Here is a 66618-nt window from a genome sequence, read left to right as displayed (position 1 = left end):
ATTTAATTATTAATTTATTTGAGAAAAAGACTAAAATACCCTTAGAATATTTTATTAGTTTAAAAGTTGACTTTTTGACCAAGAAGGAAATTGGGGATTTCAATTACACCGTTGCGTAGAACGCGACGAAACGAGTCCATAGACACGTAGTGGACTCAATCGGAGTTGTAACGAAGAAGTTACGGTCAAAATGCTTCAAGGGCAAAATGGTAATTAGGAAAGTCAGATTTTTTAAAAAAACCTCTCTCTCTCTCTTTGGTTCGACAGAACCCTCCCCCATTTTTTCAGCTCGGTCGGTGGCTTCAAGAGCCACCGTTGCCTCCTGAACCACGGTGGGCCACGAGATCGGACAAACGGACTGGCCACCCCCTCCTCTTCCCTTCCCGTCGGTCTTAGCCGGGACCGCGGAGGTTGCGGAATTGCCGTAGAAATGGCGGTTTTGACAGATTTTCTCTAGCTTCGTTCGAACGATTTCGGGCACCAATTTGGATGAGTGAGGTATGAATTTCTAGCTATTTTTCATGTTCTAGCTGCTGGTTGGGTAGGATTTCAGAAATTTCAGTAGATAGCTCGATTCTGAGCTAGGTTTCAGCAGGTTTTGGGTCACTTTTCGGCCACTTCCGGTCAGTTTTTGGGGTAGGTCCAAGAACAAAAGTAGTTCCAAATAGGGTGTTTTACCTAGGATAGGAGTCTTGAGCCGAGATGTTGAGATTTTCCGGCGAAGCATTATCGCTTTAGGCACCACGCGGTGCCGGTGAAGCGGCGTGAGCGTAGGGTGAAGACTACAGTCAGTCCTAGAATGATCTCCTAGTCCTCACGAGCGCGTAGGATTTTGCGGATCTTAATTCGGATATCGTTTGAACCCGAACGAGTATCGCCTCTTGTGCAATTTCCGGGTTCAATACGTTTGAACCGTTAGATCGTAGTTAATTCCAAGTATGTTAATCTAGACTTTCCCAGGATAGTATAATAGTTGACGGATCGTAAACGGAGTCCGGATACTCCAGAATGGTCAGCCCTAGGCGGTTTCTGTAAGCGATTCGATTACAGTCGAGGCAGAGGAAAGAACTACGTGTGGCGATCCCTTAGTAATGCGTGAGGCAGCCTACAGGTTTGAGCGCAACCACAAGTTAGGGGCTGTGGTTTATGGTACTATTTTCAGGGCATTTTGGTCGATTCGACCTATAGTTACCAAGTGTCAATTTTAAGCGAGATTCGACCCGGATCCCAAAGTGGAAGGTCGGATCGTTTCAATTGGTATCGAGCACTAGGTTAACTTCCTGTAGACACTGCATTACATATGGATCCGTATTTTCAGAATTGCTGGACAATTATTAGGTTGTTTTATTCCAATTGTTATTTCAATTGTTATTTTATTATGTTATTTTATTTTATTACATTGGTGTGACTGGAAAAACAGATATCCAGAAGGATTTGAAAAATTTGTTGAGGTTTTCATATAAAAATCATGTTATACATGTTATTGTATATACACACCTATGTCGAGAACCGAGGTTTAGCAAGATGAGTATTTAATTATCTGTTTCTTTATCACCTATTTATAATTGTTCATATAATTCATTGTGTTGTCATAGTATAAAGTAATTGATGCATATATTCAGGAGTTGAAAAGGAAGAAATTTAATTTTTGGTTTTCATCAGATTTTGGTATATATAAATATATGTATATATTTATGTATATATGAATATATTTTAAGTTCAGTTGAGAATCAGTTTATTGAAAGTTTATGTAAATAACAGATTATGGTTTTCAAACCCACCATAGGATACCCAGATTGCCTTGAGACAGTTATTTTGCCCCACGAGTTCGGGGCGCTGAACAAGTGTGGTGCCGTGTCTGATCGATTATTTTGCCCCACGAGTTCGGGGGCGCTTGACCGTGTGGTGCCGTTTGGCTCGATTGAGAGGTGTCTCGAGACACGCGATTGCGGATCGGTGACTACGGTCCCGAATCTGTCGGTTTGCGCTCGGGTTGACTTTGTGTCAAGACCTGGAAATTGACGGTTATCGAGGAATTGACGGATCGATATGGGGTATGCCTAGGTGGAGAGGATTTCAGTTTGAGGTGCTTTTAAACTAAATTAAGGATTTTATCCCGTTATCATTATTTTCTTTCAGCATCACAAGTACTATATGGAAATATATACATATACACATGGTTACTTACGAATTTTTAATGAGTCCAATACAAGAGCTTGTCTATTTTGTTTTAATTAAGTTTGCTTTAATTTACCTTATTTTATTTTATTTAAGTTGCTGATATTCATCTTTTTATTATTAAATATGGTATTAAGCAGCTCAAGTATTTTAGCATATTTTGCCCCACGAGTCTTAGAGTTATCCAGACCGTGGGAGCGAGGATTTCAGTCATGATGTGTCACCTTTGGTGTCACGAGGAATTGATGGTTATGGTTTCGAGCATGATTACTTGATATAAATGTTTTTAGTTCTTCGTTTAAATTATGTTGTCGAGTGGGATATCCTTCATGGATACAAGAAAAGGAAATTCTAGCTAAATAGCAGATTAATGGCAGCAGAGTTTTAAATTTATTGGATCTGTTCGAGTTTGTTTATTTCATTTTATTTTAATCCAGTCTGCTTTTAGTTATTTTATTTCAGTTTATTTAAATTGTTGACCTGAAATTTTATTATTGAACACGATAGTAAACAGTTCCAAAGATTTCCAACATATTTATGCCCCACGATTTTACTGATTATCTAGACCGTGGGAGCAGTTGCGGATCAGAGTTGACTAGATGTCTCCGAGTCAACCAGGATTACAGAACATGATGAGTTATACATTCAGTATTTTTCAGCAGAATTATTATTTGATAAGTCATGCATGAATAAGAATGCACAAGTTAGCATGTTGAATTGCCAGAGTATCTTTGTTGATCAAGAAGTTGAGATGAATTTTATTAGCAGATTGATTTATTTGAATTGTTGTGGCCTGAGGCCAAAATATTATAATGCTTGATTATTTGGATATGATTTAATGCATGATGGCAGATGAGTTATATAAATATATATATTCTTGTTTTTACAGGCCGAATATTTTTGGGAATGCTCAGTTCTGGGGAGACTACCGAATTTTCGGTAGAAGTCGCACTTGCATTTCATTTAATTACAATTAAGAAGGGCAAATTAGTCTTTTGTGCCCAACATTAGCCAGGTGTCAGATACTCAGAGGGAAAAAGGGGTTTTAGTTGATTATCGTTAAGGCAGAATTTTAAGTCTATCGAATTCATGAATTAGCGATCTTTTGTAGTTTTATATTTCCTTAAGCCAGCTTAGGTATTCAGATATAAATGTGTGGCCCTCAGATTTTATTGATTACCCTATAGATACACTTATTGAGATGCAAGTAATGAGTCTGATTTGAGGGACAGACTTGAGAACCGGAGTAACAGATGTAGGCTTAGTACCCATCACTCGAAAAGGTGAGGTGAGACAGATATAAATAGGTTGCTCGGTTTGAATTATAGATGCAGATATTCAGACTTATAGTTGCAAACGAGTAGCAGCTAGGGTCCATACCCTCACCCCTCCGTGTGGTTTATGTTACTATTTTCGGGCATTTTGGTGATTCGACCATAGTTACAGTGTCGATTTTAAAGATTCGACCCGATCCCAAAGTGGAATTTGGTCGGATCGTTTCACCTGCCGCGAACCTCCATCTTGATCTCGTCATAACCTTCCAAGACTTCCATTGCATCGGGCAATGGGTTCGAACGACGTGGCCAATGTCGTGGGCCAAGGAGCTATGCAACTCGCGGTCGTGCCCCGATGGCTCGTCGTATCCGATCTTGATTCAATCGTTGGTCACCCGTGACCTTCGCGTCCTTCACCGCGACACGATCCTGTGTTCCTCTTGGCTGCAAATAGGACAACATCATTGTTAAATAAATAACAAATTTAACCATAAAAATAAAAAAATAAAAAAATAAAGGAAAGTGGAAGGGTATATATACCAGCGGTGCCCCCAAGGCTGATACCATTGGTCGATGTGGTGTCGGTGGTGGTGGCGGGCGGTGCCGCCGCCTAGCGCTAACAAGCCGCAGAAGAATCTGATGATGCGGCGCTGGGATCCCTGTGACCGGCTAGCACGTGGTCTGGTCCATCGCTGGAGCGATGGCGGTGATCTTGCCGGGGGCTCCGAACTCGGTGTAGTCGCCACCGCCTACGACGTCTAATCAAGTTTGACATCTGCACAATTTCATTAATACACATACAAATTAATCAAATTTAGCACATACCATATCATTAAAAAATTGAACTAATTAATTAAAATCATAGTTTGACCTAGGGTTTGCGATTTCGGAGTATCCGGGACTCCGATCCACGATCTGTCGAATCCTAAACAATCCTCTAAATACATGGTACCACATACGTGATTTGAGCTTGATCCAACGGTCTGCAACATATCAAACCGGAAATCGCACAATAGGCAAAATCTGTTCAAAACTCAAACGGTAACCAAATTCCAATCCGAGCACACCTAAGCGCTCGTGAAAACAAAGGGGATTGCACTTTGACCCAATGCCCAATGCTACAGTACCCCACGAGCCACCACACGCCGACAGCGTATGGGTGCCCAAAGCGATAACACTTGCCGAAAAATCCTAAAAATTAAGGGCCAAGGTTCCTACCCTAGGTTGAAAACATCAATTGAGGCACTTTTGTTCTCGGACCTACCCCGAAAAATGCCGGTATTTCAATTTAAAACTGCGAAACCTAGGGTTTCAAATTCACTGCCCTATGCAAACAATCAATCAAATCCTACCCAACCATCAGCTAAAGCATCAAAAATAGTCCGGAAAGCATACCTCAATTGCGGTTTGGTGCCCGGAGGAGAGAACAACGACGGTGAAGATTCGAAACGGAGGAAATCACGGCGGATGGACGGGCGCAGCGGCAGAAGCTGGGGGTTCGGGTTGTGGGCGGCGGGTCCGAATGCGGAGTAGGGGTTGAGGTCACGGAGGAGAGAGAGAGAGAGAGTTTTATGAAGGATTTGAGAAACTGGGGAAGAAGGAGAAGATCGCGAGTTTCAGAAAACTTATTCAACTTTGCGCGACAAATAAGTAAATGCGTCGCGTAAAATTGATTTAAATGAACTTTGCGTGATGAAATAAATTACATTTCCGTCGCGCAATGTCGCCATCTCCGCCAAAATTTGGGATTAGTGTTTAGGGTTTGCATATTTTGAGCGACGGAAGAGTTTCCTACGTCGCGCAAAGCTCGAATTATCCACTTTGCGCGACGGAGAGTACTTGTTTCAAATCGTGCAAGTTTGTCCATCCGCCCAAATTTTGGGATTCAATTTTGCGCGAGGAGTTCAATGAAATGATATTGCGCGACGAAAGAGACATTCGTCGCGCAAGCTCTGATTTGCCAAATTTTTTACTAAGTGTTGGGGTGGAGAGGGGCTGAAATTCTTCCTCATATTGCATGAGCGAATTAGGTTCGTCTCGCAAGACTCATGTCGGTAACCTTTGCTTGCGACGAATACTTGGTCCTTTCGTCGCGCAAGCTCTGATTTGCCAAAATTTTTAACTAAGTGTTGGGGTGGGGAGGGCTGAAATTCTTCCTCAGTTGCGCGAGGAAAGAGAATTAGGTTCGTCGCGCAAGCCTCTTTGTGTAACTTTGACGAAACATTGGTCCTTTCTTCGCGAAACTCTCTGATTTGCCACCACATTTTACTAAGTGTTTTTGTGTGTGCCTTTGTTATGAGGGAGAATGCATGATGAAAGGACCAATGTTTGCGCAAATATATAGTAGTTTTGTCACAAACCCATACCCTGATACCCTAAACCCTAAAACCTATACCTTTATACCCTAAACCCTAAAACCTATACCCTAAACCCTAAACCCTAACTCCTAAACTAGTTTCAATGATCCAACCGGCAATCTTGTTTTTTTATAGTTCGAGATCGTATACGTCGAAAATCGAAATAAATGAACATTCAGAGATTGAGTAGCGGGACAAAAATTTTCGACGGTTCTAAACAAAAAGTCACGATTCAACGGTGATTTTAACCCCGATTTTGAAATTTTTTTACAGCTGTATTTCTTGACCCTATATGAATACAGAGACTGAATTCGATTTTCAATTTCAGATATTTACAGTACGGGACATCACATAATCTTATGTTATATTGAAGGAAAGTATAAATAAATTCTTCATTACTGGTGAATATTGTGTTTTGATGGCATACGCATTCTACCCAACTAGTTTCAGTAGTCCAGCCATCAAACTTGTTTGTTTATACTTCGAGATCGTATACGTTGAAAATTGGAAAAGAAAAAACATTCAGAGATCAAGTAACGGGACAAAACTTTTACTTACGGTTATTGTAAACGAAACTCATGATTTAATGGTTATTTTGACTCCGATTTTGATGATTTTTTACAGCCTACACTCTTTGACCTCTGTATGAATACAATGAACTACTTCGATCGTCAATCTTCAAATATATACGTGTGTATATATCAAAAATATATATGTATATATGTTTGCGCTGACGGGAGATCTTGTTTCGTCGCGCAAAAATGTAATTGAGCGACGGAAACATTTGTCCCGCAAAATTTGAAGTGTGCGCGACGCGTATCTTCTTTGTCGCGCATTCGCGCGGACGATGTTTTCTTCGTCGCGCAAGGTTATTTTCATTTATATATAATTAAACTGAATTATTGATCATTATATATAATTAATTGTATGAAAGTACGATTTATTCTATTCTCTTTTGATTTTAGAATTGAAGGATTGTTGATTTTGTGAGTTCAAATCAAAGAAAGTTTTTTGGTCTATCTTATTTTCTTTTTATTCATTTTTTCTCTTCTATGAATAATAACATATTTATAATAATTAAATAATGATCAATAATTCAGTTTATAAATATATAGTTATATATATTTTACTACATAGTAAATAAATAAATTACTAAATAGTAAATGATCAATAACAAACCTCTTAATATAACAAGAAATTTATTATTGCTCCTTTACTTTCTTCCGTGAAATTGGTTAACTGGGTCTTGCATATTTCTATATCTCCCCAATTCTCTTTCTTGTTTGTGATTTTCTTTTTTTAAAAGTGTTTTGTCAAAATAAATTTAAACTTTATTATTAAAATGATTTGGATATATTGATTTACCAATGGTTTATAACTACATTTATTTTAATAATATTTCATTTCTCCACATATATAATGTTTGGATATAACAACTATATATATTCAAACATTTGCATTACACAAAATATGTCCACTAACATAATAAAATTACAACAAAATTCATCATTCATCATTCATCATCTGAACTATAATAACTTTCGTTATCGTCGCTATCATCACTTTCGGTCTTCCAATCCCTTTCCTCCTCCTCCTCCTCCACCGCCTCCTCTATAACTACATCATTGTCATTGCTCGGGCCCACTGCAACATCGTATCGCGGAAGATCACCGAGGTCAATTGTAATTGACTGAATCGGTATTTCAATTGAAGACCCTCCTTGTATTTGAAACGGTTCTTGTATAACATTTGTATCTCGAAGTGTTTCCGCATCATTTTCCATTGAAGATTCTAAATGTTGGTCAGCCACATTGTCAACGTCGTTGTCAGTTGGGTCTAGTTCTGGTATAGCATTCACGTTCCTATGATCCATCTTCTCAACAACGCCCAATCGCTCCCGGCTTTAGGGTCATCTAGATACACAATTTGTGTTGCCATGTTTGCCAAAATATAAGGGTTGTCATCATACCAAGTTCTGTTCATGTTCACAGATAGTAAGCCATGATCGATTTTAACACTTCCTGCCTATTTGGGTTGGTGTCAAACCATAGACACTTAAACATGATCACTTGGTATCGATCTTTGTAAAGCAATTGCATGACAGTTGTGAGTTTGCCATAGAAATCAATGTCCGTACTTTCGCCTCCACCCAGGGACATGGACACCGTTATTTTGCGTATACAACTTGTCATCTCGTGCAACCCCCAAAAATTTGACGCCGTTAACATTACAACCCAAAACAATTCAGCGAATCGGCCAACGCCAAGTTATATAACTCATTACTGTAAGTCTGACAAGTTATGAATACCGAGAACAATTCAATGATTTCAACTTATTCACCTAATATTATACAAAACCATTCACATGTTAGTTTGACAAAATTAAATACTACAATTCATATTTCTCAAATAAAAAACACTTATAACTTACAGAATCCAAAAACCATTGTGGAAACAATTCACGGTGTTTCTGGGCAACCAAATGTGATGGATGTTCTCACTTCATCATCTATTCATGCTCATATAAGTATGCCATGATCTCGTCACAATTGTTCAGTACGAACCAATGCGCTACCTCCATGTCATTTCTAGAAAACGACTCTCCTCATCCAGGATCTCCAAAGGGTCGTCCGCTTTGAGCAAGAACAGAAAGTTTTTCATTTCTCATACCTCCATCGTGATTGCTCTGAGGACGATTGAAAACCGTCTCCACATCTTTTAAATACATTATGCAGAAAGTAAGCGACTCATATTGAACCCAAGCCTCTACAATTGATCCTTGGGCCATACATTGCATACACTTTCTTTCAGCTCTCCGAGAAGCCTGCCAAAATAAAACTATATCATACAAGTTAGCAAGCATGTGATAATGATGCATACACAAACGATAAGGATTATATACCTTTCTATCGGATACATCCAGCAATAGTTGACAGGACCAGCAAGCAATGCCTCTTCTGGCAAATGAACCATCACGTGCATCATACTTGTGAAGAAAGCTGGAGGAAATATCATCTCAAACTTGCATAGGACTTGGACAATGTCATGGCGCAACTGAAACATGTCCGTCTTTCGCAATGTTTTTGTCATTAGTTGGGAAAAAAATCTGGACAGCAAAATGATTAGCTTCACTACATCTTCCAGCAATAGGTGTCGAATACCCACAGGAAGTAGGCATTGCATAAACACATGGCAGTCATGGCTCTTAAGTCTAGTAAATTTACCCCCGTCAACATTAACGCAACGTGCAATATTATAAGCATACCCATCGGGAAATTTTACAGATGATACAAACTTTAGAAACTCTTTCTTGTCATTCGGTTTCATAGAAAAGAATGCAAGATCCCTTCTAGCTTTATCACTGTCCCTATTCATCCATAAACCCCTTCGTATGCCCATTCTTTCCAAATCAAGATGAGCTTTGATCGTGTCCTTTATCTTGCCCTCGATATCTAGAATCGTGCCCACCAATGTGTCGAATACATTTTTCTCAACATGCATCACATCTAGATTGTGCCTCAATTTGAGTTTCGACCAATATGGGAGCTCAAAAAACATAGGCTTGTGCGTCCAGTTCATATGTATAGAAGGTCTGATCTGACTAACTATCTTCCCAAACAGAGCAAAATCCAACCGGTTAAGTTGGTCCAATATCTCATCACCGGACCATTCTCTTGGTCTGAGGCGACGCTCTGTGTTCCCGTCGAACTCTTTATCTTTTTCCCTCCACTCGTGGTCTCATGGCAACCATATCCGATGACCAAGGTAACAAACTTTTCCAGCGTGCCAACCAGAAGTTACATCTTCCTTGCATACAGGACATGTCATATAACCCTTTGTGCTCCACCTAGAAACCATTGCATATGCTGGGAAATCATTCACAGTCCACATAACTGCTGCCCGCAAAATGAACATCTTCCCAATTGATTTGTCCATAAATCCTTCAGCTCATCAACCAACGGCCTTAAGTAAACATCGATTGACCAACCAGGATCCTCAGTTATCAAAACAGTCATCATCATGTATTCTTTTTTCATGTATTTCCAAGGCGGCAAATTATATGGGAATACGAGAATCGGCCAAGTGCTGTGGTGTTGGTTTAGAACCCCACACGGATTGAATCCGTCGGTGGCAAGTCCCAATCTAACATTTCGAGGATCAGGAGCAAACTCGGGGAACGTTTAATCGAACTCTTTCCACGCCTACCCATCTACAGGATGCCGCATCACATCATCGTCTACCCATTTTTCCTTATGCCATCTCATGTCTGTGGCAGTATGCGTCAACATATAAAATCGCTGCAACCTAGGTTTCATGGGTAGATAATGCATGACTTTTTGTGGGATCTTAGTCGTCCTATTCTGAGATGTCATCTTGAACCTCGACTCATTGCATATAGGACATGTATCCAACGATTCATGCTCTTTGTAGAATAACATGCAATTGTTTTTGCAAGCATGAATTTTTTCATAACCCAATCCCAGACCATTCAACACCCTCTGCGCGTGTTTATGGTCTTTCGGCAAACAATTGTCCGTCGGAAGCATTCTCTTGAAAACCCCCAAAACGTAATCGAAACACAGGTTCGACATACGATACTTTATTTTTCCGTGCATTAGCTCCACAATGGCCGTGAGAACGGAAAAGCTCTCGCACATATGAATTAGATCAGACCTTCTACACTCTCGCCTCAGACCACGTTTGGATTTTGCTCTTTTCGGGAAAATAGTTAGTCGGATAAGACCTTCTACACATATGAATTGGACGCATAAGCCTATGTTTTTTGAGCTCCCATATTGGTCGAAACTCAAATTGAGGCACAATCTAGATGTGATGCATGTTGAGAAAAATGTATTCAACACATTGGTGGGCACAATTCTAGATATCGAGGGCAAGACAAAGGACATGATCAAAGCTCGTCTTGATTTGGAAAGAATGGGCATACAAAGGGGTTTATGGATGAATAGGGACAGTGATAAAGCTAGAAGGGATCTTGCATTCTTTTCTATGAAACCGAACGGCAAGAAAAAGTTTCTAAAGTTTGTATCGTCTGTAAAGTTTCCCGATGGGTATGCTTCTAATATCGCACGTTGCGTGAATGTTGACGGGGGTAAATTTACTAGACTTAAGAGCCATGACTGCCATGAGTTTATGCAATGCCTACTTCCTGTAGGTATTCGACACCTATTGCCTAAACATGTAGTGAAGCCAATCATATGGTTGTCCAGATTTTTTTCCCAACTGACGGCAAAAACATTGCGAAAGACGGACATGTTTAAGTTGCGCTATGACATTGTCCAAGTCCTATGCAAGTTTGAGATGATATTTCCTCCAGCTTTCTTCACAAGTATGATGCACGTGATGGTTTACTTGCCAGAAGAGGTATTGCTTGCTGGTCCTATCAACTATCGCTGGTCCAATAGAAAGGTATATAATCCTTATCGTTTGTGTATGCATCATTATCACATGCTTGCTAATTTGTATCATATTGTTTTATTTTGGCAAGCTTCTCGGAGAGCTGAAAAAGTACCCAACAGGCGAAGCCCGAAGGATCAATTATAGAGGCTTGGGTTAAATATGAGTCACTTACTTTATGTGGAATGTATTTAAAAGATGTGAAGACGGCTTTCAATCGTCCTCAGCGCAATAATGACGGAGGTATGAAAATGAAAACTTTCGTTTTTGCCCAAAGCGCACGACCTTTGGAGATCCTGGACAAGGAGAGTCGTTTTCTAGAAATGACATGGAGGTAGCGCATTGGTTCGTACTGAAAAATTGTGATGAGATCATGGCATACGTATATGACCATAGAGAGATGATGAAGCGAGAACACATTTGGTTGCCCAGAACATCGTGAATTGTTTCCACAATGGTTTTTGGATTCTGTAAGTTATAAGTATTTTTTATTTGAGAAATATAAATTGTAGTATTTAATTTTGTCAGACTAACATGTGAATGGTGTTGTATAACATTAGGTGAATAAGTTGAAATCATCGAATTCCCCCACTTACAGTGATGAGTTATATAACTTGGTGTTCGGCCCGATTCGTGCTGAATTGTTCTTGGGTTGTAATGTTAACGGTGTCAAAGTTTTGTGGGTTGCACGAGATGACAAGTTGTGTAATTGCTTTACGGACATTGATTTCTATGGCAAACTCACAACTGTCGTGCAATTGCTTTACAAAGATCGATACCAAGTGATCATGTTTAAGTGTCGATGGTTTGACACCAACCCAAATAGGCCGAGAAGTGTTAAAATTGATCATGGCTTACTATCTGTGAACATTAACAGAACTTGGTATGATGACGACCCTTATATTTTGGCAAATATGGCAACACAAATTATGTATCTAGATGACCCTAAAGCCGGGAGCGGTTGGAACGTTGTTCAGAAGATGGATCATAGGAACGTGTATGCTATACTAGAACTAGACCCAACTGACAACGACGTCGACAATGTGGCTGACCAACGTTTAGAATCTTCAATGGAAAATGATGCGGAAACACTTCGAGATACAAATTTTATACAAGAACTGTTTCAAATACAAGGAGTATCTTCAATCGAAATACCGATTCAATCAATTACAATTGACCTCGGTGATCTTCCGCGATACGATGTTGCAGTGGGCCCGAGCAACGACGATGATGTAGTTATAAAGGAGGAGGAGAAGGAGGATTGGGAGACAGAAAGTGATGATAGCGACGATAACGAAAGTTATAATAGTTCAGATGATGAATAATGATTTTTTTTGTAATTTTATTATGTTAGTGGACATATTTTGTGTAATGCAAATGTTTGAATATATGTAGTTGTTATATCCAAACATTATATATGTGGAGAAATGAAACATTATTAAAATACATTTAGTTATAAACCATTGGTAAATCAATATATCCAAATATGGATTAATAATAATTTTTAAAATTATTTTGACAAAACACTTTTAAAAAATGAAAATCATAAACAATCTGACATGGCGCCAAAACCTTGTGCGACGAAGAAGGCATCGTCGCACATATTTTGCGCGACGCAGAATTACTCTATGTAAACTTAAAATTTTGCGCGACAAACAAATCCGTCGCGCCATGATATTTTGCGCGATGAAAAAGGCTGTATCGTCGCACAAACATATATATATATTTGATATATACACATGTATATATTTGAAATTGATGATCGAATTAGTTCATTGTATTCATGTAGGGTCAAGGAGTGTAGCTGTAAAAAATCATCAAAATCGGAGTCAAAATAACCGTTAAATCATGACTTTTCATTTATAACCGTCGAAAAGTTTTGTCCCGTGCTACTTTATCTCTGAATGTTTTTTTTTTTCCGATTTTTGGGGTCTATGATCTCGAAGTATAAATAAACAAATTTGACGGATGGATTACTGAAACTAGTTGCATAGAATGCATATGTCATCAAAACACAATATTTACCAACAATGAAGAGTTTATTTATATTTTTCTTAAATATAACATAAGATTATGTGATGTCCCCTACTGTAAATATCTTAAATTGAAGATCAAATTCAGTCATTGTATTCATATTCGGTCAAGAAATGCAATTGTATAACATTTTTAAAATCGAGTTCGAGCTCTCACCAATGCATCACCGCCATCGCCTCAAAGATTGATAGACCAGACCACGTGCTAGTTGGTCTCGGGGATCCTGTGCGCTGCATCATCGATTCATCGGTGGTGTTAGGGTCACAATGTATAAATATCCTTCAATCTGTAGTTCTTTAAAAAAAAATTTAATTGGGAATTTTATAGTTAAATTTGTTATTTATTTAACATTAATGTCATATCTCTTTGTAGCCAAGAAGAACACCCGAGGGCCGTGTCGGCAGCTAAAGACGGTGAAGGTCACCCGGTGACCAACAGATCAGATCGGATACGATGAGCGCCATCGGCTGCACCAACGGTGAAGTTGCATAGCTCCTTGGGCCACGAAATTGGCCATGTCGTTCGAACCCATTGCCCGATGCAATGGAAGTTTTGAAAGGTCATGCCTAACGAGATCAAGATGGAGGTTCGCGGCCAGTTGTCGGTATGTATCCTACCTTTTAATTATTTTTCTTTCAAACTTTATATACTTCTATTACTTAATGTATGTAACTAATTTATTGCAGACAAACTACAACTTAGAGGACTCGACGAGGAGTCGCATGACGTCAACGACTCTTCACGAGAGGTACAAGCAGTGGAAGAGCGACTTGCACCACCATTTTCAGGCATTTGATGATCCGCGAGGTGCTCTTCATGAGGGTTGCCCGAAGGAGCTTGAGGAGGGGAAGGATAGTTGGGCGTGGCTCTGTGCTTATTTTCAGGCACCCGATTATGTGGTATTTTTTAAATAATATTTGTTTAATTATTACATATTTCTTATTAATGTTTATTTTTTTTTTCATTATTATTAATTTATTTTGTTCATACTAATATTTTTCTTCTCTTGTTCAATACAGGGGGGTCGAAATTCACAGAGATCGACGTCTTTGGTGACGCTTTATGTTCGACCTGGGAAAGTTGGCTGAGTCCCTTCATGTAAGTATTATTTAATTTTAATTCTTATATTATGCATTCAATTTATATGCATGTTTTTATTTATATTTTATGTAATGTTAAACAGACGACGATGGTGGAGAGGACCAAGTTGGTTCTTTAGGAGTTCGCCTCCCAACTTCCTCCCGAGATTCCGATCGAGTCTGTGGATCCTTCATAGGATGCTGAATTTCAGATTTTGACGAAGACGATGGATCAGACTTCGGGAGGAGGCCGAACATATTGTAGGGGGATGAGGAATGCCCGATGAGGGAACCTCAACCGCGTCATCGCCGCAGTAAACTGTCAGTGACTATTTTGACATCACGGGTTGCCGAGCTTGAGCATCGGTCGGTGATTCTGCAGCCTCGCAATCCGCATTCCAATACCAAATTTTGCGCGCCGACCTCCGAGCTCGCCCACCCCGAGCATCCCCACTGCAAACGGCCCTCAGAGATGCCCACACCTTCGAGCCGCATGTGGCAGACGGTCATGTAGATTTTGGAACATTATTTGATTAGTTTTTCATTTTCATAATTATTTTTAAAATATTTCTCTTATATATATATATATTCTTTTATATAATAAATGTTTTCTTTACGATTAATCTTTTTATTGCAATTTCATTTTAATTAAAAAAAAACCAAATTTATTTTTTTACAAAATTAAAAAAATTTATTAAAATTATATAATATATATTAATTTTGCAACGAAATGTATCTCGTCACGCAAAATCACTTTTAAAAAAACCATTAAAAATAATTTTTAATTACACTTAATTTAATCATGCTTTGTCGCACCAAATGTGTATGCACGACGACGACTTTCGTTGCGCAAATAGTAATTGCGCGATGAAGGACTTGTCATCGCGCTAAATGTCCGGGACACGATTCGCACGATGAAACTGTCCGTGTGCAGTTTTGGGGCGATTAAATTGTCCGTTGCGCAATTTTGGTGCAACGAAACTGCCCTTTGCGCATTTGGTGAGTCGACATTTGTGTCGCCGGAAACGTCGAACGAAGGTGCTACGCCGCACTTTTTGCGCGATGAAGGAAATATATTGGTCGTGGCAAAGTCTTTCTTCACGATCTTGTGCGATGAATATGCGCGACGACCTTCTGTCCGCATGAATTATGTGCGACTAGTTAACTTTGCATCGATGAACTTGCCTTCGTCGCGCAAAGCCTAAAATGTAATAGTGTGTTATTGGTGGAAATTACGAACCTCCAAAGGTAGCATGAAGCGAATTTGCATATACATGCGAAAAGTAGCCGTAGTCTTGAATATTTTACCCTTGCCAACCTTGACAGGCTTTCCATCCTTGTCAATCCATGGATTTTTTGTGAAGTATCGGAAGACAAAACTGTGAATATTTAGGAAATTGATAGGATTTCTCAAAGAGCTTCCCACATGGTAAACAATACTAGAGACGATTTATTTGCATTTGCCACCATTGCTACAACACTAGTAGAAAAACAAACCCTTGCGCGACAAAAAACTATTTGTCGCTCAAAGTCACTTTGCGCGACGAAACTCAAAACTTTGTAGCTCAAAGTCTTGCGAGATGACAATACATCGTCACTCAAAGTGACTTTGCGCGACGAAACAAGACGAAACAATAAACTTTGTCGCGCAAAGTCTTTATAAAAAAAATTTATTTTTTAAAATCTTTGCATGACATAATCCAAACATTTCGTCGCCTAATCCAATTTATTTTTGTATTTTTATTTTGTATGCATAACACTTAAGAAATTAAACGGTATATATATTTATTAAGTAGCTTTAAATTTATTATTTTAGATCGGATCGGATTTTTGTTAGAAAAATATATTATTGTAGTTTGGATTGGGTTTTTGTTAGAAAATATATATTTTCAATTGATGATCAAATTAATTCAGTGTATTCATATAGAGTCAAGGAGTGCAGCTGTAAAAAATCATCAAAATCGGAGTTAAAATAACCGTTAAATCATGATTTTTCATTTATAACCGTCGAAAAGTTTTGTCCCATTACTTGATCTCTTAATGTTTATTTTTTCCAATTTTTGGCGTATATGATCTCGAAGTATAAACAAACAACTTTGACGGTTGGATCGTTGAAACTAGTTTGGTTGAATGCGTATGCCATCAAAACAATATATTCACTAACAATTAAGAGTTTATTTATACTTTCATTAAATATAACATAAGATTTTGTGGTATCCGCTAGTGTAAATATTTTAAATTAAAGATCAAATTCAGTCATTGTATTCATATAGGGTCAAGGAGTGTAGATGTAAAAAATCATCAAAATCGAAGTTAAATTTACCGTTAAATCGTGATTTTTCATTTATAACCGTAGAAAAGTTTTGTCCCGTTACTTGATCTTTGAATGTTTATTTTTTCCAATTTTTGGCATATATGATCTTGAAGTATAAATTGTTTACCAACAAACTGAGTCATGCATGTTTTCTGAGTAAAATCTAGTCAAATTTTAGATAGCTTGCAAGCTTCTTACCTAAAACCTTGGACCCAACCTGGAAATGGCTCTTTGTAAGTATTGGTGACTACAGTCGGACATATGATGATGACGGATATATTTTCTTTTGAGTGTCTTAAAAGTATTTCTCCTATTGCCTTTGTGAATACGTACGTGTTTGGCCATCCTTACAATTTAGCCCTGAAAGAATATAAGAAATAATAATGAGAAAATTCTGTAAGGATATTAGTGAAAAGCCCTAGAGAAAAAGAGACGAACAATTTCACAATGGAAAAAAAATTATTTTGGCACTCATTTTATCTCAATTCAATGCATGAATAGGTGAGCTAGAGAACTGCAGAAATAACTTCTTCTTCTTTTGCTTATTGATAAAATTTGGAGAAAAATAAGTTTGAAACTGAGAATCGCGCTTGTGGTTTTATAGGGCACAGTTGGATGGATGCTCGAAAAAACCTTTCAATGCCAAAATCCTTCATCATGGCTGTAATAACTTACTCTGTCGATTTTGTGCTTTTAGTTCATTCAGTTTCTCTTCCACCAAATTCTTCTCTTGCATTTTGAAATCAAATTTAGTGATCTCCTTTTCCATCTCATCCAGGCAAGATGAGTCCTCTAGTATAAGTCCTTCCCTTTCACCACATACATAAGCTGAAAAACAATCAACATATCAGTGAAGGAAATCAAAGGAAATTGAGACGAGGAAAAAACATTCTGAGATGATAAATAAAGATGAAACTTATAAAAGAAAATGATAAATAAAGATGAAACTTATAAAATAAAATAAAACATGCTGTGGACGCGGTAATAGTACATAACTCTTCTCCTCTCCTTTTTTGACATGAAATTTGAGCATATAAAGTTTAGGATATGGAAAGGCTATATATACATACAATGTGGTATAGCCTTGTAGGCCATGGGAAATCAAGAGAAGAAACAAACACTAACCAGTTGACACGTGGAGCAGCATCTCTAGCTTTAGACATTTCTACTTCTTCTCTTGCATCGTGGAGAGATAATGACCACAATCTCTACTTCTTTCTTTATTCATTTTTTTAAACCCATTTTCATATTATTTTATTCTTCTTTCAGCTTTGGTGTAGACTTTTCACGTGTATGTTAAGTTCTGGCTTTGTTTTAATATTATTCATCACAGAGAATATTAAATTATTTCCATCTACCACATCTTCATTTTATTCTTCTTTGAATCAACTCACTTCTAATGAAGTCCCTCCATTGATAAAGTGAAACTTGATTTGCAGCCACTGAGTTTCTCCTCCGAACTTGCCTTGATGCATAATAAACTGGGAATGCCAGGTTGATCCAATTGCTGCCAATTTCGGATATGTTGTTCTCCACATAAGTAGGAACAACATTCACGAAGAACTTAATTCCTTTTGTGCAATAGAAAATCTAGTTTAGCATGGTTGCAACTGACTGGTCGTCATGTCACGAACAGAAATTATGATTAATGCTCTGAAGATTCAATACTTGTGAAAATGATGCCAAATTCGGATATGTTGTAGTGGACATCCAAATGAACAACTTTCATGAAGAACGAATGTTCATTTAAGGAATGGAAGCTGGCCCGAATTGCCACTGTTATCAGCTTTGGCTAACTGGTATGCTTCTGATGTTTGATTTCGCGAGGATTCCAAATTTATCCAAATTATCCCAAATTTCGATATGTTGCAGTAGACATTCTAATGAAAAACTTTCATGAAGAAAGACAATTCATTAGAGCATTGGAATTAGACCCGAATTGGGCCCTAATTAGGCCCGAATTGCCCTATGAGCTTTTTGCTGGCGCTCTGCATCTGGTGTTTTCAGCTCTTAGGATTCCACATGTGTCTGAATATACTCAAATTTGGATATTTTGCAGTCGACATAGAGATGAACTTTCATGAAGAACAAAACTTGATTTGAGTGCTGAAAGTTGAATTTTGGGCTCACTCCATCTGACTGCAGCAATGCATGTCTAGCCATTTTTGGCCATTTTGATATTCATGGAACATTATCTTCCAATTTAGGCAAAAATACGATTTTTGGTACAAACAGAAACAATATAAGAGAGACTGAAGAAGTTTCAGCCCTCTCCGGGATGAGAAACCTATGTCTAGGCATGCGTTGAGGCGCGCCTCGGAGAGAGGCAGCGGTTATTCGCCTAAGGCACAGCTCAGTTTAGCGAATGTCATGAAAGGCATACGTCTTGAAGTCGAGGCGGTCTAAGGCGCTTGCTAAACACAGATGCGCTGTGAAAGGCGCAAGCCTCGCAAGGAAGACAGAGTTCCTTTATTTGAAAAATCTGATTCCAGACAACGTCGTTTGAACGGGCTGTGTTGTTTGAGAATTTATCAAAAATAGCCAAAACTTGACCCTTAATTTCAAAATTGTCAGTTTTTGTAAAAAAATTCAAATATAGCAGAAAACTCACATAAATGGACACAAATGCCCTCAAATTTAAAACCTACGTAAACCTAAAAAAGAAACCTTATTAAATAAAACTTTGGAATATTTCCTCCAAACACTTTTCCAATCACCTCTATTTCTTTTTCATTTTTTTTCTTTCTTCCATTTGTCTCCAGCATCACTCCCTCTCTTTTCCTCTCTTCTTCTCCATCTCTCTCTCTCTCTCTCTTCTTCTTCTCCTGTCTGCATATCTCTTTTCTTCTTCTTCTCATCTTCTTCTCTCCCATTTGCCTCCAAATAAAATGTATGTATTTATTTGGCAAAAAAAAAAAAAGTATTTAGAACCAAAAATTAAGAAAATGATTGAATCAATGCACAAGTATAATTTCCTCCTCTCACCCAAAAAAAAAAAATTATTTCACATAACTTTAATTCTTCAAAAATTGTCACAAATTTAGAGGTAGTATGTAGAATAAAAAATTAAATAAAACGATCTACATTAAAAAATATATATATATAATTAAATATTCATTCATTACAATTCATAAAGTTAAAGAGAAAAATATCACACCACTCTGTCTATGAGGTAGGAAGAAGTGCAATCGGATTCTTGCAAGTTTGTTGATAATGGCCAGTTAAACTACATCTTGAACGCTTACGAGTTGATGGTTCTTCTCCTCGTGATGGGATTCTCTTTTACTTACGCCTGTTGTGCCTTTTTCGTGTAATTGGTGGTAGCACAATTCTATCTCGTACATGATGAGGCACCACCCAATTTGTTTGATCCCCAACTGACCATATAGGTTCTGCATATGCAATTACCAAGGGTAGCCGAAATTTGTCGATGCCTACATGCAGCACAAGCATGTGCACATGGTAGTTGGTCAAGATCAAATTCTCGGCTTGTGCAACACTTTCCCTCTAAATTTACAACTTCAACACAACTTCCATTGTATATATGAAATGAGTATGCCTTAATAGGAGAAACCTATATATTCACGAAAAATGAAATACATTATACATACTCCCCAACCATCTTGTTGGAAATCTTTTCAACAAATATGTTACTTAAGCAAAATAACAAACGAATTCAAAGGCTACAACAAGGAACATATGCGTAACAGGATGCAAATTCAAAGGCCTTAAGAGTAATTCCACATTCTGTGTGTAGTAAATAAAATTTCAGATTCAAGATCACTGACAAAATAATGGTAACATATGTGCAAGTTGTAATAATAGCCTACACACTAGCTTTGCTGTTCTATTTGATGTATTCTAACTCTGTAAACTGGCTTTCTCCTGGCACTCAAAGTAAAAGCAAGAACTTTAACATTTGAAACAGAAAAATTACAAAACTTAATGGATACCAAATAAACCTTAGACACATCCAAGTTAGTCAAAGGTTCATATTGATGAACTAATAACATCAGCATGTGATTGCATCTTCTACTACACATATGTCAGAATCATCATATTACTAGACTCGATAATTTTTCAAGCCTATCTGCACTAACCTTTGATGTAGGCTCAAAGTGAATTGACGATATTAAATCATAGCACTTTGAATAGGACTCAAGAGTCCATTAACAGAAATGTTGCAATCATGGACATTAAGTCAGCCAAACCAGAATTGAAATTTTATAAATATAGTATGAAGAATAAACGAAGAAACGAAGAAGAAATTGAACGAAGAACCAAGGAAGAACTGCACTCACCATTTGATTATGGCAGCAATACGTCTACGAACAAACTCTACGTACAAAGATAGATTGGGTTTTCTTTTTTAGGTTTATGTTGGTTTTAAATTTGAGGGTATTTGTGTCTATTTAGGTGAGTTTTATGCTATATTTGAAATTTTTTTACAAAAACTGACTTTTTTGTCAAGTTTTGGCTATTTTTTATAAATTCCCGTGTTGTTTTGTTTCCCTTTAGTTAAGCTGTGCATTTCAATTTTAAGTTTGAACATTAGACACGTACCGTTTTGTAAAAAAAAAAAAAAAAAAAAAAAATTCCAGTTTACCCATTTATTCCTTCCCTCTCCAGAAGCCAAAGTTCCTAAACAGACCAACAGAAACCGCCTCCCACCTTCCACCATCAGTTCAGTCCACCTCCATAATCTACTCTTTTATCTATTCAAACTAGGTAGAAAGGCACTAGACTTAGAGAGATAATATAACCAAAAGGATATATAGTAAAGAATTGAGCAAGTAAGAGAAATTTTGAAAAAACAAGTTTGATGGTTAATTTATATTCTAGAATGGCATTTAATACATTCAGTAGCTGTTTTATATTTTTGTAATTATAATAACTCAATACCCGAAAGGCTTATGCTTCAACGCTTTGAGGCTTACGCCTCGTCTCATAAGGCATAAAATGCCTCACCCTAATACATCGCCTTTCAAAACATTGACCCATACCCTACAGAGTGGTATTTGGCCTAAATTGCTATCATCTCTCTTTCCCTTGGTCCTCACATCATCAACAAATCTGTGAGCTCGATCTTGCTGTCAATAATAGCAAGTCTGATTTTATTCTGGTTTCATGAGTTTGAATACCCAAAGCCCTGTCGTCCCCATTAATAACCAAAGGCAGAACCTTTCTCCCACCTCCTTTCTTCTTTGTCTTCTAATCTTTTGCTGAGCTTAGATCCCCCAAAGCTCATTCCTTTCCTTGAGTAATCAAAGGCAGAATCTTTTCCAACTCCATCTCTTGTGCCTTTCAAAGCTTCACATCAGATAAGGGGCCTGTGCAATTGTCCACCATGGAAGATGACGCATCACAACTCGTTATACAGCTTGAAGACAATCTTGGGTTGTGCGAGGTAAGTAACGGAATCCCTCTCATTGGAGTCCTTATGGCTAACAAACTCCCTAACCAAGGTGCAATCAAGGGGATTTTGAGGAAATCTTGGGAGCAGATGGGCGAGGTTAAAATCTCGGTAGTGAAGGACAACCTGCTAGCTATAACAGTAGAATTGGAGGAGATGGCTAGGAGGATAATAGAGGGAGGCCTCTGGGCTGTTATGGGGTATGCACTCAGCACTCACCATTGGGAGGAAGGGATGGCCATTGAGGAAGTTAATAGGCACTCTATCACCCAATGGGTTCAAGTTTCAAAGATCCCACCGGAAAAGATGAATGAAACAAACGCTAGGAAAATTGGTGCCACTCTTATCAGAGTGGTGGAAGTGGATGACCCAAACCAAAGGGTATTGCGGATTTGTGAGGCTCAAAGTTGAGCTGGATGCTAGGAAACCTTTGGTGGAGGGCTTCTGGATACCACGACGGAACAAAATGGAGTTATGGGCTGAAATTAGGTATGAGCACCTTGCAGATTATTGTTATCATTATGGCAGGTTGGGGCATGCCTCAAATTTGTGCAGATTCCCTCATGGGGGATTCGGTATTTTCACCATGAATCTACGGGCTAAAGCTTTCAGCCGAAGCTTTCGGAGAGGGGCTGGGGGTAATACTGGTCAGAATTACCAGTCGATTCTGAGCACGTTGGCTCGTGGGAACCAAGCAAGTGAGATAGAGAGGGAACAGGATGGACAGGGTGAAATTCCCTAGAATGGCCAACTGATATGTTTCTTAATACTCAAACACCACAGCAGGATTGAAATACTGTAACAATCCTGTAAGCAAAAATTCCAGAATACACAGCAGAATAAATTCAAATAAAAACGCAAACAATTTCACAAGGGACATATGATATGTTGACGCAATAAAAAACGTCAAGATGAGGAAAATAACTGCGGGCACTATGCCGAAGAACAAATCACTATGAGAAGGAATACAAAAAGGTCTTACAAGTCTCAACCATAGTCTAAAATATCGATAATATCGACGAAATATCGAGGTTATTATTGTTTTTATAGATCACGGATATTTCGGAATATATCCATGAACATATCGTATAAATATCGATAATATCGGAAAATATCGATGTCGATAATATCGGCAGATATCGATGTTGATAATTTCGGTCACACTTCAACAATATTTTGTCAAAATATCGCTATAATATCGTTATAATATCGAAAATATTGATGTAATGGAAAAAAGGAAAGAAAAAGAAAAGCACAAAAGGGATTCAAACCTTGCCATTTCACTCCTTCAATGTCTTAACCACCATGTTGCTTATGTTTCTATGATAATATGCTAAAATATGTATATTTATATTGTCTTTTTTTAACAATTACATGCAAAACTATTTTGGTAATTTATCATTTGATGACTGCTTTTCAGAATACACTTACTCTGCACATAGAGATGATGAAGATAGTGAAAATTTTGAACCTTAGACCATCTCCAACCATGGGAGGTCAAACCTAAAATTTGAGATTTTTAGCCCAAAACCTTCTCCAACCCATGTATTTGGAGGGGGGGTAATTTGAGTGGACTGAAAAATGGGGTGGAATTTCACCTCAGATTCCAGTCCAGGCAGAATTTTTGTGGGGCCCATTTCGCAAAAGACAAGAGACACATGAGGCCACATTTGAAGCAAATGATGGGCTGTTGCCCACTACCCCAAGTTGCTGGCCACTTGTCAAAGCCTAGGCAACTTAAAAATTGGACTTCTATGGCTGCATATAAAATGGGCTCCTTTCATATTTTTTTCAAACCTAAAGGCTAGAAATCAACGGCTGATATTAAATTTTGGCTGGATCAAAGGGAAAAAAATTAATCCAACAGCTGAAATTTAAATCCAAAGGTCAAAATAAGTAAATATATTATTATAAGTTGGATGCAACCTCAAAACATATCCTAAACTCTATAAATACCCATCAATTTGTTAATAAAATTATGTTTGTGAAATTTCAAAAAATTTATGTCAAAATGTTCAAAAAAATAAATCATGAAGTAATATGCAAAAATTAATTTTAAAAAAATTAACCACAAAAACAAAATAGGATTATATTATTCTTTAATAATTTAATAAAGTTGCAGACTCAAATTATGAGTCCGCAAGGTTGGAGGAAAAAACAGTTTGAGTCCTAAAAATACATGAATAGTTGTATTTTGGAGGGTGAAAATTTGAGTTTAGCCCTAACATGGTTGGAGATGGTCTTATAAGAATTATGTATGGTACCAAGTCACTCATGTATCTTATCATGCAATGTATAAAGTGTTAAATGTTGTAGTAAATCGTTATATATAAATGATTATGGTGTGTTTAATCTTCTTTCATTAATTACTACATATTTTCTACACTCACAGTGTTTGTTAGCTCGCTACATAATCAACTTAAATCAGTTAAACCCATCGTGCAATGCATTTACTCCCAATTTTTTGTGATAAACTAATAGATAATTAACTGAATAAACATCCTCCAAAGTTTCAATAAAAATTCCGTGGTTTTTATACAATTTTTATCGATATCGATAATATCCCGATATTTTCATCGAAATTTCAGTATATTTGGATTACCGATATTTCCGATACCATCGATACTTAAGACCTTGGTCTCAACTCACAAGACTAACGCTCACAAGGCAGACTTGCCCACTCGCCTTGCCTTTGCTACTCAGCCCAATTTAACCAGCAATCTTGTCTTCCTTCGTCAACAAGAGATGGCACAACTCTGGTCTCGACTGCTCGCACCTCAAGGCACGATTGCTGATCACCAACATGCATAATGCTCATGAACTCACACATATATGAAAAGACAATGATTTAATCACTCATGGAGGCTAGGAACAGCCACATGAGTTTTCAATATAAACTCTCAAAAACCTCTCTGCAAATATTTTGTTGTTCTTTTTCTTTTCAATGTTGCAGACACCCCAAACAAAATGGCTAAGTTCCTTTCTTGTATTACACACTTAAAACTAGGTCAGAGACCAAAAAAGGCTTTTAGCAAAAATGGGCTTTTTAACAAATAAATTATTTCTTTAAAACAAATAAAGCCACACCCAGCCGTAAAGACAAAAGAACCCTTTTGCTTAAATAAGCACCAAACTAAATAATATAAAACCATCGTTAAAAACTCACTGATGTCTGGCACTGGACTATGTAAGAATGAAATCATATATCAGTCATGTACATATGACAGCCACTTTTGATGATCAAGCAAATATGCAAATATGAATGCATGGATGCAAAACATACCTTGGCATGGTCTCTGAGCCACACTGATCCAGGATAGCAGAATGTCACTTGAAAACTGTAAGTTACACTCAAAGACCTACTCTATGTTTTTGTAACAGGAAATTGCCAATATACCAAAAATTGGTCCTAACACTGGGATTCAGAGACCGTGAACAGCGATGGGCAGAGCATACAGGTCGTGGAGGAGGTAAGGTAACGACAACCCTTGAGCAAGACAGATCCATGATCCCACATCAGAATGGTACGCGTGCTAACATTGAGACAAATGTTCATAACAGGTGAGGGTCTCAGTCTTGGGAGCTTCTACAATGAGGAGTTAAAGTGAGGAGGTTATTTGAGGAGACCGATCCGACCGTCAAAACATTTAAAATATTTAAGTCCCATGATTTTTTTACATTTGTTGATGGTGAGATTTGACCTTCTCAAATAAGCTCCTCACTTTAAGTCCTCATTATAGCCTTTCCGCTCAGTCCTCATCTTCTGTCGAGGCCAGCTCATCTAGTAGTAGGCCCACTCTAAAGGCCATTGAAATTCAAAATTCGCTGAGGATAGGAATAAGGAATGGCGACCCTAAACCTGAGGTCTTTGTTAGGCCTAGAAGTTGGAATCAGATTGAGGCCTTGTTGGGCCAAAGGACTACCGGTTTATTGGGCAAACCAGCTATGGATCAATAAGTATTATAAAACCATAAGTCAGAATTGAAGAACCAAAAGTTAGCCCACATGTAAGCTGCTTAAGTATCTGTTGCCTGGGAAAGTATCCGCTAACTCTGCACCAAAAGGCTAGACTATACGGCACCGTAGCCTTAAGCAACCCCCCACTAACGAGAAATATTCAGTCTTATGAGACCAATCAGCAACCAAGCCACCATGTGGTTAGAATAGAGGAGCAAGAATATAATTTGAGAAAGATGAAATGCCACGTAGACTACGACCTTCCCACAACTCACAACACTCCAAGACCTAGTAAAGTTCTGAAGTTGAAGAAGGTTGATGTCAGTAAAGGAGGGAAGCATGAGGCAAGCATAGCCAGATCACCAAGGCATGGAGTTGGGCGTGGCAGAGGCAGATGTAGCCACAGAGGAAGGACTAACCATGGCAGAAGTAGTCCACCTGTCATGGTTGAGGCAAACCTCACGGAGGTGCGAATTGAGGAGGGACCTTCGCTTATGGGATTGTTGTCCGGGAATGAATGCAATGAACATAATAGGATCTCTGGGGTCTCAGGTGGTAGCGGCTGGCCTGCAATAGTCGCAAGGCCCCAATGAGCCTAATTGCTTGGAACTATCAAGGGTTGGAACTGAGCAACCCTAGATAGTTCGAGCTCTCTCTGAGCTCATTCGGAAAGAACTCCCCTATTTAGTCTTTTTATCTAAAACCCGATTAGGAGACTGTAGAATGGAAAAGTTAAGGAAATTTTTGGGTTCCAATTCTAGTTATTATGTGAACCTACTGGGCTCTGCAGGATGATTGGGGCTGTGGTGGCGTCATGAGGTAGAGATACAAATCTTAGGGAGCTGCAGAAACTATATTGATTTTATTGTTGTCTATCCAAAGGATGGCTTTCATTTTCGTAGGTTCTGGTTCTATGGACCCCCTGAGATAGGGAAAAGGTGTGAATTTTAGGAGTCTTTGAAGGGAATGGACTAGAAGGATGGCACTTCGTGGCTCTGTATCAGTGACTTCAATGACTTTGGGATCACTATGAGAAGCATGGTGGGTGCACCAAGTAATCCCAACAAACAGAGATTTCTTCTTTAGTTTATAGAGGACAATGCGCTTTGGGATCTTGGGTTCAAAGGGCAAAAGTTCACTTGGCGTCGTATTAGACATAGGGAGGTTTACGTTCAAGAAAGGTTGGATTGTGCCTTGGTTAATGAAGATTGGTTAAAGAATTGGCCGGAGTAGCATGTCGTTCACGGGATCCCTATGGGCTCTGATCATTGCCCTTTCTCCTTGCATTTGTCTCCTAAGCAAGTCTTGGGTCCTAAGTTGTTTCGCTCTGAGTCCTTCTGAATCAACGATGAAGAGTGCCACCAAATTATCAACTTTGGATGGCAGAAGATGGTGCCTGGTGGTCCAGCTATTAACTGGGTAGCTAAATTGGACTAATGTCGAAGGGATCTTAAGTTGTGGAGTAAAACTAAGTATGGTAGCAGGAAAGAGTAGATTTTGACTCTGTCAATGAGACTTGAGGAAATGCAGGGTAATATTGACCAACCTGGGTACCTAATTGAGGCTGAGGCTATCTCGAAATTCATTGATGATTTATGGAAAATCGAAGAGCAGCACTGGAAGCAACGATCAAGAATAAATTGGCTATCTGCAAGGGACAAGAACAAGAATTTTTTCCATTTGTCTACTATTCAAAGGAGGCAAAAGAACAAAACTGGTAAGCTTAGATTGGATGAGCACTAATGGCTGGATCAGGAGCATCAAATCAGGAGTGAGTTTGAAAACCATTTTCAGAACCTGTTTAAATCCAATGGCTCAAGGGACTTGTATGAAGTTATGAGCTGTGTGGCCAGCCTTGTTTCCCCAGAGATGAATGAGTAGTTAGTACGTCCCATTTCAGAGGAATAGGTGAAGGATGCAACTTTCCAATTGGGCTTTTCTAAGGCTGAAGTTGGTACTTATGTAATGAAGGTTAAATTTAATCACACAAACAAGACACAACAACACAGCGATCTTCACACACTTTAAACCTTGACCAAATACACATATGACTAGTCAACTGCTAGTCATGAACAATCACAATCAAGAGAACACATAGGTCATGCCACAATGTACCTGCAACCCTAGATGATTACTAGTAACAACCTAGGCACTCAGAAGGACCCGTCAATCTAGGCATCTCCTGTGCTAGCAACAACTATGGTGAAAGTGTGTGAAATCATCATAATCATGCAAACATCAAACAGCAGATAAAGATGACTAGTCAACCACCAAGAACACAAACCCAGAAAAATTACAAATATGCAAAACAGATTTGGTTCACCCAGAAACCCATCATTGGGAAAACTAGGAGTCATTAACCAACCAGGCACTCCACTAAGTAGAAAAAGATTCTTACAAAGGAAACACAACCAAGCTCAAGATGCACCTAGGTCTATTTAGGAATGAGCAATACCTCCTTTGTGCAATCTTCTTCTCCAACTTAGCAAAACTTGAAGTTCAGTTCTTCATGGCAATGACAGCTCCTTCTCCAGCTCGTTCATCCCATGGCACTAGCTTGCAAGCTCCAACACAGACCGAAACCAATATTTGGATTCAAAGGAGAATGACCAATTTCTTCAAGAAACCATACTCTTGAAGAAATCAGTCTTGAATCTGACCTAGATATAAATGAGAGATGATTTAAATAGCTAGATGTAGATTCGGGTTTCAAAAGCAGTTTTTCAAAAAGAAATCAGTTGGCAAAACTCATAGATGAAATATATATATATATGGTTCTCTCTTGAGGAAGAAGAAGAGAAAGAAAGCAAGGCAATCTTTCCAAAACTTCCACCCAAAAGAGACAGCCACTAAATGAGCAAAATCGTAGCATTTACAGACCAAAAAATTCCTTAGGTCAGAAACCCACTTGGCAGCAGAGAGAGAGAAAGAAGAATAGGACAAAACAGTTTGTTATCCAGCTGGAAGCAAGGATGACTAGTCATATGAGAAACGGATGACTAGCCATCATTTTATGAAGACTGTTTAATGTAATGATATGCAATGCTTAATACCTTTGTCAACTTGCTTGAGCTACCATAGAGCAGAGATTAGAGAAGAGCACCAATAAAAGTTTTCCCTAATCTAGACTTGAGCTTGATAAATTACATTACACATCCTATTACAAAGTTGTCAAGGGAAGCCAAAAGAAAATAGCAAAAACCATACATTAACAAAGGCCCCTGGGCCAGATGGGTTTTCTGGTATGTTTTATCAGAAATTTTGGCCCATCATAAATGAGTTAATCTTTGCTGCTACGACTGAGTTCCAAGGCCACGAAAAAGTGCTTAGTCAGCTAAACAAAACTCATAATGTGCTCATCCCAAAATTCTCGAACCCCGAGTCTAGGCCAATCTGAGCAAATCGATCTGTGTAATTTTGCTTACAAAACCCTCTCGAAAGTTCTAGCTAATCGCTTGAAGCTTATCTTGCCTGAGGTTGTGACGCCCTTCCGAATGCCTTTGTGGCAAACAGACAGATCCAAGACAATGTTTTAATCGCCCATGAAGCCTTCATAGATTAAAACTGAAGAAGAAAGGGAAAAACTTCCAATTGGGGATAAAGCTGGACATGAACAAGGCATATGATCGCATTGAGTGGGATTTCTTAGAAGGGGTTATGTTGAAAATGGGGTTCTGTAGAAAATGGACCTATTTAATCTCTCCTCAATTAACTTCTTCGTGGTTTTGAACGGGAAGAATGGCCGCTTCTTCAAGCCTTCCAAGGGTCTTCGCTAGGGAGACCCATTATCGGCCTACCTATTTATCTTAGTTAATGATGCTCTCTCTCACCTCATATCTTCTGAGCAGTGGCGGAGCCAGGAATTTATGTGTTGGGGGGCCAATATATAAACCAAACAAGACATCAAAAAATTTCAAATTTTCAACCTTAACAATGTTTGGAAAAATTAAAGGCAAAAAATAATTGTTTATTCAATTAGGTATCAAAATAACACTCGTCGTTCTTTCATATCTCGAAAACCATCTATGATTGAGTCAACGCTAAACTTTTCTGCAATTTCCCTTTCGATGTACATAATCAAAGAGTCTGTGAGAAATTCGTCTTCCATCTTGTTACGGAGCCTAGTTTTTACTATACGCATAGCAGAAAATGATCGCTCTGCAGTTGCTGTAGAAACAGGAAGAGTAAGCACAAGAACAACCACTCTATAAACAAGTGGATATGTCGTTGATCTTCTAGTCGTTACCATCCATTGAGATAGATCAGAAATTGTTGACAAGTTTTTGAACTCTGGAAGTCTAACGACGTCACTCTCAAAATGTTGAAGTTGTCTTCTCAAACCTATCTTCTCATGATCTTCAAAGTCTTGTGGATAGAACTTATCTACCAATTGACAAATATCATCAATCCTAAAAGATTTATTCACTTCACGAGGATCCAAAGCCGACCCCATAATAAGCAGCTCTGTTGTTTGATCACTAAATCTGCTATTTAATTCTTGAAGTTGAGAATCTATTGTAGCATAAAAAATATCTATCATATAATAATGCTTAATCGTAAAATCATCTTGTTGATGGCGAGCTCTACCTCGTCTTGCAACATAACGAGCATTCATATCTAGTATATCTATGTTCCGTGCTTCACAAAAAGAATTCACCTTGGTAAGCAAAGAATCCCATCCATCATCTCTTAATTCTTGGATGAGTGCTTTAGTGGAAGAAACAAGATTCATGGCATTTATGATGTCTTGGGATTGACATTGCAAAGCTTGACAAAGATCATTAGTGATCTCCATAAGTTCTTTCATAAGATGTAAGATAAAGATAAATTCATATGAAGTCATTGCCTCATAAGCTGCATCAGATCTCCTCGTTGAGAATAAGTAGTTCCGTTATCAATTATATTAATTAGAACTATGCATGTTGCACTAAACATATTTACCAAGCTAGTAATTGATTTCAAATGAGAACCCCAACGAGTATCACCAGCACGTTGTAAGGTGCCAATTTGGTTCATTCCTTTCCCAGTCTCGAGCTCATCAATTGCAATCATGTGCTCAATTTCAGCAGCTTGAGCATTTTTCAGTTCATCATTACGCTTGCATGAAGCACCAACAATATTGACAATAGAAGTCAATTTAGTGAAAAAGTGGTGAACATGAATAACTTCTCTTGATGATGCAATTAATGCCAATTGTAATCGATGTGCTAAACAATGAACATAGTAAGCATATGGGCAATCATTCAAAATCAAAGCTTGTAACCCATTCCATTCACCTCGCATGTTACTTGCACCATCATATCCTTGTCCTCTAATATTTTGAATATTTAGTGAATTATAAGACAATATAGAGTATATACCTTTTTTCAGAGTTAATGCCTCAGTGTCTGACACATGAACAAGCCCAAAAAAGCGCTCCTGAATAAGACCTTCTTTGTCAACAAATCGCAACACTATAGCCATTTGCTCTCTCTTGGATTCATCACGCGCTTCATCAACAATTATACAAAACTTTGATTCCCCAATTTCTTCACAGATTGCTTTCTTCACTTTAGTTGAAAAAACATGTAAAATTTCTTTTTGGATCTGTGGTGATGTGTAAGAGGCATTTTTGGGAGCTTTATCTAAGATAACTCCAGCAACTTTTTCATTATATGCAGCCAATATTTCTAACATTTGAAGAAAATTTCCACGATTGATTGAATTTTTTTCATCATGGCCTCTAAAAGCACATCCTTGGAATGCAAGCCACCTGACTGCTTCAATTGTTGCCTTAAGTCGTAGTCGATTGTCTGCAATTTGTTGGGAAGAATAATTCTCAACGACTTTCAGTATATGCTGGGATTGATTCATCAAATCCAAACATGATATTTCAGCAATCTTATGGGGGGAGTTAGGATCTTTCCCCTCGTGATTTAGAAAAGAACAATTTTTTCCATCTCTAACTTTCTTCCAACTTTGAAATCCCTCAAGAGTGAAAGCATTTTTTCCAGAATGTCCAGATGGTTTGTTAAAAAGATAGCACGGTAGACAAAAAGCTGCATCTTTCACAGGTGAATATTCTAACCACGAAGGAAATAATTTGAACCATGAACTTTGAAAGCTACGCTGATGAGTTACTGATCCAGATTTTGGATACTTGGAAAGTATAGGTTGGTATGGACCGACGTTAATGTAAGCTCGTCGAATTTCACACGTTGATTAACAGGATAATTCCATATTTGCGGACGTAGCCCTGGGTCGCGCTCTAAAGTACTAATATCAACTTCATTATCAATAGTCTCAATTCTTGGAGATCCAGAACGATTTTCATATGCTATTGTCTCAATATTATAATCAGGTACAGATGAGGTAACTTCAATATGTTTTCTTTTGAAAAATCCATCAATTTTAGGTTGTCTCTTCATCTACAAACCAATTACAAATTTTATTAAGGACATGATAAATTATACCACAAACCAAAATAAAAAAATAAAATCATGTTCTATGCATAGAACATATACAAATATATTATCATAAAAAGTAAATAAACAAAGGAAAAAAAAAATTAACTGTAAAGTTATCTAACCTGGAATTAGAAATTCTGAAGTAGGAGGTTGGAGAGCAAACTACCAAATTCAATTATTTTCTTTTGTTGTGTGCGGTTGCTTCGAACTAAGTTCATGTTGCTTTATATAGGAACATAAATTAAAATCCCAATCCTTTTTTATTTGGGTAAAAGTCTATTTCCTATTTGATAAAGGAAATTTTTTGAAACTTTATTTGATTGACTGTTTTAACTTTTTTTATTAATATATTGATGGACATGAGATTCTACTTTTTAAAAAACCAAAACTGGCGTGAGGATAGAAACATTCACAACCTTCAATCAAGTGGCAAGTGGTTATTATTATATATATATTTAATTGGAAAGAGAAACACATCTTGAGGGGGCCACAAGCAAAATTATCATATTTACTTTCTAAAATCTATAGGAACAGAAGACCACAAATCAAATATTATGAAACTTTTGGGGGGGCCCAGGCCCCTTCAGGCCCTCATATAGCTCCGCCACTGCTTCTGAGTGTGCTAATGGTAGACTTAATGGCATCATATTATGCAACGGCAACCCCACTCTTTCTCACCTATTTTTTGGAGATGATACCCTTCTCTTCATCAAAGCCTCTCTTGATAATTGCAGCAGAATGACCCACATTTTGGATGCCTACTATGCAGCTTCTAGTCAACTCATTAATTTGGACAAGTCTAATATGTTCTTCAGTCCAAATACCCAGGGCCATATTAAAAGAAGTGTGTGTTCAGTGCTAAATATTAAGGAGGCGGACAATCCGGGAAAGTATTTGGGTTTGCCGTCGGTTTAGGGCAGCTCAAAAAATGAGGCCCTTGGTTTTATAAAAGGGCGTATTTTGAAGCTTATTAACAGGCGGAGCAACAAAGAGCTCTCCCATGCTGGGAAGGAAGTGTTAATAAAGGTTGTTGCCACAGCCATCCTGGCTTACCCAATGACCTGTTTCAAATTGCCAATTACTCTATGCAACGAGATCAATATGGTCATGGCTTCCTTTTGGTGGGGTGATAATGTTTCTGGAAGAAAGTTTCACTGGAAAAAGTGGGCAAGATTGGGATAGGCGAAAAGTTGTGGTGGACTTGGGTTTCGAGATCTGGTTTCATTTAACAAGGCTTTATTGGCAAAACAATGTTGGAGAATCCTTAATAACCCTCAGGCTCTTTGGGTCAAGATTCTCAAAATTTTGTATTTTCCGAATTGTGGTTTTCTTAAGGCTAAGAAGGGTGGCAGAGCCTCTTGGGCATGGAATAGTTTACTTGAAGGAAGAGATGTTATTCTAAGTGAAGCAAGATGGCAAATTTTGGGAGGCAACTCTGTAAGGCTGTGGGAAGACTCATGGATTCCAGAATCTAATCATGGGTACCTCCGTCCTCTTGCTCTTGTGCCCTCCTCTGGCCCTAGGATGGTGGCAGATATAATTGATTGGGAGCATAAGACTTGGAAATTGGTGGACATTGCGTAATACCTCGAAAAATTCAAAGTAGATTTTTATATTTTGGTGAAAAATAATATTATGATGGAGAATGATTATAGGTATTTTATCAAGTAATTTTGGATTGAGATTATTAAATTAAGTGTGTTTAATTTGAAGTTTGACAAACATGACCAAAATACCCTATATGTGAATAATTACCAAAATATCCTTGTAGGCCAAAAAAAAATTAATAAGAGAGAGAAGAAGAATCTGAAACGTGGAGGGAATCAAACCATCCTCCTCCCATTCTTCCCCCATTGCCTCATTTCAAAGCTTCCATTATGAAAGATGAGGATGAGTCACCTAGTCTAAGTGGTGAGTCACCTAGCTAAGGGATTTTTCTTGATGAAGCTGAAATCTTTCTAAGAACTAGGGGAGGTGAGTTGTTGGAAGGAGGGAGAAGATAATGGGGGAGAGAGAGAGAGAGAGAGAGAGAGAGAGAGAGAGAGAGAGAGAAGAAGAAGAAAACTAAGAACAAGGAGAAAAAGAATAGGAGGAAGAGAAGAAAAATTCTATAAGGTGAGTCAATTTCGAATTTGTGATTTTTAACTTAGTATTTATGTGTTTCTAGTTCCTTAAAGAGTATTTTGAGTCATTTGAGAGATGGGAAAATTGAATTGGAAGAGTTTGAACCTTCATTTTCGGGTTGGGTGCATAGAGCAATTTTTCAAGTGTGGGTGTTGTCGATTTTGGTTCCATTTTGGGTTTTGGATGAGTTCGATTGATAGGTATGAAGTTTAGAAGTGTTTTAGAAGCCTTAGAAACAACTTGGAGGTGTTAGAATGGTTGAAAACGACTTAGAACCAAATCTGAAAATTTGCATTTTCTTGAAAATTTGCATTTTCTGGAAAATTGCAGTCCGTGAGCCTCACTTTAGCTCTCTTTTTCTCCCGATCCTTTGATTTTTTGAGGAATAAATTTATTGGATTTTAAACTAGACTTGGAAAGGAACAAAACACAATCAGTTTTGTTGAATTTGGTTGAGTTTTGATACGTCAAACACATGTGCAAAGTTTGGAAACAAATCTGTTTTCTGCAGAAAAACCAGCAACGAGTCCAAATTTGGAGCTAGTTTTCTCCTTCGTTTTAGCTCAGTTTTTAGTGTGGTTTGTTGGGTTAGAAACTAGAGGTATTAAGCTTGAAAACCACTGTAATTTTGACCATTTTAGTTGACATTTGGTTGGTAAAAATGGCTCACAAACTCTGACATTTAAACTGAAAAACAGGGGAAGTTGCAGGATTTTTGGGGAAGACGATGAACAGTAATCGGAAACAAGCCTACTAGTGGCTCCGGCACGTGGTGGCTGTTCCGGCAGCCTCCGAAGCCATATTTTTAGTCCATTCTACTTGATTTCTCAATCCGAGGTGGAGCAAAGTATGGATTGTTGTGGGGCCCACGAGACCCAAATAGTAACTCTTGGATAACGGATGTAGTTGACCTTGTCTTGGTGTTGACAGCGCATGGGACAGAGTTTTATATTATTTTGGACAAGATTTGGCCGATTTGGACCCCGGGTTGGTCCTAAGGGCATTTTTGTCATTTTACCCAAAATCTTTGAAAATGCATAAAGTTGAGGTTGAACTTAGGTGAAATAAAGTGAAGACTGCTCAATAATAATTAGGATTTGAATTTGTTCAAGAATTGGATTAGAAGTGCAGATTCGACAACTCTGAGAATCTCCGAAGGGTAAATTTGGTACTTTAGCTTGCTGGACATGAGGTAGGGTTTCCTGATTTCCCAATAATTGGCTATATCACTTTTAATCTTGGTGCTTATATATAATACTATAAATATAAATATTATTTTTGCTTTGCTTGGTGAATATTATTTGATGTTATGTGAATATTATTACCGATGTTTCTACATGGATATTATTTTTTATGTTGGATGAATATTATTATTCATGTGATTAAGCCTGATATATATTATTGTTATTATCTGTATTATTATTCAGTAGAGATAAATAATGTTTGTGTATATCTAAGGGGTGGGAGAAGGCCTTAGATATATCTGAGTAAATAAAAATGTGGAATATATTGAGGTGATGGGAGCAGGGTCTCTAATGAAAAGTGAAAGTTGAGAAATTCATAAACAAAAGAAAAATGGGTTAAGGGATAGATGGGCGCTAGTTCATATTTTAGAGTATTCGGAGCCACAGTGGTAAAACGCATGGTATGGGACATGCAGGCTTGTTGTCCTAAGGTATGAATTAGTGGGATTAGAAGGGAGTGAGTTCATAGCATCACTGCATATTCAAAATTATTTATCTGGTATGGTTGCATAATTTCTGTATCTTGTGTTGTTTGATACATGACACTTTGATTAACTGGAATAGTTGACCTTGAGGGGTTTGACGGTACTCTACTGGGCATTAGAATGCTCATACCCTAATAGATTGTGCAGGATTCAAACCGAAGTTTGAGGAAGCGGGTTTCAACCAAGCTACTAGGCTTTTGTTGTTGATTTGTGTAATTAACTTTTGTAAGTAGTCAACGAATTGACAAAGATCTTAGTGTGTAATTAACTACGAGTTACTGCAATTCTGATTCTGTGTTGTTAAGTATGTATTTATTTGTGGCTCTTTTTCTCATCATATCATGGTTGTATAATTTTATTCTTATGACTATGGTATGACTCACACCCTGATTCGGGAATATTCCTTATTTTTGAATCGGGTCGTGACACATTGAGAATCTGATCTCTATGGTTGAGGCCAATGAGATATTTTCCCTTCCATTTGGAGGTAAAGATACCCCTGACCGCTTGATTTGGCCTTACAAGAAAAATGGCTCGTATACAGTCAAGTTGGGTTACCACTGGATCATTGGGAATATCACGCGTGCTCAGCCAAATAGGATTGAATCCTTTCACCATGTGGATAAGCAAGTCTGGAAGTGTATCTGGGAGTGCAAAACTGTCCCAAAGATCAAATTATTCATGTGGCGTGTTGTCCATGGAATTGTTCCTACCTTTGCCAGTTTGTTCAAATGGAAGCTAAGTCCCTCCCCCATCTACCTTCTATGCCATAACTTTCCTGAATCTGTGGAACATGTCATCTTCTTATGCCCATGGGCTCAAAAAGCTTGGTATGCTAGTATTCTATCCTTCAAGCCTGATGATCAAGCTTTCCCCTTGTAGGCTACATAAAAGCAAATTGTGATGGTTGGTGGGATCAAGCGTCAAAGGTTGCTTCTTCTGGTGTCGTTCTTAGAAACCATGATGGGGAGGTGGTTGGTGGTAAGGCTAATATGTTCCAGGCGCTGTCAGCTAACCAAGTTGAGGGTTAAGCTTTGCTAGATGGCCTGAGTTTGGCTTAGAACAACGGGTTTCTAAAGGTAATTATGGAGACAGACTCGAAGGTTTGCTTTTCTGCTGCAAAGGATGCTCTGTCTTGTGTTAAATGGCCTCTGTTTCCTATTTTCAATGCATCAATGATCTGAGGGCTTCCTTCCAATCGCTCTGGTGGTCTTGGGTCCCTAGGGAAGCGAACCAAGCAGCGGATTGGGTAGCTTCGCATGTTAAGAGGGGGTAGTGCGCTGATGCGTGGGTCAATAGACCTCCAACCGCCCTAGTCTTCATCTTGTCTCGCGATGGCCGCCTTGACATTGACTACGTCTGCTCGGTCCTGAGGCTGTTTCTGGCTATTTTTCTTCTTGTATTAGGTCTAGTTTTAATTTTGTGCTCTCTGTTTTATTGTCAATTGACTTTTGTGGTCCCGGCCTGTTTTGTTTAGCTCTACCTTTTGGCTTTGTTTTATGAAATATCCAGTTATTCAAAAAACAAAAAAAAACAAAAAAAAACAAAAAAACAAAAAATACGAGGAAGAATGAAATATTTGGCTGCAAGATTTTTTAAGAAAAAACTGTTATATCTCAAGTTACACATAACACAAAACATTAGGCTCATTGTATTGGGCTTAAAAGCAAATAAATGGGTTTGCTAAAACCCAAAGACTTGGGCTGAACTTAGAGGACCAAAATGTTTATTTATGTATTTATATAACATCTGAAATTTTTTTTTTTTTTTAAACGTGTCTTTACATGATGTTGGGCAGCGGGTTGTTGGGTGGGGTTGGAGTGGTGTTGGTGAGGGTAACTTTGGGTTGGGTGGTGGTTGAGGTGTAATAGGAGAGAGAGAGAGAGAGAGAGGAAATTTTTTTATTTTGTATTGTTTAATTTTAAAAGGAATGAATTTATTAATAACTTAATCGAATTGCCCCTCCACAAGTAACGAAAGGAAAAAAAAAAGACATAATTGAGGACTATCCTTGGATTGCTTTAAATTGAAACCACATGGACAAAAGTGATCAAATTGAAACTAGAGGGACCTTAACCCTCCGTTTGGACGAAGGAATTAAAAGTGACATAGAATTCTAAAATGACGTAATTTAGATTTTCATCATTTCAATTTTTTGCAATTGAAGATTTCAATGTTTGGATTTATGTATGTTGAGTTTTGTAAATGGCACTAAGGAAATTGGGAAATGACGCCTATTTTTGTGGAAATTAAACTCGAGACTTTGATGCCCTAATTTCCACGATTTTTTCTACGTGTCATTAAATAAATTCCCAGCTTAAGTTAACAAACAATGGAATTATCAATTTTTCCTTTCAAATTTCCAACTTTTAGCTAAATTCCGAGTTATTTTTCCTCATTCAAACGGAGAATAATGGTAAAAGTGATAAACTACATAGATCAAAGGTGAATTTATACCTAAAAAATATGTTAGTTGTCTTAATTGTGAAAAAATTACTCTAATCAAGGAGATTGATTTGGATAGTAAGTTTCCCAATGTTTTTATTAAATCTTATGAAGGAGATTGTTACGTATTGAGACTCATGAATGTGCATTATTTTGAATACATTAAGTACTTCCAAAATAAAATTAGATATCCTTGGAATGGGTACGTTACAAATATATATATAGGTACATTAAAATATACCTACAATATAGAAATGAGTATATGATCTATATTTATATCAATATAAGATTTTGGCCAAGGTATATTCGTGGCTTATTTGGAGGTTTTTCTAGTGGTGAATGTACACCGTCAATGATACCAAATATATCGACCGATCAATGCATGTATTTATTTTCTCAAGGATTATCATTTCATCATAACATATTTTTGGAGACCAGGAATGTGAGTGTGCATAATGTAGTCTTCCCAATCAATGCATCTTGCATCAAAATTGAAAGCTTCCGCGTCAACGAACCTCTCCCTTGTTATCCTTCGCAATTCCTCAGCATTGTTGTCATCAAAGCTGCATTTAAATCAAATTAAAAACACATGTTTAATTAATAACCAAACTGGAGCTAGCATATACGTACATGCCCTTGAATAGCATATAAGGTTCATATAGCTCTACCAAGCGCATCACCAATTTGAGTTTCTGATTATAGTTAACATATAGATCGGAAATATCCGCCAAATGCTTTGTTCACGAACTTTAAACCCTTCAAAGAAGAATTAAAGGTAATATTATGCATATAAACATAAATATAATATGTAATTGCTGTATAACATTACTATTAACGGTGAAATTACAAACCTCCAAAGGTAGCATGAAGCGAATTTGCATATACATGCGAAAAGTAGCCGTAGTCTTGAATAATTTAAGCTTGCCAACCTTGACAGGCTTTCCATCCTTGTCAATCCATGGATTTTTTGTGAAGTATTGGAAGATAAAACTGTGAATATTAAGGAAATTGATAGGATTTCTCAAAGAGCTTCCCACATGGTAAATGATACTAGACGATTTATTTGCATTTGCCACCATTGCTACAGTTATTGAATTTACCACCATATCAACAGGAACCTGCATAATTTCAAAATCTATAGTTTTGATTGTAAAATTACTGTTGTGTGCTTGTACCTATGAGTATTTGGAGAACCATGAAGTTTACTTAAACTTACCATATCAAATACTGACATAGGATCCACAAGCAAACATGTCAGCTTCCCTTTACAATAAGCAGCAATTACACCATCAACGGTTCTGCAACAACAATAACAACAAAGATTGCACACATGTTGAAATTTAGTTATAAGACCCTACCAAATAAAAATCATTGTACCATTAAATTTTTCTGAATCTGCACAAAGACCTATATTAGTGCACACAATTAGCCTTTTCTTTGCCCAAAAAAAAAAAAAAAAGAATTGTAGGCTTTTGTTTTCTTTCCCAGTAGTTCCAGTGTCTCATAATAAGCTTATAATTTTGTTAACGAACAAACTGAGTTATGCGTGTTTTCTGAGTAAAATCTAGTCAAATTTTACAGTGCTTGCAACCTTTATACCTCAAACCTTGGACCCAACCTGGAAATGGCTCTTTGTAAGTACTGGTGATTGCAGGCGGACGTATGATGACGACAGATAGATTATCTTTTGAGTGTCTTAGAAGTATTTCTCCCATCGCTTTTGTGAATACGTACGTGTTTGGCCATCCATACAATTTAGCCCTGCAAGAATATAAGAAATAATAATGAGAAAACTCTGTAAGGATATTAGTGAAAAGCCCCAGAGAAAAATAGACGAACAATTTCACACTGTAAAAAAATTATTTTGGCACTCATTTTATCTCAATTCAATGAATGAATTGGTGAGCTAGAGAACTGCATAAATAACTTCTTCTTTATTTGCTTATTGATAAAATTTGGAGAAAAATAAGTTTGAAACTGTGAATCGTGCTTGTGGTTTTATAGGGCACAGTTGGATGGATGCTCGAAAAAACCTTTCAATGCCGAAATCCTTCATCGTGATTGTAATAACTTCTTCTGTCGCATTTTGTGCTTTTAGTTCATTCAGTTTCTCTTCCACCAAATTCTTCTCTTGCACTTTGAAATCAAATTTAGTGATCTCCTTTTCCATCTCATCCATGCAAGATGAGTCCTCTAGTATAAGTCCTTCCCTTTCACCACATACATAAGCTGAAAAACTATCAACATATCAGTGAAGGAAAATCAAAGGAAATTGAGACTAGAAAAAACATTATGAGATGATAAATAAAGATGAAACTTAGAAAAGAAAAAAAACATGCTGTGGACACGGTAATAGTACATAACTCTTCTCCTCTCCTTTTTTGACATGAAATTTGAGCATATAAAGTTTAGGATATGGAAAGGCTATATATATCATATGGTAGCCTTGTAGGCCATGGGAAACCAAGAGAAGAAAAACAAACACTAACCAGTTGACACGTGGAGTAGCATCTGTAGCTTTAGACATTTCTTTGCAAAGCTCAGTACGTGTTGAACTCCAAATATATTGACACTCAGTGCAATATCATATCTGCAAACCAAATATTATACACATGTAAATTCTAACTGCATTGTTTTTTATATGCTTACATGCATATATAATAATTACCTTTCATCAAACTTGGTGGTTCCTGCAGAATTAAGTATGATTTCAATTCCAGTGTACATTTCTTCTCTCAACTTGAGCTCTTTCACCCCTAGCTCATCAAAAGTTACGTCTCCTGGAACAGCCACAACTTTTTCTGCTATGAAAGAATCAAAATCTGTGCCCCATTTGTCTTTGAGAACCCTGAACAACTCTTTCCCAAATATCTGAATTTATATACATGAAAGTCATTTTAGGATAAAATAAAATTACTTGGTCATTGTTATATACGTATTTATATATAAACCTGATCATGCATGCGATCTGTGGCTGACTTGGTATACTTAGCTCTTAACATAAGATAAAGCCTTTTCACATCTGGTTGAACCCTTAGAATTTTCTCCAGAAATACTGCATGCATTTGTAAATTAAGTTACTATGAGAGAGACAGAGAGAGAGAGAGAGAGAGATGAAATGGTACCCATTCCAAGGAAGCCAGTGGCTCCAGTTACTAAGATGGTCTTGTTTTGAAGATATCCTAGTATGCTCTCCAAATCCATTGTGTAAAGCTAGAGCCCAGAGGAAAAATGTCTAAGTTGAGTAGAGATATCAGTTCTCTTGGATTCAGAGTACTTATAAAAGGAATGTTTACCTACTTTTAGCACCAAAATAAATAAATCAGTTTCTGCGGCTTCCTCTATAATTATGGCCCATCTTAGCATAAATTTTTAATTTTTTTTAATTTTCTTTTCCTAATTTTATGTTTATGTTTTCCTCGAAATTAACATTAAGAGCATCAACGTGTTAGAAATATGTCCTTAAAGCCAACTAATTATGTAATAGTTAGAGGTAAGGACTTCTTTGATAAAAGACATATTATGTTATTAATGAGCAAGAAATGTTGTTTTATACATTATATCATCCTATATTATCTTTGAATATGTAAAACAACCATAGTCCAAGGAATACACAAGTGGATATGAGAGCTATGTATGCATACATGGAGATTTCTCATCATCCTTACATCCTGAAAATGTTCCTGATCATAAAAAAAATGTTTAGGTTGAGTAGAGATATCTCTTGGATTCAGAGTACTTATAAAAGGAAAGTTTACCTACTTTTAGTACCAAAAATAAATAAATAAATTAATGCTTCCTTTATAATTATAGCCTATCTTAGCATTAATTTTTAATTTTTCTTTTCCTAATTTTATGTTTATGTTTATGTTTTCCTCAAAATTGACATTAAGAGCATCACCAATCATGCTCTCTATTTTTCATAGGAGAAAGCTATTTTAGAAGCTTTCTATAAAATGAGCTTGTCCAATATAGGTCCCTACATTTTCTATTTCCTAGACATATACCCATCACTCTATAAATCCATGTGTAAAACCCAATTTCAAATTTACATAACCAGTAGGAGATAAGAGGTCGTAGTATTCCTATGTTTTTACATTGTTGCCCACTAGAGTTCATATTTTATTTCTAATTTATTTCAAGCATTTCATTAACTGTCATAATTGTAATCAATACTCCCTATAAATAGCATATCAATCACCCCATTTCTTTTGGTTGTCATTCCCTCTAACATATCGCCCCTAAAATTGCAAACCAAAAAAAAAAATTTCTGTAAATTACATATCCAATAATGTACCCATGAAAAATAGAAATAGAAATATATACGTATAAAAAAATAGGTATATTATTTAAATAAAATATAGATATATTATTTACCAAATATAGATATATAGGTATATTATTCATCAAGACAATTAAAATATAAGTATATTATTCAAAATAATGTACCTATGAAAAATATAATATAGGTATATTATTTAGCAAATGCACAATAATCTATAGAAAATATAGATACACAATAATTTATAAAAAAAAATAAATAGGTAGATTATTATAAATAAAAAATAAGTACACAATAATTTATAGAAAATAGGTACACAATAAATGAAAGAAAATAGATGACAAGACCTCACCCGAATTCCCTTTGGAATCGTATCAAGTCCTGCTTCCCTTAGGACACCCATAGGATGTCGGGCCTATTTACTAAGAGTAACCCCCTTCCTTTCTACCAAAAACAAAAACGAGACAAGACTTCTACCGAAATTTCGGCAAAGCCTTCCCTGTAAAACATACACTTCCCAAATTTTTAAACCTTCAAAAAGTGTACAAATAAAATATCCAAATGCCAGCACACACAGTTTACAAAAGGCCTATGGCCTCTGAACCCACCCTACATGGGCGTATTCAAAGAATACTAAGAATTTCATTAATTTACAAGCCAAAAACAAAATAAAAGTCATGAAACGAAATCATATAGTGGCAACGGTTGTGCGGAGAAGGCGTTTCTGGTTTTGGTTGTTAGTCTCTTCAAGTCACAACGCGGGGGGGCGGGGTGCAAAACCATAAAAGATGTGAATGGACGAAAAATAGATTTAAACATAAATAAAACAACATACTAACCCCGCCCTTTTTTATTTTTTGTGAAAACATTAGCCCAAAAGCCATGCATGTAAAACCCTTTTTAACGCATGCCTGATTTAAAAACCTATTCAATCTCAAAAACCCTTTTATACAAATAAATGCACGCACATCCATAGTTTTGTACTAGGGGAAAACAATCCAACGCGGGATTGTTTTACTAGACCACATGGTAGAATCCTCCATGCGCATGTGGCCAAGTGATCCAGAATTTTTCAGCAGATGTGCAATTTTCAAAAGCTAAGAGCTCCCAAAAAAAAAAAAACTAAACATCCTTATAATTTAAACAATACTAATGTTATTCATAATACATTAAAAAAATATCATTACAATTACCCTACAATTGTTGCCGACGAGATTTCATATCTTGAAAACGTCGCATTATATTTATATTACTAATACAAGAAAAAGATCTTTCTCAATGTAAACAACCAAGCTATCACTCAACCATCGATTCCCTATTTTGTTACGCAATGGTGTTTTCACAATATTCATAGCTGAAAAAGCTCTCTCAACTGAAGCTGTTAACGGGTAAAACTAAAGCCAATGTAAGAAGTAAATATACATAGTTGTATATTCTACTCCTTCCTGTATTCACCAATTTTTCTGCCAGATCAGTAATTCGTATCAATGATGAAAACACAGTGCTGCTCTGCATATCAACAATATAAAGCCCAAGTTGATCTTCAAGCTTCATGAGGTCTCGGTCATTAAATTCTTGAGGGTAAAATTGAGCAAAACGAAGTATTTTTTGTTTGTCAAAAGCTGCAAAATTATAAGCGGACTCAAACATGCCATACAAAGAAGCAATTCAGTATTTACCTCAGTGAAGCGATTATTCAATTCCACTAGTTGCTTATCAATGATAGTAAGAAATAGATCCACACGATAATAATGGCGGTTTGTGATTTTCTGAGCTTTTCGACGTGATCTCCTTGTGGTACAAATAAATCATCCATGTTAGGAACATCAATATCATTGTTGCCACAAAATATTGATACTTTGCCAAGCAGATCATCAAAGTCATCATCCCTCATAGATTGTAGCTTTGCTTACATCTTTGGACCAACATCATTGCATTCACAATATCTTGATCTTTCTTTTGTAATGCCTTTGACAAATCATTTGTGATTCCCAATATAAATCTCATCAAATATAGGTGAAACACAAAGTCAAAAGTTTGTATTTCTTTCAATAACCTATTTGCTTCACCTAAATTATCTTGGTTGACATCATCAACAATCCATTCAAGCACCTTCACCACGGGGTGAAACATAGTATTAATACTCAGTAAAGTATCATAATGTGAGTTCCAACATGTATCACAAGGACGTTTGAGAGTAGTCTCTTGATTTAACCCTTGCCCTGTTTCAAGATCATCAATTTCAAGAGCTTTCATAATATCTTTTTGTTGTTGCTCTCTAAGTGCATCACGACGCTTACACGATGCTCCAATAATGTTAACAACACTACTAGCCGTTGTGAAGAAAGTAGCAATATTTTCATTACCCTTTGCCACGGCTACAAGAGCTAGTTGTAGTTGATGTGCAAAACAATGGACATAATATGCTTGAGGATATTCTCTCAAAATCTGTGTTTTAAGACCATTGAGCTCACCTCTCATATTACTAGCACCATCATACCCCTATCCTCGTAGCCTGGACATGCTCAAATTTGTTGAAGAAATCAACTACTCAATTGCCTCTTTCAATTTGCTACTAGTCGTATCAGAGACATATTGGACACCCACAAACCTTTCAATAACTTGCCCTTTTTTGTTCACATAACGCAACACCACCGCCATTTGCTCTCTTATTGAAACATCACGTGATTCATCTACCAATATAGAAAAGAATGCATCGTCTATATCCCTAATAATTGCATCAATGGTTTCAACAGCACAAGAATTGACAAGTTCTTTTTGAATGTTAGGAGCAATATACTTGAGATTCCCTGGAGCATTCTCAAACACAACGGCACGAACTTTCTCATCATGATCGGCAAGAAATTGCAAAAGCTCCACATAATTACCTTTATTGCTAGATGTTTCACTTTCATCATGGCCACGAAAAGGAAGACCTTGTCGTAATAAATATCTAGTGCAATCAAGTGCGGCAGTTAATAGAATGCGATAATTAACACGAGCTTGGTCTGTCTGCTTGATCACAATGGTTTCAACGTGTTGCTTCTGATTCATTAAATCTGTACAATGTTGTGTAGCTTTATTGTGAAGGCTTCCAACTTGTCCAACATGGTCCCTAAAATTCTCAGGTCCCTTCCTCCAATTTTTAAACCCTTTCTCAGTGAAGACATCGCTTCCAGTCTTTCCTTGTTTATCAAAGTCGCATTTAAAAAGATAACAATGAAGACAAAATGCAGCATCTTTCTCTTTACTATACTCTAACCAAACAAATGAATCAAACCATTTCACAAGAAAACGTCGATTACTCTCCCCCATAAGTGTTTGAGGCATATCGTTTTGGCTTTTAGGCTGACAAGGACCCCTTTGCAGATAGGCTCTTCGGATTTGTTCTCGAAAATTGGGATTATAATAAGTCATTGGAGGTCTAAGGCCAGGGTCTGCAGGAAGATTAGCTAATATTTCATCCAACTCAGTAGGCGGATTATTTGAAGGTTGATTTGAACTAGCCGGATTATTTGAAGGAGGGTTGGAACTAGCCGGATTATTTGAAGGAGGATTGGAACTAGACAGATGATTCGAAGGAGGATTTGAGCTACCCAGATTATTTGAAGGAAGATTTAAACTCTTTCTCTGAAAGTACCGTTCCATAACTGTACAATTGAAACAAAATAAGGGTTTTATATATATTATTATGACTAATTGACTATAATTTATCAAATAAATAAATAATTATCAATTAAATAAATAAATAAAAATTAATTATACCTCGAATAACGTGTCACGTAGCCTCTTTCTCCTCGAGTTTGCTACTGATCTTACTAATATAGAAAGAGCTAAATAAGAAAAAAAAAATTATTAAAAAAAGAATAAACAAAATTGGTGTTTGCTCAAGAAAAAAAAAAGCATTCGACTTACTTTGGATTGGCGTACTCAAGAAGAAAAAAAATTGCAGGATTCTTGTGATGCACACACACTTTGATGAAATTGGGTGATATTATTGGTCTTTTATAAAGAGAATTCTCAATTCTACTTAATTAAGGAATTTCCAACTCTATTTAATTAAGGAATTCTCAAAACCCAATTGTATAAAGAGAACTTTCAATTAAAACCCAATTAAGTAAGGAAATAGAAGCCCTTTTTCAAAAGCCCACAAAGCCCACGTCGGTTCCTTTGTTTCTGTTTTTTAATTTCAAAACCTGGTCCAAAGCACGTCGTTTTGGCCAGGTTTTTCAAAAAAAAAAAAAACAGCGCATATTAAGCCTGGTCCAAAACGACGTCGTTTGGCCAAAGCTCGTTAAAAAAGAACTCGCGTGCGCGCAACATCTCCCGGCAGCGATGGTTTGCGCATTTCATCGAGCACGCCAGTTGTGTGCATCGCAGTCTGAAGCGGAGGTGCAGCTCCATCGTAATGGTTATTTCGCCACCGAGGTGCAGGCGCACCTCCTTGCGCCTGCAGATCCGCCATACGCATGTGGCTAGGGAATGAGCAGTCCAACTGGTGGACTATTGCTCCTCAGACATGCATAGTAGAATCCTTAATACACGTGCGGTTGAAATATGTCATGAGCGCACTAACCGCCAGTCAAGGCCTTTGGTACACCGCCGAAGTGCCCGGTTCCCGACATGCCTCTGAAGAGTTAACTCGTATCAAAATTATAAATATACAGAATAACAATAATGGGGGAGGTACACACTATGGTAAGCATAAACTCAATTCAAACCGCATCAATATATATATATAAACTTATTCATGTCTCATGCACAATTCAATACTAAAATTCCCTTTTATTTCCATATAGTACCACAAAATCTCTTATAATTTCCTGCATGTAAATATCCAAAAATTGTCAATAGTTCCTATACCCAAGTAAAAACAAATATAATTTAAAAATCCTTTTTTATGCATCAAGTTTATTCTTTAAAGAAATGCTTCTTTAAAACAAAGTCCACTCACAGAAAATCCAAGTTGGTATGGCCCAGTGGGGGTCCCGCTTGATGGCTAACCGGAGTCTGAGCACCTACTGAAGAAATATCGAGATATGTTAACAATTGTATTTCGAAACCAAACTTTAAATTACAAAGAAAACCCGAATTCATGGGATTTAAATGTGTAGTATTTGTTAAGACGGTTTCGATAGTTTCGTGGTCAACAATTTGGTCGACTTTCCCTTTTTGGTCAACTCGGGGCCACGACCTCTGATTTCCAAACCGAAAGTTCTCAAAGGTCCAACTCAACACAAATGACAAGTCCTAGCGACAGAAATTTATCAAATCACCCAACAATATCTATACCTACGTGATCAGGGCAACTAGGGGACCAACTTTTATAACTGTGCCGACCTTCAATTTGGTCGGGAAGTGGCCGAAAAATATTGCCAAAGTCAGACAAAATTGAGGTTTCTAATCGAACACTCACATCCCCAAATCAATCCAAACCAACTATCAAAACAACTAGAACGCGAAAAATGGATGAAGAAGCATACTTCACTTGTCGGATTCCGTTGCCGGAATGGCCGGAAACGGTGACGGAAAAATTGGGATTTTTCCTCTCATTCAAGTATGTTCACGGCTCGAAATCGGGTATGGAAATTTAGTAGGTCGTATAGAGAAGGTGGAGAGGAGAGTATTGCAAGTTACGGAGTCGAGTTTGGTGGCTAGATGGCACCGGAATCGCCATCAAAAGCAAGGGTGTCGTCGCTGGAGAGAGAGAGAGAGAGAAACTGTGTGAGGAAGAGGGAAAAAAAATAGATTTTTAAAACCCAACTTCAACAAATTTACGATTGTGCCACTACACTTCCATTGACCATAAGTTCTTCATTAAAACTCTGATTTGCCCCACTACGTGTCTATAGACTCCTGAGAGCGAGCTCTATACAATGAAGCAACTCAATTCCCCAAAATCCTTTCCAAATTAAAAGTGACCAATTTACCCTTACCCCTAAGGGTAAAAATGTAATTTCATAGTTAAATTTTTTATTTAATAATTATTTTAGATCGGGACGTCACAATATTGATACACAATAATTTATAGGAAATATAGATACACAATAATTTATAAAAACATAATAGGTAGATTATTATCCATGAAAAAACTAGGTACAATAAACGAAATCCAAGTTCTAAAATAGGTAGATTATTATCCAGTAAAGATGGAACAAAATTTCAAAAAGGCAATAAGGAAAACTGTTTTTTTCGGCCAACACATTGTTGACTGTATTAATTAATTTTCATAATAAAACGGATAATTAATTGCAGACAAAAATTTTAGAGGGAATCACCACAATAAATTGGGGAGCCAAAAATTAAAACCCCACCCTGTTACACGTTGAAATATAAATACGGGTATTTTGGCAATCAAAAAATTATAATAAATCAGATATTGAGCTTAATAAGGTAACTTGATGAGTTTGATCCTAGTCATGGTTTTTACTTATAAAAATTGGGTATTATTTATAGGAACAAAAAATGAAGGGTTGCAGGTAAGGTAAGTTGAATTTGAAGGGTGTAAGCCAAATTTACTAATTCTTCTTTTTTAATTCATTTTTGAAATAGCGTGTGACCATAACAAAAGGGGGGAGACCTTGGCGTTCTTCCTGACCCACATATCCAAATCTTCTTCTTCTTTCTTCCTCCTCTTCGAAAACCAATAGCTCAGTTAGACAAAACACAGGGAGATAAGCGCAGGGATGTGTTTGGCTTTTGGGAATTTTTTTCTCGCACTTTCTTGTGTGTTTTCTCATGAGAGAGGAGGAGGAGGTGGGGCAGCTCGAGGGTTGTGGGGGATGGGGTTTGGGTGGTTAGGATGATGGTGCGGTGGTGGTTGATTGTAAAGGGAGGAGAAAAAATGAGGGAGGTCGGGCATTATTGGGGATAGAGATGATGTGGGTCATGCATTTAGCATCGGTGTATTTATACATATTTACAAGAATGTCAGCCACAAGATTAATCTAATGAATTTTAATCAGTTTACGTCATCATAATTGTATTAAACCAAAAATCACTTGTTGCACCTTATCACTTACCCATTTCTCCTGATAGTAAATTAATCGGACAGTTATGAAAGAAATTGTAAAACTGTAAGTTATGAGGCGCAACTAATGATTTTTAGTCAAATACAATTATATTGATGTGGATTTATTAAAGAGATTTTCTATTTAAACCCCGCACTTCTCTTTGTTCACCCCTATACTTAAATTATTAAGCTGTCAGTTTTTTTATTGTGTAAAAAGACAAAAAAAGTCATTCAACTTAATATATAACCCTAGTACATCTATCTATACACACACCCCACCACTCTTCAAGGATCATACAATCTCAAAATTCAAGGATCATCAGTTAACCCTTGTGAGGGATTGGATTACTTTAAGAATTTCCAATTTCACATCAGCTTGATGAGCTTAAAGACTTCCTAAGGTTCCGAAGGATGCTCCACATGAATGTGGATATAATGAAGAGGATAATACCAGTGATAATTGCATATTTGAGACCAATGTTCACCAGTAAATTAACTAGAAGCCTAGCCAATACAACACCAAAGAAATTTACAGACACTGCTACCCAGAATGGCATACTAAGAATGGAACCTATGATGGCTCCTGTCCATGCTCCTCTTCCAGGGAAAGGCACAGCCACACAAACAACATCAGACCAAGCCATTGGAACTCCTCTATAAGCCAACTTTCTCTTTGGCTCACAAGCAGTATGTCAAGGAACCGAGCTGTGGCCTTGTTCTTTCCAGCAAGGAAAGATGCAAATCTCTTCAAGTAAAGTATGATGAAGGGCACAAGAATCATGTTCCTACAGATACATAGTCCTATTGCTAATGTTATGGTCATTGGTTTTCACTATCATCATAAAGCGAAACCAAACAAACTACAATTTTCCATATGATCTAATCACATGATAAAAACAGCCTTGTGAAAATAACAAAATCTCATGTATACTACAAATATTGTTTAATGATTTAAGTATTGGGGTGAACAAAGAAAAGTGTGGGGTTTAAATAGAAAAACTCTTTTATTTCTTCTTTTTTCAGCTTGGGGTGTATTTAAGGTTAGTTTGGGAAAATAGTGGGGTTTTCTTAGAAATTGTGAAATTTAAAATTAGAAGTTGGGGTGAACTTAGAACATGGGGTGAACAAAGAGAAATGTTGGGTTTAAATAAAAAATATCTTTATTAAAATTCATTAGATTAATCTAGTGGTTGACATTCTCGTAAATGTGTATAAATGCACCGATGTTAAATGCAGAGGCTTAGGATCCCGTGTTGAGAGGCTCGGTTGTGTTTTTAATTTTTTTTTAAAATTTTTGGTTTTTGTGTTTTATTTATGGATTTATAAAATTTTGTAAATGTTACTTTTAATTTCTTTAATTATTTCAAAAAGTAATTTGGTTTTTATTAATTTTTCGGTCCACATCATCATAAAGATTAGGTCCTATGTTTTCGACACAGTCATTTAACATTTTGAATAACAGTCTAACTCATGGCAAGATTTATTTGTAGGTTTTTCCTAAGTACATGTATCTACGTACATGATTTTAAATGTTGGGTACTAATTTAAAACGACTCTCAAAGTTTGAGTACTTTCATCTAGTTAACTATTAAATAAATTTTTGAACTACTAGGGAGTCATTTCCCTCTTCTCAGACTTAAGAGCTCTTAGATGTCTCTCTGTTTTAGGAGGTGGATAGGGAGTATGGTTGGAGTTGTATTTTTCAATTATTTCCTAAAATTTATCTAAAAACTTAATTTAGGAAGCCTATTGTAGATGCTCTAATATACTTGCATGGGACCTATCGCTGGTTTTCTTTGTTGCTCACTGTCCTTATAATTTATAACTTTGAATAGATTCACAGGTGAGCTAGTAGAAAAGGTATTGAACATAAGAAAAACGTACGACATGAGCATGCATTAATTCATGTCTTTTTTTTTTTTTTTGTCAAACATTAATTTTATTTTTTATTTTTTAGTACAAGCGATCGGGAGAGAAGTGTTTACACAATTATTTATTGGATGCCTGGGGATTTTGAATCTCTACCCACATAAGTGGAGGGAAGAGCTCAACCAATTAAGCTATACTTCCACTAGCTTAATTGATGTCTTTTTATATGCAGAATTGGCTAGCAAACATTAAATACGTAACCAGTGGGTAGATGGGACAGACTGATGTACACTCAAGTTTATGTATTCGGATCACTTTCTCGGATTTTCGTTTTGTTTAACAATTTTCGTTTTGTCATAAGTATTTGTTTTTCAATGAAGTTCGGTTTTCCTATGAACTAGACTAGACTCTGACATGACGAACGATTGACAGAGATCAATTATTGAAAATTTTACTAGGCAAGGGCCATAATTGACGTTAACACATTTGAAATTTTTTCATCTATTTTAAAAGCAGCATTCAATTTAGTTGTTTATTTCTAGCAGGGCTCTTAATTAATCCAAGCTTGAAAATATAGTTGGTTTACTCCTGAATCATTAAAAATGCATTTATTATATTAGCCAATTTCACACCATACTGTTCGAACTCCTGAATCCAAGCCGGTACAACATTGCCACCGACAGATCCCAACCGCAGTTTCATTAGAACCCCAAACTAAATTACAACTTTGCCACCGCCTTTTCACAACAACTCAAACGGAAGCTCAGCCCAAGTTTCATTAGAGCACTTCCACCCATTTGTCATGGCAAAGAGTAAGGGTAAGACAAGGGCTATACTATTCACATAAATAGTGACAGCCATTGTAAAAGGCTTGTGGTGTTTCCACTTAATACCATGACAATCCAAGGGTAACCACTATTCACATGAAATATGATAAGAGAAATTTGTATAGAGTTTTAGTGTGAGAAATGAAGAATATGATTAAGTATTTATTTAAAAAATTCTGAAATTTTTAGGCTTTTTTAGATATTTTAGATTTTTTTCGTTGCTAACATCATAGCTGACATCAGCAAACCCAAGCAACAGCCCAAACTATTCAGCCCTTTGGGCTGGCCGCTGCCCGGGCAGCTTAAGCTTGCTGGAGCCATGAAACAGGGCTTGGGCCCCCTTCTGCCCTGGCAAGGGCTGCACGCTGGACTTGCTCTTGAAAGACCCAAACTAAATTACACGTTTGCCACCGCCTTTAGCACACGACCCAACAAGTCCTAAACCTCCTTCAGCACATGACCAAAAAGCATCCCCAACCTTCAACAGTGTGATTCTCTCTCCCCGACCCCTCAACTCCTTCGTTCTTCAAACTTCAACAACCGTCGAATATTCAGAAATAGCACAAAAGCATCACAACAAGCTACAAAGGCCACCATTCAGCAAAAACGAAGAAAAAAGGACGAAAAGAACAAAGGTAAAACCTAAAAACCCATGTACTCCAACAAAACCTGAATCAAAGATCAAGGCATACCCACTTCTGGAAAAAAAATTTCCATTTTCCACAGCTAATATATGACTTAGCCCCATTATGTATTTTAATGACATTTGCTCTGAAATATGACTTATAGTGCACTAACAGTGTACTTTATGGTATATACTATTTGTTGTCCATTTTGTAATTTACAATTTGTACTGCCATATTTTCACTCTTTCCTATGATTCTTACCTATATTATGATTCTTACCAATATAGAATTAGGACTCTCTGCACATAATTTTTCATTCAAATGCTTCTTTCTCTACCTATGTTGTACTCCTATTACCAACCAACAACATCATATAACACTGATTTACTATTTTGCCATATTGTAATTTACAATTTACAAATAGGCTTAAGTGCTGTGATGCCTTCTGAAACATTGTTCAATTCCCACTAAACCCCCTTAAAGTTAAAGTGACTCATTTTCCGATGTTTTGTGTCTCACTTTGCCCATTACCATCAAGTCTGTTAAAAATTCCTTTAAAAATACAAACGTGGCACTAATGAGACCCACTATTTTGCTAAACTAATTGCCATGTGTGAAGAAAAAAAAATTAAAAATTGTCTTTTAAAAAACTTAATTTAACTATTAAAAATAAAAATAATACTTTAAAACCAAAAAATCCCCAACTCCCTTCCTTCAACCCCATTATCTCTTCCCAGTAGCCATTATCACAACCACAACCACCCACGACTCAAACCCTCCTCTCTCTTCTCTTCCCACCGCCGACTCTCTATCATCTTATCCCTTTCTTCCCATTTCTCTTTTTTAACGAAAAAAAAAAAAAATCATTTCTCTTCCCTACTGGTGTTGCCCTCCACCGCAATGTCGCCACCGCCATCATCCATCCTATGTGCCCCCTCCCCTCCTCCATCGTTGTCAGCATCTTCTCTCTTCCACTCTCTTCTCTCCCTCTCTCCTCATGAGGCGCGCCGACAACAATGGAGGTGGCAAACTTGCTGGCCTCCATATTCGAGCTGGCTGACATCAGATCTAGAGATCAGCCTCCAATATTGCCGAAGCGAAGAAAGAGAGAAAGAGAGGTGGAGAAGAGAAAAAAAGAGAGCCAGTGAGATTAGAAAGGGAGAGCGGGAGAGATGAGAGAGAAAGAGAGAGGATTTGAGTACTCTCTTTTCAAGCAATGTTTTAAAGCAAGAAAGAGTTAGAGCAGTCCGTTTGCTCCAGCTCCAAGTACCGCAACCAAATTTATAAATTGTATATCTTCTGAATAGTACAACTTGAACAACAATTGACTGGTTTATATAGCTAAACATAAACTAATCCTAGTTTAGAAAAGAAAAAAGAAAAAAGAAACTCAAAGATTAATCCTAGTTCAAGCAAGTTTTTTCTCTTGCAAGAGAGGAAGAGAGAGGAGCAGTCGGGGGTGGTTGTGGTTGTGGTGATGGTGACTGGGAAGGGATAATGGGGTTGGAGGAGGGGAATTGGGGATATTTTGGTTTTAATGTATTATTTTTATTTTTAATAGGTAAATTAAGTATTTTAACAGACAATTTTTAATTTTTAATTTTTTTTCTTCACGCATCGCAATTAGTTTAGCAAAATAGTTGGTCCCATTGGTGCCACATCTACATTTTTAACGGAATTTTTAACAGACTTGACGGTGAGGGGCAAAATGAGACACAAAATATCAGTTAAAAGAGAAAAATGGGTCACTTTAACTTTAAGGAGGTTTAGTGAAATTGACCAATGTTATAGAGGGCACTGTAGCACAGCCTTTACAAATATTACATATTGTCATATTGTGATTCTTTCTCTGCCTTTGTTGCACTTTTATTACCCAACAACAACAGTACAATAATATTGATTTCACACTTGTTTACTAGATGTTAGACACCACACCAACAACTGAAGAAGAAGAAGTCACTCCAACATAAGAAGCAGAAGAAACCACACCACCGACGCCAAAGGCCACACCGAAAACCAAAGCCGAACCCACATCAAACTCAAAATCAAAACCCAAAACCACACCAAAAACCTCAAACAAATCCAAGGTAAAAGAAACATTAGGAGACGCCACACCAACAACAGAAGAAGTCACTCCAACACAAGAAGCAGAAGAAAACACACCACCAACACCAAAGGCCACACCCAAAACCAAAGCCAAACCCACAGCAAAACAAAACCAAAACACACAAAAACCACAAACAAAACATAAAATAAATTTTTAAAAAAACCAAGGAAAAATACCGAACCAGTAGAAAACAAAAGACCAAGACCCAAAAGTCTTGATGACCCAAATTATGTCCATATTAAGAGAAACATGCTCAGATTTGCAGCCACAATGAAGGTCATAGGAGAAAACTTCAAAAAAATGAAGGATGTTGGGAGGATGCTATCAAAGACTCCATTTTTGAAACTTACCGAGGTTTATATGAAGAAAAGGTTCACAAAAGTCTAACAGAGACATAGTTTGACTGATAAAATACTATGACCCAAAGACCAAGCAATTCCAGTTTGGGCCAGGCGATAACTGTCAGATTACAAGCCGGGATATGGCTGAAATCTTTGGCTTGCCAAATAAAGGCAACCACGACAAGAATGAGCTTGGATTTTGTCAAGACATACTTCATGGGAGCTGAGAAGATCACAAAAACTACAATTGATAAGTGTTTGGACTTAGCATTCAAAGATGAAACAAAAGAGGGTCCAATGGATGTCACAAGATTGATAATCCTACAACTATTCATGACTAACCTATTCTGCAATTTTTGTTCAACACTGGCATGAACATACATAACAATGACAGACAACTGGGCATATGGAGTGCTAGACCATATGCAGTTAGGGCCGGAGAAAGCAACCGAGAACAAAAAAGACAAGAAAAAACTGTTAAACGTGATGCATTTGTATCAGTTATTAAAGTAGAGTTGTGTCTTTTGAAGAAGAGTTATGTTTAGGAAGAGTTGTATCTCTTTAGAAGTCAAGAGTTGTGTCTGCAACTCTTGGAACTAATCCAAGAGTTATGTCTGTTATGAAAAGATCTGAATGTTATTATAAATAGCCAATAAGATGGCCTAGTGTTGTAATCAATTTTTAGGAAATCAATAAAGCTTCAGTTTTTCTGTTTAAAACTCTCTTCCATATTCTCTCATATCCATCTTTCTCCAACAAATTTGGTATATCAGAGCCAATCGATCCCTCCGCTGTGTTAATCATGGCATCAAGTTCAAATTCCTCAACCATTGGAAATATTCAAAATTTAATGCCTATTTTCGATGGAGAGAATTATGAATATTGGAGCCTACAAATGAAGACCTTGTTCATCTCTCAAGATCTTTGGGATCTTGTAGAAGATGGTTACGAGAAACAGGAAAAAACTTCGACGGGAAAAGCGACACCGGAATCGCATCAAGCACTTAAAGAAAATAGGAAAAGAGATGCCAAGGCTTTATTCCTAATTCAACAGGGAGTAAGCAAAAATCTCTTTCCAAGATTACTTTCTGCAACTACATCAAAAAATGCTTGGGAAATACTCAAAATTGAGTTCCAAGGCTCACAGAAAGTGATCTCCATCAAACTCCAATCCTTGTGGCGAGAGTTTGATAATTTATTAATGAAGGAGAATGAGTCCATTCAGGTTTTCTTCACAAAAGTTTCTGGAATTGTTAACCAAATTAGAAGTTATGGGGATACAATTCCATACAAGAAAATTGTAGAGAAAACTCTACGCAGTTTACCTCCAAAGTTCGATCATGTTGTTGCAGCAATAGAGGAGTCAAAAGATCTCGCTACACTTTCGCTCCATGAACTAATTGGTTCTTTGGAAGCACATGAAAAAAGGATTAATAGGTCTACAGACCAATCCTTGGAGCAAGCTTTTCAATCTAATTTGGATTCGAAGGAGAAAGAAGATAAACAAAAAGGAGAATCTCAAAAGTCCCAAAACAGAAAAGTAAAGGAGAATCTCATTGGCGGAAGAATTACAACAAAGGCAACTATAACAACAACAATCAGCAAGGACGTAGCCATTAAAACAACCAGAATGGTAACCTTGTCCCTGAATGTCGTGTTTGTAAGAAGACTGGGCACAAAAGTGCAAATTGTTGGTATAGGTGTACCCGATGCAGAATACCCAACCATTCTCAAAGAGATTGCAAATATCAGAAAAATAATGAAGCCAATTTCACATAAAATAATGACTCTCTAGAGCAACTATTCTATACATATCTCAGCACTCATCAAGAACCACAAGATATATGGTACGTGGATAGCGGATACAGTAACCACATGACGGGAAACAGACAATGTTTTGTCAAATTTGAAGAAAATGTGAATTCACAAGTCAAGCTCGGAGATGGAAAGCTTCACAACGTGGAAGGCAAGGGTATTATCTCTATTCAAGCTCGAGAAGGTACACCAAAACTAATCTATGATGTGCTATATGTTCCTAACTTGGCACAAAATTTATTAAGTGTAGGACAACTCCTACAAAAAGGCTTCTCTGTTAAATTTGATGATGATCACTGTGTTATTTTTGGTAAAAAGAATAACACTGTAGTGGCTAAGATAAAAATGATGGTAAACAAAGTCTTTCCGTTGATCATGACATCAAAAGAAAACTATGTTTTGAAAGCTGAAAATGTAGAAGAATCACTATTGTGGCATATGAGATACGGACATCTAAATCAAAGAAGTCTACAGCTCTTACATCAGAAATATATGGTGGTTGGCCTTCCTTCTATTCATTTAGTTGGCGGTATGAATGGTCAATCTTATGAATATTATTTCCTTCTGGTTATGGTGCAATCATATGGATGTGCCAACAATTTTGTATTTTAATGGCATTAGAGAGATACAATATATATTTATATATGCGATGTTATTAAAGCATATTATGTCTCGGTGTAAGTGCTTTTGGTTACATATCGATAGTTTTGCATAATTGATTTGGATGGCTGGGCTATGGCTTCAGTGTAGTAGTTATAAATTTCATATGATTTGGATGCCTAATGTTCCCCTTTATGCAATACTAATTTTGGGAAAATTGCATAATCTTTGCACCGAATTAAGAATTGCGATTATATTCAATGAAATTTGTAATTAGATAATCTATTTTGTATGATCGACAAACACTTGCTATAGAGATCTTGGTGTAGACATGTATAGTGAATTAAAGTTATTTAAAATAAATAAATATAAGCATATTGTTTTTATTGTCACTGTACTTTCTCTTATGAGGCGAGGCAATCTAAAGTTCTATTGCCCACTACAGTTTACGTGACGAAGATACTTCCGTCGCGCAAAGTGCACTTTAGTAGCAAAAATTTCAACGCGACAGGAAATTCATCGCGCAAGATCCTTCACGCGAAGATCGTGAAGAAAGACTTTGCGTGACCAAGTCTTGTCATTGGTCGAGCAAAACAGAGCGACGGTTAACCTTCGTTGCACAAAATGATTAGGGACGACATAATTCTTCATCTCGCAAACCTTTGCGCGACGAGAGCATGTTCGTTGCACTGACGATGGGCGATGGGATATCTTCGTCATGCAATTCGAATCGCAACCAACTGCACTACGATTTGTGTTTGTTGCAAAAATTGTGTCTCAAACAATTGCACGACGACAATGTTGCTCGACGAAAATGCTTCATCGCGCATTTCTATTTCGTGAGACGAAGGATTTCGTTGCGCAAAAATAACAAAATTTATTTAAAATTTCGTTTTACCTTTTCTTTTCTTTTCTTTTTTGTAAAAATGTGAATTGGCGCGACCAAAAGTTTTTTGTTGCGCAAAAAAATATATTTTGTTGCACAAAAAAATATATTTTGTTTAAATTTAATTTTGTCGTTTCTTTTATTTTGTAAAAAAAATAAATTTGGTTATTTTTTTTTTCACTAAAATAAAATTGCATTAAAAAAATGTAATGAAGAGAAAAAAAATGTTATAAAATAATATAAATGTAATTACAAGAGAAATTGTTAAAATGTAATAAAAAAATAAAAACGAATTGAATAATGTTCCAAAATCAACGTGGTCGTCTGGGAGATGGGGCTAAAAGGTTTGGGCATTGTCGACAGGGGCAGAGATCTGGTGGCCATGCTCGGGTTGGAGGGGATGGGAGGTCGAGCAAGGGACTTTAGAAGCATAGACATCTGACCCTTAAGCTCGGCCATCGTCACAGTCAAAGCAATCACCTCATTTGATGCGTTGATGAACGAGGTCTAGGTTCCCCGCCGGCATTCCCCATCCTCGACAGTATGTCCCCGGCCTCTTCCCGAGAGTCTGATCTAACGTCTTCGTCAAGATCTGAAACCCCGCATCCTGTGGAGGATTCACAGACTCAAGCGAAGTATTGGGAGGAAGTTGGGAGGCGGACTCCTGAAGAACCAACTAGCTCCTCTCCACCATCGTCATCTGTTTAACATAACATAAAATATTAATTTAAACATTCATATAATAACCCTAAAACTTGAATGCATGAGATAATAATTAAAATTAAAGAATACTTACATGAATGGACTCGGCCAACTCATTCCTAGGTCAAAGATAAACGTAGCCAAAGACGTCGATCTCCGGGAATTTGGACCCCCCCTGAATTGAACAAGAGAAGAAAAATGTTAGTACGAAAAACATAAATTAATATTAATGACATATTCAAAATTGTATATAAAACTATTTTATTATTACCCGCCGTCGTGTGTCCATCCTATATGAGAAGCGCCTGGAACCTGAATGGTGGAGAAGAGTCTTCTTGTTCCTATTGCCCTTATTTACTGTGGCCTTATTCTACTATACAAAAAATAAACGTATTAGTTGAAATTGAAATTAAATATAAAAAATTAAATAAACATTAGTAAGAAACATGTAATAATTTTGAATTTAATATAAAATAATACCACATAATCGAGCGCCTGAAAATGAGCACAGAGCCACGCCCAACTATCCTCCCGCCCCTCAAGCTCCTTCGGGCAACCCTCCTGAAGAACGACTTGCGGATCATCAAATGCTTGAAAATGATGATGCAAGTCGCTCTTCCACTGTTTGTACCTCTCAGGCCAAAGAGTCTGTTGACGTATGCCAACGACTCGTCATCGAGGTCCTCTAAATTGTAGTTCATCTGCAATAAATTAATTACAAACATTAAGTAATATAAATATATAAAAAATTGAAGGAAAAACAATTAAAAGGTAGGATACATACCGACGACTGTCCGTGCACCTCTATCTTGATCTCGTCATGACATAACCTTCCAAGACTTCCATTGCATAGGGCAATGGGTCCGAACGACATGACCAATGTCGTAGGCCAAAGAGCTATGCAATTCCACCGTCGGTGCAGCCCGATGCCGCTCATCGTATTCGATGTTGATATGACTGTTGGTCACCCGCGTAACCTTCGCCATCTTCAATTGCTAACACGGCCCCCGGGTGTTCTTCTTTGCTGCAAAGAAATATGAAATTAACGTTAAATAAACAACAAATTCAACTATAAAATATTGGTCTAAAACAACCAGAGTTGAAGGAAATCTTTACCGGGTTGTGACCCCGACGCACCAGAAGCGTTTGTCGATATGGTGTCGGTGGTGCCGGAGAGGTGGTGACGACGCTTGACGCTAACAGGTTGCACCACCGATGATGCGCGCATGGGACACCCAGGACCAAGCGGCAAGTGGTCCATCTCAGTGGGCAGCTGATGGCGAGCCGGGAGGCAAAATATGTGCAGCCGGCACGCCTTACGACTTCTAATTAGGTTCAACATCTGCACAACTGAACAAGCATCCAAAATGCAGTAATCAAAGAATTAGGAACTCAATGAAGAAAACAAAAAATCCTAACCAACCATTAGACGAAGCAGATATTAATGTACATAGCTATCTAACTAATATAAAAGATTTACGAAAAACTTAAGCACAGTCAGTCAGCCATCAACAAGGAAGATCAATTGTATCTAACAAATATTACAGAACAAAACACTATCAATTTCAAAATAATCATGTAACTAATTTTATAAACTAAGGAAACTAAATGAAGACAAAAAATTCACAAACAAAAAAATAAAAAGAAATAACACGCAAATTAAAAAGATCAGATAGATAGAAAGAAAAAGAAAGGGTAAAAATGCATACCAGAACCTGTACGTAAATGAAATACAAAACAACAAGGCACACCAATTCACGGCCCAGAAAAAAACTATTACTAACACCAGAAAAACACAAGGCACACAAATATATATTTATCATCAATTCCGTAGACCAGAAGACAGAGAAATTGATGCAGGGCAATGGCTATAAGATGCTGTCCAGAGACCCAAACTTACCCAAAATACAGAGAATAGAAGAATAAAGCAGTAGAATCAAAGTTGGAACGAAGATAATTGAATTCTAGGGCAAAAGTCTATACAAGAAAAACTCTATAGACAAAAGTCTGAAATTATATTCATCAACAAAAAGTCTATACAAGAGTCTCTATGTAACAACCCGGTCCTTAATTAATATTTAATTATTAATTTATTCCAATAAAAGACCACTATACCCCTAGAATATTTTAATGATTTAAAAATTGACTTTTTGACCAGAAAGGAATTTGGAGATTTCAGTTGTACCGTTGCGTAGAGCGCGACGAAACGAGTCCGTAGACATAGTGGACTCAAATCAGGAGTTGTAACAAAGGAGTTACGATTAAAAGAAGTTCAGTGGCATAACCGTAAATATTTCGAACTTCAGTTTATATAAACCCAGAAATTTCTGGATTTGGGGGCACGACCAGCCGACTTTGGGAGCTGTTTTCTCTCAGCTCCGAGCTCCGATTCAGGCAAGACCAGTGCAAATGAACCAAGAAACTTCCCTCTTCCAGTCCCAGCCTTTATCAGCCTCGATCCTCAGCCATAGTCGCCGGAAACAGCCACGAAACAGCGGTCTTGGACGAGTTTTGACAGAACTTCCAACCTTTCGTTCTCCGTCGTCCGGCCACCAAATCGGATGAGTGAGGTATGATTTTCTAACTATTTTTCATGCTCTAGCTTCTGTTTTGGTAGGATTTCAGAAATTTCAAGTGTAGATAGCTCGATTTACGAGTTAGGTTTCAGCCGGTTTTGAGAGCACAATTTCGGCCACCAGCCACTTTTTGGGGTATGTCCAAGAACAAAAGTTGTTCCAAATGGGGTGTTTTACCTAAGTTAGGAATTTGGGCCGGCGGTTTGGAGTTTTTCCGGTCGTCGGAAATTAATCAAGCCACCCACGCTGCCGCGCGTGTGGCGGTGCGTGGGCAGATTGGTGGAGAACACATTCAGTTTTAGAATGATCCTTGTGTCATCACGAGCGCGTAGGATTTCGCAGATGTCAATTTGGTTAACGTTTGAACCCCTAACGGATCTCGCATCTGGTGTGATTTCATGGTTCAATAGTTTTGCACCTTCGGATCGTAACTATTTTCAGATAAGTTAATCTAAACATTCTCAGGATCATATAGTATTTGACGGATCGTAAAATGAAATCCCGGATACTCCAGAATGCCAACCCTAGAATCAGTTTACTGATAAACAATTCGATTCTGATCGAGAAGAAGAAAGAACTACGTGTGGCTTGATCCTCAATAAGGGTACGAGGCAGCCTATAGTTATTAGGCATAACCACGAGTTAGGGGCTCGGGTTTATGTTATCTTTTTCAGGGCATTTTGGTCATTTACAACCCACGGTTACTGTGTGTCGACTTTAAACAGGTCCGACCATTCCAAAGTGGAATTTGGGTCAGGTCGTTTCACTCTAAATAGCCTATTTATACTAGAATACACCAGCCAAGCATTCATGTTCCTAGTTTAATAAGAAACCTAATTGACAAATGAAATTAAAACCTAAACAGGAAATTAAACTAAATTGCAGAAGCTAGTCACATTGAAATTGCACAAATCAAAATCGCATAAAACAGTCACATTGAAATTGCAGATATCTAAATTGCAGAAACCAAAATCTATGAACTAAACTAAATCTATAAGCTAATATCGCAACTAAGTAAACTAATTGCAGAAATCAAAATCTCATCAAACTAAATCCCAACAAAATCAGTCTAAATATCCAGAATTGAAAAACGAGACCAGAGGCTAGATTTGGGAATTTTACCAAAGGGTTCGAGGAAGACACGGAGAGAACGAGGCTGCGACACAGCGCCAAGCTCGAAGGTGGGCTTCTAGTCTCGGCATTGGCGGACGAAAGGTGGAATAAACCCAAGAGAGGGATTGAAGGAGAGAGGGTCTGAGAGGGTTCAAATGAGAGAGCTCGGAGGGTCGAGAGGGTTCAAGGTTCAAGAAGGGAACCGAGAGGGTTGAAAGAGGGACCGGGAGGAGGGTCCAAGGGTTTGGTTCTTTGAAGGGTTGGTAACGAAAAAAACATAGCGCCTTTTTTTCACGATGGGCCACCAACATTTTTGAGAACTTGTGTGACGCTTAGATAGTGTCGTCACGCAAGGCATTATGTGCACGGTAAATTATAATAACCTACGCAACGAAAATAATTATACGTCACTATTGCGCGACGGTAGAAACGTGGCATCGCTCAAGGTAATATTTTCACCCTTAAAATTAACGACACCTGCACAACGTACGAGTTGCATTGCGTAGCGCAAATATGCTCTGCGCGACGACAGGAAACTATTGTTGCATAAGATTATATTCTGCCGTGAAAACCCTCGCAAATTGCACGACGAAGGACACCTGTTTGTAGTGCGAGCAGGTATTGCGCGATGACGAAAGTCGTTCGTCGCACCCCAAAATATCCCAACCTCATACCCTAAACCCTAACGCGAAAAGGTGGACAACTTGTGCGACATAGAAACCATTTACGTTGCAAACCTCTCGTAAACTAATATATAATAGCCTTATTTAATTACTTTAATTAGTATTTAGTTTTTAGAATTATTTATTTAGAAAAGAATTCGTATTTAAATATTTTAATTTATTTATGAAATGACTGAATAATTAGTATTTCATTCTTTTACGGACTTCAAAACCTATTTTTAATTTTCAAAAGTATTTTTAAAATAGTTTCTATTATTTAAAAATCTTGGGAACTTATTTGAAGTAGGCAAAAATATTGTATTTGATTCTATTTTAGTATTCCACCAATTGATTGTAGCCTACAAAACCCAAAATCCAAGTCTTGAATTAAAAACTCTAACTTCTAAACTTGTTCCAACACCATTCTCAAGTTTCGACCATAAGCCTACTCTAGGGCACTTGTGACTCGATTACGCTTGGATACTCACGTAACTTGACCTAGCATTTTACGATAACGATTTTGATCTCAATGCACAACGTAACCGGACCTATAATCCGACTTAATTGAGTACACCTTCATGTAGACAATTATATGAAAATAATATTTTCATTTTAAACAGTATAGCCGTTGTAACACCCCGACTCCAATTTATTCCTATTTTAATTAAATTAAGTGAATTATGAATTTACCCTTGGATTAAGGGTAATTTTGGTCATTTTCTTATCCGGAAAGATTTTGGGACCACGAGTGGTTTGGTTGTGTAGGTGGTACTGAGACGAATCTGTAGATATGCGGTAGGCTTGAATCGAAGTTGTAATGAAGTTTTGGCGAGCAAATTAAGTTCAATGGCGGAATCGTAATTATTTCGAAAAGTTTGGTAAAAATCAGATTTTTCACTTTTACTCTCTCTCACTCACTCTCTCTCTCTCTCTCTCTCTCGATTTTCCCCTCTGCGTAAAACCTTTCCCCATGCTTCACCGCTCACCGAACCGAAAAACCCTCACACCGCCACATCCGCCACCTCACCCTCGAGACCGGTCCTTCGACTCGTCGTGAAGTCCCGATCAAGACCCCCAATTTCCTTGCCGAAAGCCCGAGAATCGTCCGACGGTATCGATGGTTCGAACCGGAAGTTTCCGATCATTGCGCCGCCACCTCCACCGTCCGTTTCAAGTAAAATTTATGGGTTTTCTTCCTCTTTTTACGTGTTCTAGCTGACTGTTGCTTAGGATTGGAACGATTTTGAAGTTTGGAAGTTGATTTTGGAAGCTAGGTTTTGGTAGTTTTCAATTTGAAATTCCGGCCAGTTCCCGTACGAATTGGACCTTTGTGGTAGTTGAAAAAGATGCTCCATTCGTCGAGTAGTATCTAGGATTGGAAGGGTAGCTTGTGATTTGGAGATTTTCCGTCGCGAAATTTCTCTACACACCCACGCACTGCTGGCGCATATGGCGGCGCGTGGGCATGGGTAGTGGAGCTGCATTTTATCCTGATAAGATCCTTAGGTTGTCACGAGTGCGTAGGATTTTACGGATCTCAATTCGGATGTTGTTTGACTATCGAACGAATTTCGCATAGTGTGCGTTATCCAGGTTTGATAGGTTCTAACCGTTGGATCGTTTCCAAATTGAAGTATGTTGATCTAGGTACTCTTAGAATCCTATATTGAATAATTCAAAGTTTGAGGATTAGCAATAACCGTACGATTGAAAGCGATTCCCAAACCTGTAACCGGACCTTAGGATATCCTATTGGATGTACACGCACCGGAACTTGGGGATTTAAGTATTCTCTTTTGTGAATTTCCGTTTTGAAGTGCGTTATTTTAATCAAGAGTTCGTATCTCAAAATAGGTACTTCGGTTGATTATACGCAGCAGGCAAGACCCTCTCAGGGCCGGGCAGCTTGGGATTACCTGTGAGTGGACTTTGTTTTCAAGCATTCGCATGGTTTTATGGATAAAAGATTTGTGCATATGTTTTTAAATGGTAAATGTGATTTATTATGTATTTGGTTGATGGATTTGGATATTCATATACGTATTGGCAATATATTTTGGGTATGGCTATATTTGAGTATTATGGATATGTTTATATGAATTTTGGGATATCTGTCTATATTGCCTATGTATAGAGTACGAGGAGTTGTTGTTGTGAGATTGTGGAAAGATATGAGTTTAAGGGATGGTTGTGAGATGTATGAGTATGTTAGGTGAGTACCATTCCTTGGTTACTAGGCTTCCCACACACGTCGTTGGCAGTGCCGGTGGGGTGGGAAGGCCATGAGATTGTAGGGTCTCACACATATCGTTGGCAGTGCCGGTGTATGGGAAGAGTATGTATATTGGTTAGTATTATCACACATGTCGTTGGCAGTGCCGGTGGGGTGATGATACTGTCTTCGCGCGTAGGACTTGTTATGAGATATGTGAGCTA

General features: G+C 37.4%; 2 protein-coding genes, 1 long non-coding RNA gene and 4 pseudogenes across 4 annotated transcripts; 1 reads left to right on the top strand and 6 right to left on the bottom strand.

Annotated features, from left to right (window-relative positions):
- Positions 1–8574: 8574 nt before the first annotated feature.
- On the bottom strand, positions 8575–10034 carry LOC148921577 (uncharacterized; annotated as a pseudogene).
- A 19968-nt stretch (positions 10035–30002) lies between these two features.
- On the bottom strand, positions 30003–30815 carry LOC148921576 (uncharacterized). The gene has a single exon (XM_089049293.1). It carries the CDS (start codon positions 30813–30815, stop codon positions 30003–30005), a length of 813 nt encoding a protein of 270 aa, XP_088905419.1.
- Positions 30816–30859: 44 nt separating this feature from the next.
- Positions 30860–31873, bottom strand: LOC148921575 (uncharacterized). The gene has a single exon (XM_089049290.1). It carries the CDS (start codon positions 31871–31873, stop codon positions 30860–30862), a length of 1014 nt encoding a protein of 337 aa, XP_088905416.1.
- A 2423-nt stretch (positions 31874–34296) lies between these two features.
- On the top strand, positions 34297–37824 carry LOC148921574 (uncharacterized). The gene is made up of 2 exons (XR_016125168.1): positions 34297–34581; positions 35289–37824. It is a non-coding gene; the product is annotated as an uncharacterized LOC148921574 (long non-coding RNA).
- A 1107-nt stretch (positions 37825–38931) lies between these two features.
- LOC103328763 (fatty acyl-CoA reductase 3-like) lies at positions 38932–42005 on the bottom strand (annotated as a pseudogene). Its single transcript, XR_016123385.1, has 10 exons — positions 41890–42005; positions 41716–41819; positions 41433–41635; positions 41254–41354; positions 40798–40993; positions 40364–40525; positions 39981–40062; positions 39616–39882; positions 39395–39520; positions 38932–39327 (listed from the first exon to the last, which is right to left on the bottom strand). The product of XR_016123385.1 is annotated as a fatty acyl-CoA reductase 3-like (transcript).
- A 3251-nt stretch (positions 42006–45256) lies between these two features.
- LOC148921573 (uncharacterized) lies at positions 45257–46694 on the bottom strand (annotated as a pseudogene).
- Positions 46695–59610: 12916 nt separating this feature from the next.
- LOC148921572 (uncharacterized) lies at positions 59611–60682 on the bottom strand (annotated as a pseudogene).
- Between the last annotated feature and the right edge of the window lie 5936 nt (positions 60683–66618).

The sequence above is a fragment of the Prunus mume genome, linkage group LG1 (assembly GCF_029339155.1).
Source record: "Prunus mume cultivar Tortuosa linkage group LG1, ASM2933915v1, whole genome shotgun sequence".
Lineage (NCBI taxonomy): Eukaryota > Viridiplantae > Streptophyta > Magnoliopsida > Rosales > Rosaceae > Prunus > Prunus mume.
Note: the sequence above shows the minus strand (reverse complement) of the source record. Positions and strands in the feature narration are given on the sequence as shown.

Excerpts from the sequence above, each read along its gene's own strand:
- LOC148921576 (XM_089049293.1), bottom strand. The coding sequence starts at position 30,815 with ATGGAGATCACTAATGATCTTTGTCAAGCTTTGCAATGTCAATCCCAA.
- LOC148921575 (XM_089049290.1), bottom strand. The coding sequence starts at position 31,873 with ATGAATCAATCCCAGCATATACTGAAAGTCGTTGAGAATTATTCTTCC.